Genomic DNA, 72,089 nt, shown 5'->3' on the forward strand with positions numbered 1-72,089 from the left:
CTATAGAAAGCCAGCGTTAACTTGCAACTAATTATTTTTGGGATAATCCAGTGATTCGTACAGGTGACCAAAAAGTAATACAGCCATAAGGCCACATAAAAAGCGCTTGAACCACCTTGAAACCGCATTGCAGGTGTTGCGGTGGACCTTCTCCTAGGCCTGACAAATAGTCTAAGGCGTCGTCGATCTACAGCAAAGGGTTAATAATACTTTCAAATTATCTTCTACGACCGGTGATAATTTACACGGAAGTGTATGGAACCTCCCTTCCTTTAGTGCGTTAGCATTCTTTGGGAACTTCACGCACTTTTGAGTGACTATCGATCTATGTATATGATGGTATTTCGGCCTACCCGGGTTGCTGGGTAGTTCGTGGCTGGATGGGTAGCACATCAGACTCTAGTAATGAGATAGCAGAATTTGAAACCAACCATGTGATTCACTTGGGTCTGTGAGTATCCGAAAATGTGTACATACCTGCAGATCTTCAACAAACCTCTAACAAGCCGACAAGGGCCATTGAAGACGCGGCACATGATAGGCACCGTTGTTCGAAGGAACTGTGTCGCTGACCTGGAGCACTGGGCATGCGCTGCTCGGCCTTTGCTGGCTTCCAGTGAACCTCTTTGATGTCAACTTGGGTCAATTGATATACGTCAGTTGTATAGCGTCGCCCTACTGTGACAAAAAGATGGGTTAAATTTATCTGATAGTGAGCTGAATTTAACCCACCTCACAAGGCGTCCTCACGGACAGCAACCCGATGCATTTGCAGGTTGCGCCACAAACCAACTGGATATGTGCAGCTTTTTAATGAACGCCTTTCCCGTCAATGCCTTAGCGTGCTGCAGCATGAATGCACTTGACATGTGCCACTCTTCAATAAATGTTTCGCCAACTTGCTCACGGACTTGTGTGATTAAATGCTGGGCAAGTCAGGGAAGTATTCGTAGTGTTAGCAGGCGTCAGCATGTCATGATTCTCCTATTGAAAGCCAAGCGCGGACTTCTCGGCAGCGCCACTATATGGCCCAGCGTGTCATTAAGGAAGAGCGAGAGAACAGCCCCGTTGTTTCATGACGTGTTGCTCTGCATTTGAGCTCATGGACGCGTCACGCATTTTCGAGGTCACGCGCAGGTTTCGCCGTGGCGGCGCTAGATTGTGTCGAGCTTTGTTAGGGAAGAGCGCAATAGGAGTCCCGGTGTAGCACAACCGTCATACAGTGGTAGTACATTCATTTGCGATATTGATTCAGTGTTAAAGCATTACCGTCGACAGGCACTATGAGCTGGGTTCTGGCCAAATTTCTTTAACTAAAACAAGTGCGCATGGCCATGGCCTTGGCGGTGAGGTTCGGAGTGTGCGCCTCCAAAGAAAGCATGGTTAATGCTCCTTTCATGCCGTCACATTACTTCTGATTCGCGCATTTCGTCCTGGCAACGTAACGGAATAACAAGTGACGCAATCTCCGTCCCTTCTACCGTTCACAAATTATGATTTGCTGCAGCTCTCCCTGGTTCAAGGTTTTGAGATAATAAGTGTCACGTTGGCAGTTACCGACACAATGTAAAGCAATAGTGTGCATTTTTATATTGTTTTCATCATACGTGTCTTTATCACATCTGGAATGGCTGTAGTCTTTATGAAGATTTACACGCGATCCATGAGAAAGGTCAGTTAGGAGGTGTTGATTTTTGGATAGTCTCTTTTTCGATCCCTTGATTCGGTATTTGAAGCTGGCAATAATTGCTTTAGAAACCTTGGTTGTTGGGAGATCTTTCGGGTCACTGTTTTGGAAAATTGCTCTTTGGGAAATGAAGCTTAAAAACGACGTCGCTACCTGTAAGACCAGAAACCACGGACAGTCAACAGACCATCCGTGCCTTGCTAGTCGAGAAAGCCCATTGATCTAAGTGTGGCCGAAAACAAACATAAAAACTAAGAAGTTCACCAGCTCTTTCACATGGTACTAACAAACGCCGACTCCTACAGTGAAACACCTGGGAATGCTGCAGTTAGAAATGTTAAATGGACTGTACTGCTAAATGCTAAATGACACGCCCGCAACACCACTAGAGGCACCCGTGGTGATGGCGGTGTTGTAAGGCATACCGTAGCTGCCACTCCGATATTTCTACAACGCTGCTGCTTTAGTTCGCTCAGTTGCAGTATCGCTTCATTATGACGTCCCCGCGTTCACTTAGACCACCACTGGAAAAGCTGTAGAAGCACAGCCATATTGGTCAATGTTTCTTGAAGGGACAGGCTGTGTCGAACACGTTCTGTAGCGTACTGCTGCGTAGCACGAGTTCAAAAGTCCAATGCCCCACCGCGGTATCCTTCTTTAGATAGGGGGAGGGGAAGGAGAGAAAAACGTTTGCATTTAGATGCATTTCAATGTAAAAACCCAAGATTGATAAAAATTTGTACGAAGCCTTCCAATACCAGGACCTACTTAGTTTGTCTTCCTTTGGAAATTTGAACACCACCTAAGCTACACAATAGGATCACTATTAAATCAGACGAAAACACTTTGTGCTGTCTGACAATGCGGAAGACGTAGCCAGACTCTTCGTGGACGAAAAGGTATTGCATCACAGTACAATGGAAGTCTTCCGCATACACCACAAGACCAAAGCTACTAAATTCAGCCAATTACCAATTTGAGCATTAGAAGAACAACCGCATTCTAACAACGCACGAGAGGCCTTGCTTCGCGAACTGTTCTTGCGCACGTCAGGTTACAATACAACATTCCATAGCAAGAGACAACCCGCACATCATTTATTTTTTTTTTTTCATGTCATAGGCCTCGATTAATACCATGATAAGCACAATAATATTGAAGTTTGCGAAGGACGGCAGCGTGAACGTTGAAATCAGCATTTTCCTTAAGTGGAGGTCAAAAAAGCATTCCAGTTGAGAGACGCCAAACACTACGACGTGACGAGCACGAGTACTGGCTAGATGATTGTGCTTGAACATCGACAGAGAAGCGGCATGGAAGACTTTGGAGGACGAAGCTATGGCACTACATCTACAAGGATTAAAGAACAAGTGTTTGTGATAGTCTGGATTTTAAGAAAATAAAGGACGATCTGACTAAATGCCAGCAATACTACTCATAATAAAGTTGCCCACGTAGTGTGCTTGAAAACTTTGTTGTTATTTACATTTCTGAATTCTAGCGTTACTTGTCCACACTTGTCCATATTTGCGCCACAAAAGAGGGAGTACGATTATCATCCTTGAGAATCGCAGTTGCTGAAATGCAAGCAGTGAAGCAACGAAAACGATTGAATTCGGAAGCTGCGGTTGTTGAGTGCTACAGGATCTATGAAAGCATAAGCGGCAGGCAATAGTACTTGCTCGAAGATGTCACCTGGCTTGGGTAATTACATGGCTAGACATGTTCGATTATCCCGAAAACCCTTTGAAATTATCCGCGAGAAGCTTCCTCTTTCAGTGCAACGTATCTCATTCCGTTTTCTTTTGATGTAGCCTTCTCTTCTTGCGCATTCATAAGAGGTTCTCGTCAAACACCCTTAACTAGATTGTCACTTTGTAACTGCAGAATTGAATCAATTCTAGGGTTCTTTGCACCAAAGTCACAATCTTCTTATCCGGAAGCGGTAATAGGCTACTGCGGATTTATTTTCACTACGAGGAAATCAACCTGATATGTTGGAATTACAGATGAAAACTAAATATGTAATGCTTCTCTATGCCCCACGCGATCAACAGTGATACCGAATGGTGTAGCTAATTATCGAGAATGATATTGAGCACTAAGTTACTTTTGTGAGCTTGTGAGGGTCAATTAATGCGTTATCGTTTTAAGGAGTGAGCACAGGAGAGTCGAAGAATGTATATTTATTCACGGGATAATGCCAACGCAGACCAGCTCAAGCTGACCCAGAGAGCTGAGAAGATGGCAACAGCTAGCGCAGCCCTGAACCAGGGGCGCCGATTATTAGCGATTATTCTGAGTATTCTTCTAATACATTTTATCATTGTATCAATCGGTATGAATGCTTTTGGTACGTTCATGTTCTTTTCTGCGTTTTGATCAGTTAACGTGCAAGTTGTCCTGAACTGACGTGTTGGCGTTCGCTGCCTATCACATGACTAAAGCAAGCCACATGCATTGTAATCGACATAACTCTTACCAAAGCAGCGAATAAGCATTGGGGGCAAGGAATTCAGCTTCAATATTGCGCACAAATATTTGAAGGCTGCTGAGACAGCGGCAGAAATTTGCTGCCGTGCTGAGACGGAGTGTTGTGAAAATCAAGAATACCATTCACTTGCTGTTAACATCGGAAATGGAAAGACATTTTCTTGTACATAGAGAGTCCGACATGGTAGGCCGTCGCGCCATCGAAGAAAAGTCCATCTCGCATGGCGCCGATGTAGCCAACTTATCGCTTTTTCCACTGGATTTAACAGTTTTGTCGCTGCCTCAGGGGAAAATTTATTATGTTGCGGGCGGCGGGATTTTAGGCGATTCTCAGCTGACGTTGGGTCTTTGGTGGTACAGAAACACAACCTTTTTTCGAAATAATTCAATATTCACATGTTCGAAACATGCAGCTAATCGACAGTCCTTTGGGAGCAAGTAATAAGATACTTAATTTTCGCTCGCTGAATGTAATTAAATCAATGATGAGAAAGAGAATATACACTCGGCTAAAAAATGCCATAATTACTGTGCGGGATAGTCTCTGATGAAAAGAAAAATGCTGATCAAGCCATATGCCTCAGGGAAAATGTTTTCGCAAGATCTGCATGGTAGAGGCCTATAGTGTCGGAGATTGCAGCTACCGTACACCTATCTACGCCAACCAACAAGCACACAGGACACGCGGCCATGCCACGATGAACCAAAGAACACATCGCTGTAATTTTTTTCACAACTGAGTAGTTAAACGTGTCTTTTGGCCAGTTATTGTAGTTTAGTTCGTGGAATCATCTTTTTTGTTAGTGCCATGAGTACCGACGGACACTGGTTCTAGCGAAACATCTCCGGTTAACCTCCGGAGAAGATCGGGTAGGAAATTCATTATAGATAGGAGAAAACTACAAAGGGTACTACAGTGCGAAATTCACGGGTTTCAATAAAGATACGATGTCAGAATATAAGGTTAACTGCAAGTTGAGTTACTGAAGTGTCTCGAACAACTATAAATAATTAGAAATGACAGAGATGATCGGGTATGCAATTCAAAATTAATAAGGAAAATAAGAAAATATAGTTCGGCCGAAATTGATAGGTTTCATCATACTTATTGTTACGAACAGGCAGCCCGATGCACAAATGAATTTAAAACTATCTACATGGTGAAAAGGTACTGGTAATCATGGAGGTTGGTACAAAGTTCACAGCTGCAGGAGACCGTCTAGGAATTCCGCTTCGTCTCCCTGTTGCCTGGGCGGTCCTGTCCAAATGCACCATAATATAACCGCCAGGGGCTAGAGAACCGTCCCGACGCTTCATATAATGATAACGAGCTGGATGAACAGTGCGGTTTTAAACGGGACGTATGGACGACATCAGTTCGTGGCCGAGACAAGGATGGCGTGTCTTCAACAAGGGTATATCGTATTTACGGTAGGGCCCGGTACAACGTGACAGCTGTTTTTCGGACTGGCCAGCATGGCATCTTCGAGTCCACATCAGAAATATATTTCCGGGAGAGAACTGAAGATTGCGGCGACGAATGTCGCGGTGTGCCTTTCTTGACGCCGGAGCAGCGGTAAGTCGATCACAGGCCACCTGACGACGCATACGAGCCCGACCAACGGCGTCATTCGCATATTCTGTGGCATAGCCCCTGGTGATTATTTTACGGCTCCTTTGGACAGGGCCGTGCGGGCAAGAGGGCAACAAGAGGAAGTGGCAGACTGTCTCCCGGAGCTGTGAACTTTGAACCGATGTAGCAAAGTGTCAAAAAGCAGAGCGGGATGTGACAAAACAATAGGAAGGAAGGCGAGAAACGTATTTATAGCACGATTGAATCTGTAGTCACGCCTCAACAGTAATCCCGTGATCTGTTACGTCACGTTGGCTTCACTATAATGTAACTAGCGCAACGACCCTTGCATTGCCTGGAAAACTTGGAAAAGAGTTGCTGCTGTTTTCCACTGCTACGCAATTGAACAAGCAGCCAAAAGACGTTCAAGCAGCCACGTGGCTAGTTACCGTAGGCGAAGAGGCTAGGAAGTCGTACAGTACCTTCAAGTTCGAGGAAGCGGACGACAGGAATGACGTTGAAGTTCTGATTAAGAAATTTGAGGATCATTAACAGCCTGCAACGAACTTAACATTCCAAGAATTTTGTTTTGTTTCAAGGAACCAAAAAGAAGGCGAGACGTTTAACGAGTGGCCAACATAACTGCTGGTGTTAGCGAAGAACTGTGAATTTGGGGACCTTGACGACCGCATGTTGCGTAGCAAAATCATTATGGGCACTCAGGATAAGACCCTACAGCAAAGACTGATCATACAAAACCCGACGTACCAAAATTAGTCGACTTTTGCCGCGCGCAAGAACAAGGCAAATAGCATTTTCGTGAGATAAATGAAGCTACGGGCGCCAGCGAAGGCACCATAGTAAACGCGGTAGCAACAACAAAAAACGTTTGCTACAAATGTGGGGGTCAAATGCACCGCAGTGACACGTGCCCAACAAAAGGAAAAAAAAAACATGCCGGAAGTGCGGAAGGCTGAACCATTTCGCTCGAGCATGCAAGTCGTCCAACCTTCTGCGCAGTGCCAACCAACAAATAAGAGGGTTACGAGCCGGAGACGACGATTTTTTTTTTGCAAACGTTGACTATCGGTGCGGTAGCCACCGATCACTGGAGCGCAACGGTCTACATTGTGGGTCATCCTATCGCCTGCAAGCTAGACACAGGCGCCAATTGTTGTGCCATTTCAAGAAGGGACGTTGCAAAGCTTCCAAAGAAGCCTCAACAAGGCTGGAATGTCAAACTCACAGCGTTTTTTGGCCACGCAACAGCCGCGCATGCGAAAGTCCAGTTGATACTTTCAGCAAATAACAGAACCAAGGAACAAACCTTTTTTATTGTCGAACAAGACGTCCCTGCCACTTTGAGTGGTGCCGCCGCTGAACGTCTCGGCTGCATATACCGGATGCAAAACATGCAGCATCATCTATACCCGCCAGCGCAGCCTTTTGCAGAGGTCTACGAGGGACTCGGGCAGCTAAAAGATTTCGAGTACGACATGAAGCTCAAGCTAGACTCGGTGGGCGTCGTCGTTCTAGAAAGAAGAGTTCCTGTTGCTCTTCAGGACAAAGTCACGGCTGAGCTACAGCGTATGGAAGCACAAGGCGTCACAACAAAGGTAACCGAGCCTACGGAGTGGTCTAGCCATGTGGTTACATTTGTTAAGAAGAATAAGGTTACAATTTGCCTAGACCCTACAGCGCTTAATAAAGTGCTGCTGCGCGAACATTACCTAATGCCAACCTTAGAAGACACAGCCTCGCAACTGTCCGGTGCTAAGTTCTTCTCAAAACTCGACGCAGCGTCAGGATTTTGGGAAATTAAACTTTCTGAATCAAGCTCTAAACAATGTACGTACATAGTTAGTACTAAACTATGTACGTACATATCGGTTTGTTCGAATGCACTTCGGCATTGCGTCAGCTCAAGAAATCTTCCAAGCAGCTATGCATCGCTTGCTGGATGGCTTACTGTGCGTATCCGTGGTAATGGATGACATACTACTTTGGGGCCGCACGAAGGAGAAGCAGGGCCACCACCTGTCGCTTTTGTTGGCACGATGTCTCGAAAACTACTTCAAGCTAAACCTGAAGGAGCGCACCTTTTTGCAAGCCGACGTCCGCTACCTAGGGCACATCCTTAGCACAGAAGGCCTCCGCCTGGACCCTGGTCGAGCGAACGAAATACTGGAAATGAAAGAGCCAAAGAACAGTAAGGAACTCCAAGTCTTTCTAGGCATGATGAATTATGTACAACGTTTCATTCCTAACATGTTCGTCATGAATGCATCACTGAGAACATTGCTGCGCATAGACATTGCCTGGGTTTGGACCGAGGCTCAGCAATGAAGTTATGAAATGTTGTGTGAGGGCTTAGTAAATGAACCAATTCTTTCCTTTTTCCATGCAACTGAGCCGGTCACCCTTTCGGTCGACGCGAGCCAAATGGGAGTTGGTGGAGTGCTTATTCAAGACGGCCGCCCCGTCGCTTTTCCGTCACGTTCACTAACAAAGGCGCAGCAACGCTACGCACAAATTGAGAAAGAAACATTGGCAATTGTGCATGGCTGCATCAAGTTTCATGATTACATCTTCGACCAGGAAAGCGTAACTGTCGAAACTGACCACCGCCCCTAGGAGCCGATATTCAGCAAACCATTGTATCAGTGTCCACTTCGCCTACAGCGCATGCGTTTCACTTTGCAGCGATATCCTATTAAGCTGATCTACAAGCCAGGGAAAGAGCTGTTTATGGCTGACGCCTTATCTAGATTACCTAGCAAGCAACTCTTGCAAGAAGAAACTGAGCAATTTCAAGTAAATGTGCTTGATTACATTTCAGCTTCGCAACAGCGCCTGAGGGATCTTCTGGCGGCCACCAATGGAGATCCTGCTCTTGTCAAGCTTCGAGGTTACGCCGAAAAAAGCTGGCCAGAAGGAAGCTAGGTGCCCGAAAATGTGCGTCCGTACTGGTCCTACAAAGAAGAGCTGCACGCGCGAGACGGCCTTGTTTTTCGCAGCAACAGGGTAGTCATACGATCTTCAAAAAAGCGCGAAATTATGCTGCTGCTTCACGCTGCGCACCCGGGAGCGGAAAAGATGAAGGCACGGGCAAGAGACGTCATGTACTGGCCAAATATGTCCCATGACATAGAGAAGTTTTGCAAAAATTGCGCTGTCTGCCAGAAATACCAGCCGCGAAACGCGAAAATGTCTATTTACTGCCACGACTTCGCAAAGCTGCCCTGGTAATTTGTTCGCATGGAACTGTTATTTCATGAGGGTCGTGAATTTGCCGTAATTGTGGACTTTTATTCTTTCTTTTTTTGAGATCTGCGAACTCCGTCAAAGCACTGCTAGCGCTCTGGCGTCATGGTGCGCAGAGCTGTTCTCCACACATGGCTTACCGCTTAAGCTCTGCAGTGATAACGCACTACCAAGGCAAGGTTCGTTGACAACAGACAGTGTAGAAAACCATCAATGACATTCTAGAAACTTCGGACACATTCAAACGCCTCCTGCGCTGCGGGATAACATTTCTTAATCGATGAAACCCGGTCACTCAATAAACAAGTACTCGTGTCAGTAATAATTGATTCATCTAACTTTATTGCTGCATTTTACACAGAGAAAACGCCAAGAAAACAGACAAAAGCTTCTCATACCACCCCTTGACATGGTTCACATATTCTGTCCGATGTGTTAGACAGTATTTAGCCGAATTTCAAATTATGTCGAAAATGTCAAACATTGTAACCATCACAAAGTAGGAGCTAACGTCGCATTTATCGGACAATAAGTTCGACACCAGCTCTCAAGATATTGAAAACCAAATTAGGGAGTGAGCGCGCATTATCAAAAACGAAAAAAAAAACATTGGTCAAGCAGAAAAAAGTACGATTAAATTTTTTTCCTCTAACACAAGATCTAAGAAATCTAATTTCGATTTGTTTTCTAATCATGAATTGTTCTACAGGATAATTAGAGGCGTGGTTATAAAGCATAGGCTGCTTAACCCTTCTGGTGCCGTCTCTCGATTTGAAAGCAAAGAAAAACGTTGATTCTGACTTTTTCACGCATTCCGGATCGAACATGGACTCTTCAGCAGTGCAACACATGAAATAATCAAATTTGATACATGTGGAACTGGCAATATGACTGGCTATTCCAGGAAACGAGGCAAATTGATAGAACTTTTTATTTCTGAAATAAGCAATAAGACAATCTTGTTTCGAAGTCCAGCGGAAGTCGAAATAGCTGTTGATAAACGTGATGAAGAGAGGTAGCTATATAAGTAAGGTTGGCAGTTAGTTCACATCGGTGGCTTCATTACAATTCGAATAGTTTTACGGCTAAGCCATGCATATATTTTAAACTCTTTTCGAAAATGTTCAAGATGTCCGAATATAACTCGCTAACTTCTGGATCTGCGAAGTCAGTGAAGTTCTAACTGACGCGCAGCTGCAATCGTGAAATTAGAACTCCTTTTCGGCATTTGTATTATATGGCAAGACCATTATATGCAGCAGTTGGTAGGCTTTTGTCCTGTAGAATGTGTGGCACTACTCGCTTTGTCAAATTTGTAAGATTATATGTAAGTCCGGACAGGCCGTCATTGGAATCTGAACCTGGCAACGTTTAACGTTAGAACGCTATCTAGTGAGGCGAGTCTAGCAGTGTTATTGGAGGAATTAGAGGGTAGTAAATGGGATATAATAGGGCTCAGTGAGGTTAGGAGGACAAAAGAAGCATATACAGTGCTAAAAATCGGGCATGTACTGTGTTACCGGGGCTTAGCGGAGAGACGAGAACTAGGAGTCGGATTCCTGATTAATAAGGAAATAACTGGTAACATACAGGAATTCTAAAGCATTAACGAGAGGGTGGCAGGTCTTGTTGTGAAACTTAATAAGAGGTACAAATTGAAGGTGGTACAAGTCTATGCCCCTACATGCAGTCATGATGACCAGGAAGTCGAAAGCTTTTATGAAGACGTGGAATCGGCGATGGGTAAAGTCAAAAGAAATACACTATACTGATGGGCGACTTCAATGCCAGGGTAGGCAAGAAGCAGGCTGGAGACAAGTCAGTGGGGGAATATGGCGTAGGCTCTAGGAATAGCAGAGGAGAACTATTAGTACAGTTTGCAGAACAGAATAATATGCGGATAATGAAACACCTTTTTCCGCAAGCGGGTTAGTCGAAAGTGGACGTGGAGGAGCCCGAATGGTGAGACTAGAAATGAAATAGACTTCATACTCTGCGCGAACCCGGGCATCATACAAGATGTAGACGTGCTCGGCAAGGTGCGCTGCAGTGACCATAGGATGGTAAGAACTCGAATTAGCCTAGACATGAGGAGGGAACGGAAGAAACTGGTACTCAAGAAGCCAATCAATGAGTTAGCGGTAAGAGGGAAACTAGAGGAATTCCGGATCAAGCTAGAGAACAGGTATTCGGCTTTAACTCAGGAATAGGGCCTTAGTGTTGAAGCAATGAACGACAATCTCATGGGCATCATTAAGGAGTGCGCAATAGAAGTCGGTGGTAACGCCGTTAGACAGGAAACCAGTAAGCTATCGCGGGAGACGAAAGATCTGATCAAGAAACGCCAATGTATGAAAGCCTCTAACCTTACAGCTAGAATAGAACTGGCAGAAATTTCGAAGTTAATCAACAAACGTAAGACAGCGGACATCAGGAAGTATAATATGGATAAAATTGAACAGGCTCTCAGGAACGGAGGAAGCCTAAAAACAGTGAATAAGAAACTAGGAATAGGCAAGAATCAGATGTGTGCGTTAAGAGACAAAGCCGGCAATATCGTTACTAATATGGATGAGATAGTTCAAGTGGCTGAGGAGTTCTATAGAGATTTACACAGAACCAGTGGCACCCACGACGATAGTAGAAGAGAGAATAGCCTAGAGGAATTCGAAATCCCACAGGTAACGCCAGAAGTAAAGAAAGCCTTAGGAGCTATGCAAAGGGGGGAGGCAGCTGGGGAGGATCAGGTAACAGCAGATTTGTTGAAGGATGGTGGTCAGATTGTTCTAGAGAAACTTGCCACCCTGTATACGCAATGCCTCATAACCTCGAGCCTACCGGAGTCTTGGAAGAACGCTAACATAATCCTAATCAATAAGAAAGGGGACGCCAAAGACTTGAAAAACTATAGACCGATCAGCTTACTGTCCGTTGCCTACAAAGTATTTACTAAGGTAATCGCAAATAGGATCAGGAACGCCTTACACTTCTGTCAACCAAAGGACCAGGCAGGATTCCGTAAAGGCTACTCAACAATAGACCATATTCACACTATCAATCAAGTGATAGAGAAATGTGGAGAATATAACCAACCCTTATATATAGCTTTCCTTGATTACGAGAAAGCGTTTGATTCAGTCGAAACCTCAGCAGTCATGGAGGCATTATGGAATCAGGGTGTAGATGAGCCATATGTAAAGATACTGGAAGATATCTATAGCGGCTCCACAGCCACCGTAGTCCTCCACAAAGAAAGCAACAAAATCCCTATAAAGAAAGGCGTCAGACAGGGAGATACGATATCTCCAATGCTATTCACAGCATGTTTACAGGAGGTATTCAGAGGCCTGGAGTGGGAAGAATTGGGGATAAAAGTTGATGGAGAATACCTTAGCAACTTGCGATTCGCTGATGATATTGCCTTGCTTAGTAACTCAGGAGACCAATTGCAATGCATGCTCACTGACCTGGAGAGGCAAAGCAGAGGGGTGGGTCTGAAAATTAATCTGCAGAAAACTAAAGTATTGTTTAACAGTCTCGGAAGAGAACAGCAGTTTACAATAGGTAGCGAAGCACTGGAAGTGGTAAGGGAATACATCTACTTAGGGCAGGTAGTGACCACGGATCCGGATCATGAGACTGAAACAACCAGAAGAATAAGAATGGGCTGGGGTGCGTTTGGCAGGCATTCTCAAATCATGAACAGCAGGTTGCCACTATCTCTCAAAAGAAAAGTGTATAACAGCTTTGTGTTACCAGTACTCACATACGGGGCAGAAACCTGGAGGCTTACGAAAAGGGTTCTGCTGAAATTGAGGACGACGCAACGAGCTATGGAAAGAAGAATGATGGGTGTAATGTTAAGGGATAAGAAAAGAGCAGATTGGGTGAGGCAACAAACGCGGGTAAACGACATCTTAGTTGAAATCAAGAAAAAGAAATGGGCATGGGCCGGACATTTAATGAGGAGGGAAGATAACCGATGGTCACTAAGGGTTACGGACTGGATTCCAAGGGAAGGGATGTGTAGCAGGGGGCGGCCGAAAGTTAGGTTGGCGGATGACATTAAGACGTTTGCAGGGACAACATGGCCACAATTAGTACATGACCGGGGTAGTTGGAGAAGTATGGGAGAGGCCTTTGCCCTGCAGTGGGCGTAACTAGGCTGATGATGATGATGAATGTTTTATCGTCCACATAATAGAGAAAAAGATCCCGTTAGTGTTCTTCAGAAGAGGTTTTCCCAAGAACGTTAAAGAGCAAGGGTCTTCGAATTCTGCATGACGAGCACTGCTTTTAAGATTTCTTATTTTCATAAACTTTCAACTCGTCAATGTGACTGCTCTTTATTATTCACATGTGACATTATTAGTCATTCGGTGGCGCCAGCCAAAGGGTATTGTTTTTGTGGCCGTTGTTTAACAAAACATTGCTGGACATGTTGGGTGATTGAAAGAGCCAAATGCTTATGAGAGCCTACAAATATACTAATAATAAACTTTCTTCCAAACAATTTTACATCAATATTTGTTCCAGGAATGCATAACGGCGGCCGATTTCCTGGAAGAAGTTCACTGAAAGGGTCAATACTGGTTTTCAATTACCTACTAATTCCGCCTAATACCCCCAAATGATGAGTTCGTAAAACTCTGAAGACTAACGTTCAAATGTAGGCAATTCGCGAGTTCTTAATAAATAGTAAATAGCAAGACACAAATGGTCTCTAAATGTGTTGCAGAGAATGTTATGACTGCCAAAAAGGTTTTTTCCGAATGGAGAACGAAAGGTGCTGTTTTTCTCAAGAACTTCTAAAGTGAGATGTTTACTTCTGCTCACAAAGGTTCTCTAGAGAAGTGGCAGATACGACATTCACAAAAGGAAGGAAACATTTCTGTAAACAACATGACTGTTATGGATGTCTCCTCAAGCAAGAAATATTTTGAGGTATGATATAGCGGAAATTTATAGGGTTATTATGTTGCTTCAAAGGAAGCACATCTAGAAACTGACAGTTATATTTGATGGCTGCTCTTCCTGCCTCTTGGTATGTGTTTCCCAGAGCGCGGGATTTCTAGATATCGCTGCAAAAGCTATCTCCGTAGATTGACGTCTGCCATCTTGCAATTGACATTTTTTTCTGAATATTTTCCAAGCTGCAAGTGCTGCGAGCGAGTACACACTTTGTTGTGTTTTCATTCCCGTGGGTTCAGTTGTGTGCTCAGGCGTGACATTCGCTCAAACCGTACAGAAGAAATCATTAGAAGTGGGGGTCGGTCACATTGAATGTAGGGAGGAAGTAGTGCATTTATTATTACTATTATTATTCCAAGATACTGTCAATTCCTGGTGTGATTGTAACAGGGGTGGGTACAATAACATGTTTTTACAGAGTTCTAATAAATATAGTGATTATCCTTCTGAAACATTCAAAAGAAGTTCGCAGAAAGTCAGTGCACTCACATTGCTATCACTTTCGTAGGCTAATTTTTGTAAACATGCTCCCAAAAATCCTCTCTGGCAGGAGAGGTTTTATCTGCGAAAATCACATAGCGAAAATCACAATGTTGCGAATAACAAAGGTACAATAAAACATTTTAGTGCCGACAGGCGTTATTGGTACCTGCGTAAGATATAGTAAACTCCACATAAGCAGAATTCGAAGGGACAGGAGGAAGTGTTCTTGATGGGAGATTCGTCAAGATTGATGGCAGTAAATCCAACAATAATGGTTTGGAAAGCGCCCATTGCTTTGAGTTTATAGTGATGAAAAAAGAAGTTTATTCTTTTTTGGGTTTGAATATCGCTTTGCATCTTTTGTGCAGTGCATGCACGAAAGCTTTATGAAAATTTTTGCGCAGGCCTCGCATGTCAACTTAGCACTGAATATTTTCAAATACAGGGCTTCTGTCTGGTCTGAAATACTAAAGGGCACTGTAGCATTAGAACAAAGGCCGTAATTATCTCTAGAATCACGGATTTTGTCACGAATATCTCAGTGCAGCTAACGAGAGTATCAGCTAAAGCCCTATATATTTGCAATGTTACTAAGCAGTCCTGGATCCCTCACTATAACCTTCTTCGGTCTCGACTCCTTTGTCATCCTCCTGAGGAATTATGTGCCTAGCCAAGCCCTCTTGGTGAAAATGCTTTTGGAACTACTGCACCTTAATACGTCCCAACCTGCCCGCAGCTACTGCATGGAATTTATTTCTTGTGGATTTAGCGTCACCATTTAACAGAGTGGTCTTCCTTTTCTGGTTTCATATGCCACAGAAAGGCCGATCTTGTAGGTTGTACTTTCGGATAATGTTTTGTTTAAGCAAAGGTATCTAAAATGTCTTCTGTTTTCCCGAAGTTTTCTGAATGTTGTAACTTTGAGAACGAAACAAAATAAATACTCTCGTTTCGTTTAACCTGCTTTTCCGTCTAGGCGAGTTTGGTTGGGCCGAAGCTCGCTGTAGTTTAAAAATTCTTGCCATCCTTGGAGTAAATGGGGAGACATTTTATCGTTCTTTTAACAGGCTCAAATTATTCTAAAGAGCGCACTTCGATGTACTCGCAGGACTTCAAGTTATCGCTGCCAGTGTAGGCCACCCTTGGCGTGTGACTACGAATAATTTGGATGAATTGTAATATAATTTGTTCAAGATAACTTCATGCCTTCTTTTACCATTCTTTGGAAAGGCTAAATCTCTAGCTCATATTCAAGAACGAGAAGAAAGGGTTTGCCCGGAGGGGCCTATATTTAGTATTCACATCTTGCGAAGCCAAAAAAATGAAACCAATGAACACATAGGAAAATTACTGGTAAATAATAATTGTAATGAATGAATGAACAAACAAATAATGGCAATGAATGTGGATGAAAAAACAGCTTGCTACAGGCGGGGAATGACCCCACGTTTTCACATTAAGCGCGCGATGCTCTAACCAATCGAGCTACCGCGGTGCACTCTGCCCATCCACTTTCTTGGTATTTGTGTGTTACTACTATAACTACCGTTGGGAGCTTTATCGAGCGCCACCACTCACAAACGTTTGAGGCGGATTTGCACCTTCTTCTCTGCCACAGGCGTCACGAGTACGTGATCTTTCTGGGTGAAGGCAACTGGCCAGCAAACCCGCCCATGCTACATGAAGGAATCAATGTCACCAGATTCGAGATTATCGTTATAGAGAAGAAGAGGGTCAACCGAGGGGTCCGATATTTATTATCCATATTGTAACGCCGCATTAGAGTAGCGTAGAAGAGAAGGAAGAAGAGGCGCGACGATTTTGGGGTGATCGCCGGTCTTGGAACGTCCCATGTCTTCCCTACCCTTTTCCCTGGAAATAAACCCATTGTACAAGGTTACAATTTGCCTAGACCCTACAGCGCTTAATAAAGTGCTGCAGCGCGAACATTACCCATAGCCAACCCTAGAAGACACAGCCTCGCAACTGTCCGGTGCTAAGTTCTTGTCAACACTCGACGCAGCGTCAGGAGTTTGGGGAATTAAACTTTCTGAATCAAGCTCTAAACTATGTACGTACATTGAGCACACCGTATGGGCGATATCGGTTTGTTCGAATGCACTTCGGCATTGCGTCAGCTCAAGAAATCTTCCAAGCAGCTATGCATCGCTTGCTGGATGGCTTACTGTGCCTATGCGTGGTAATGGATGACATACTACTTTGGGGCCGCACGAAGGAGAAGTAGGACCACCACCTGTCGCTTTTGTTGGCACGATGTCCCAAAAAAACTTCAAGCTAAACCTGAAGAAGCGCACCTTTTTGCAGCCCGACGTCCGCTACCTAGGGCACATCCTTAGCACAGAAGGCCTCCGCCTGGACCCTGGTCGAGCAAACGAAATACTGGAAATGAAAGAGCCAAAGAACAGTAAGGAACTCCAAGTCTTTCTAGGCATGATGAATTATGTACAACGTTTCATTCCTAACATGTACGTCATGAAAGCACCACTGAGAACATTGCTGCGCATAGACATTGCCTGGGTTTGGACCGAGGCTCAGCAACGAAGTTATGAAATGTTGCGTGGGGGCTTAGTTAACGAACCAATTCTTTCCTTTCTCGATGCAACTGAGCCGGTCACCGTTTCGGTCGACGCGAGCCAAATGGGAGTTGGTGGAGTGCTTATTCAAGACGGCCGCCCCGTCGCTTTCCCGTCATGTTCACTAACAAAGGCGCAGCAACGCTACGCACAAATTGAGAAAGAAACATTGGCAATTGTGCATGGCTGCATCAAGTTTCATGATTACATCTTCGACCAGGAAAGCGTAACTGTCGAAACTGATCACCGCCCCTAGGAGCCGATATTGAGCAAACCATTGTATCAGTGTCCACTTCGCCTACAGCGCATGCGTTTCACTTTGCAGCGATATCCTAATAAGCTGATCTACAAGCCAGGGAAAGAGCTGTTCTTGGCTGACGCCTTATCTAGATTACCTAGCAAGCAACTCTTGCAAGAAGAAACTGAGCAATTTCAAGTAAATGTGCTTGATTACATTTCAGCTTCGCAACAGCGCCTGAGGGATCTTCGTGCGGCCACCAATGGAGATCCTGCTCTTGTCAAGCTTCGAGGTTACGCCGAGAAAAGCTGGCCAGAAGGAAGCTAGGTGCCCGAAAATGTGCGTCCGTACTGGTCCTACAAAGAAGAGCTGCACGCGCAAGACGGCCTTGTTTTTCGCAGCAACAGGGTAGTCATACGATCTTCAAAAAAGCGAGAAATTATGCTGCTGCTTCACGCTGCGCACCCTGGAGCGGAAAAGATGAAGGCACGGGCAAAAGACGTCATGTACTGGCCAAATATGTCACATGACATAGAGCAGTTTTTTAAAAATTGCGCTGTCTGCCAGAAATACCAGCCGCGAAACGCGAAAATGCCTATTTACTGCCACGACTTCGCAAAGCTGCCCTCGTAATTTGTTGGCATGGAACTGCTATTTCATGAGGGTCGTGAATTTGCCGTAATTGTGGACTTTTATTCTTTCTTTTTTTGAGATCTGCGAACTCCGTCAAAGCACTGCTAGCGCTCTGGCGTCATGGTGCGCAGAGCTGTTCTCCACACTTGGCTTACCGCTTAAGCTCTGCAGTGATAACGCACTACCAAGGCAAGGTCCGTTGACAACAGACAGTGTAGAAAACCATCAATAACATTCTAGAAACTTCGGACACATTCAAACGCCTCCTGCGCTGCGGGATAACATTTCTTAATCGATGAAACGCGGTCACTCAATAAACAAGTATTCGTGTCAATATTAATTGATTCATCTAACTTTATTGCTGCATTTTACACAGAGAAAACGCAAAGAAAACAGACAGAAGCTTCTCATACCACCCCTTGACATGGTTCACATACCCTGTCCGATGTGTTAGACAGTATTTAGCCAAATTTGAAATTATGTCGAAAATATCAAACATTGTAACCATCACAAAGTAGGAGCTAACGTCGCATTTATCGGACAATAAGTTCGACACCAGCTCTCAAGATATTGAAAACCAAATTAGGGAGTGAGCGCGCATTATCAAAAACAAAAAAAAAACATTGGTCAAGCAGAAAAAAGTACGATTAAATTTTTTTCCTCTAACACAAGATCTAAGAAATCTGATTTCGATTTGTTTTCTAATCATGAATTGTTCTACAGGATAATAAGATCCGTGGTTATGAAGCATAGGCTGCTTAACCCTTCTGGTGCCGTCTCTCGATTAGAAAGCAACGAAAAACGTTGATTCTGACTTTTTTACGCATTCCGGATCGAACATGGACTCTTCAGCAGTGCAACACATGAAATAATCAAATTTGATACATGTGGAACTGCCAATATGACTGGCTATTTCATTAAACGAGGCAAATTGATAGAACTTTTTATTTCTGAAATAAGCAATAAGACAATTTTGTTTCGAAGTCCAGCGGAAGTAGAAATAGCTGTTAATAAACGTGATGAAGAGAGGTAGCTATATAAGTAAGGTTGGCAGTTAGTTCATATCGGTGGCTTCTTTACACTTCAAATAGTTTTACAGCTTAGTCATGCATATATTTTAAACTCTTTTCGAAAATGTTCAAGATGTCCGAAAATAACTCGCTAACTTCTGGTCCTGCGAAGTCAGTGAAGTTCTAACTGACGCGCAGCAGCAATCGTGATATTAGAACTCCTTTTCGGCAGTTGTATTATATGGCAACACCATTATATGCAGCAGTTCGTAGGCTTTTGTCCTGTAGAATGTGTGGCACTACTCGCTTTGCCAAATTTGTAAGAATATATGAATGTTTTATCGTCCACATAATAGAGAAAAAGCTCCCGTTAGTGTTCTTCAGAAGAGGTTTTTCCAAGAACGTTAAAGAGCAAGGGTCTTGGAATTCTGAATGACTAGCACTGCTTTTAAGATTTCTGATTTTCATAAACTTTCAACTCGTCAATGTGACTGCTCTTTATTATTCACGTGTGACATTATTAGGCATTCGGTGGCGCCAGCAAAAGTGTACTGTTTTTGTGCACGTTGTTTATCAAAACATTGCTGGACATGTTGGGTGATTGAAAGAGCCAAATGCTTATGAGAGCCTACAAATATACTAATAATAAACTTTTTTCCAAACAATTTTACATCTATATTTGTTCCAGGAATGCAATAAAGGCGGCCGATTTCCTGGCAAAAGTTCACTGAAAGGGTCAATACTGGTTTTCAATTACCTACTAATTCCGCCTAATACCCCCAAATGATGAGTTCGTAAAACTCTGAACACTAACGTTCAAATGTAGGCAATTCGCGAGTTCTTAATAAATGGTAAATAGCAAGACACAAATGGTCTCTAAATGTGTCGCAGAGAATGTTATGACTCCAAAAAGGTTTTTTTTTTCGAATGGAGAACGAAAGGTGCTGTTTTTCTCAAGAACTTCTAAAGTGAGATGTTTACTTGTGCTCACAAAGGTTCTCTAGAGAAGTGGCAGATACGACATTCACAAAAGGAAGGAAACATTTCTGTAAACAACATGACTGTTATGGATGTCTCCTCAAGGAAGAAATATTTTGAGGTATGATATAGCTGAAATTTATAGGGTTATTATGTTGCTTCAAAGGAAGCACATCTACAAACTGACAGGTATATTTGATGGCTGCTCTTCCTGCCTCTTGGTATGTGTTTCGCAGAGCACGGGATTTCTAGATATCGCTGCAAAAGTTATCTGCGTAGACTCACGTCTGCCATCTTGCAATTGACATTTTTTTTCTGAATATTTTCAAAGCTGCAAGTGCTGCGAGCGAGTGCACACTTTGTTGTGTTTTCATTCCCGTGGGTTCAGTTGTGTGCTCAGGCGTGACATTCGCGCAAACCGTACAGAAGAAATCACTAGAAGTGGCGGCGGTCACATTGAATGTAGGGAGGAAGTAGTGCATTTATTATTATTATTATTATTATTCCAAGATACTGTCAATTCCTGGTGTGATTGTAACAGGGGTGGGTACAATAACATGTTTTTACAGAGTTCAAACAAATATAGTGATTATCCTTCTGAAACATTCAGAAGAAGTTCGCAGAAAGTCAGTGCACTCACATTGCTATCACCTTCGTAGGCTTATTTTTGTAAACATGCTCCCAAAAATCCTCTCTGGCAGGAGAGGTTTTATCTGAGCGAAAATCACAATGTTGCGAATAACAAAGGTACAATAAAACATTTTAGTGCCGACAGGCGTTATAGGCACCTGCGTAAGATATAGTAAACTCCACTTAACCAGAATTTGAAGGGACAGGAGAAAGTGTTCTTGATGGGAGATTCGTCAAGATTGATGGCAGTAAATCCAACAATAATGGTTTGGAAAGCGCCCATTGCTTTGAGTTTATTGTGGTGAAAAAAGAAGTTTATTCTTTTTTGGGTTTGAATATCGCTTTGCATCTTTTTTGCAGTGCATGCACGAAAGCTTTATGAAAAATTCTGCGGTGGCCTCGCATGTCAACTTAGCACTGAATATTTTCAAATACTGGGCTTCTGTCTGGTCTGAAATACTAAAGGTACTGTAGCATTAGAACAAAGGCCGTAATTATCTCTAGAATCACGGACTTTGTCACGAACATCTCCTCAGTGCACCTAACGAGAGTATCAGCTCAAGCCCTATATATTTGCAATGTTTACTAAGCAGTCCTGAATCCCTCACTATAACCTTCTTCGGTCTCGACTCCTTTGTCATCCTCCTGAGGAATTACGTGCCTAGCCAAGCCCTCTTCGTTAAAATGCTTTTGGAACTACTGCACCTTAATACGTCCCAACCTGCCCGCAGCTACTGCATGGAATTTATTTCTTGTGGATTTAGCGTCACCATTTAACAGAGTGGTCTTCCTTTTCTGGTTTCGTATGCCATAGAAAGGCCGATCTTGTAGGTTGTGCTTTCGGATTATGTTTTGCTTAAGCAAAGGTATCTAAAATGTCTTCTGTTTTCCCGAAGTTTTCTGAATGTTGTGACTTTGAGAACGAAACAAAATAGATACTCTCGTTTCGTTTAACCTGCTTTTCCGTCTAGGCGAGTTTGGTTGGGCCGAAGCTCGCTGTAGTTTGAAAATTCTTGCCACCCTTGGAGTAAATGGGGAGACATTTTATCGTTCTTTTAACAGGCTCAAATTATTCTAAAGAGCGCACTTCGATGTAATCGCAGGACTTCAAGTTATCGCTGCCAGTGTAGGCCACCCTTGGCGTGTGCCTACGAATAATTTGGATGAATTGTAATATAATTTGTTCAAGATAACTTCATGCCTTCTTTTACCATTCTTTGGAAAGGCTAAATCTCTAACTCATATTCAAGAACGAGAAGAAAGGGTTTGCCCGGATTGGCCTATATTTAGTATTCACATCATGCGAAGCCAAAAAAATGAAACCAACCCAGTCAAGAAACCCAACAGGCTGTCAGCCTGTCAGCTTGTCGGCTATACGTTATTTTGGCTTGTAAGTCTGTCAGCCTGTAAGTCTGTCAGCCTGTAAGCCTGTCAGCCTGTAAGTCTGTCAGCCTGTAAGTCTGTCAGCCTGTAAGCCTCTCAGCCTGTAAGTCTGTCAGCGTGTAAGTCTGTCAGTTTGTAAGCCTGGCGGCCTGTAAGTCTGCTGATACCTACTATTGGCTGCCGCCGCCTGAGGCAACATTCTCCGACGATCACATTGAGCGATAGCTTCACTTTTGCGAGATTTCACGATTCAGCCGTCAAGATTCTTGCATTTGCCCGACGCTTGTGTGCAGCTGTCCATTGTTGATCCTCGCAAAAGTGAAACTACCTCTGAAAGTGATCTTCTGAGAATACATCCCTATAGTGGTCTGCGTAGCAAGCATGCTTGACTACGCTGATAGTTGCTGTATAGAAAATACACCTTTGATTGATCATTTCAAAGTTTTATTACACAGTAATACACCCGGCCTTCATAGAACTAGCATATTCATATATATCTAACACAGTTGAATCCCGCCACAATGAATACCGCTACAACGAATAATTCTTAATTCCCCGTCAGTATACCATAGAAATTATAGCCCCAAGTTTCTCTGCACGAGCCATTTTTGGTGAGCGTTTCCGCTTCAACGAAATTTTCGCAGTCAAAATCAAAACCAGAACAAGTGTTATTGGCAAAAGTTTAAGTTAAATCCAAAGCCGTAGTAAGCACGAAATCATGTGATTGCAGTTTCGCCATTTTGCGTTTTTTTTTCGTGGTCGCGTCATTCGCAGCGTGTCTCTTCGACAACGAGCTTTCATCCATGCGTGGGACGAGGTGTCAACGCAAAACCCTTTCCCTCAAGCAGAAAGCTGAAATCATCACCCAAGCTGTGAGTGGAAGGAAGGAAGTGGCAATCGCTGAAGACTTTGGGATTCCGGCCAGGTTGCTGTGTACGATTCTAGGAAATAAGGACAGCGTAAAAAAGGCCCTTGCTTCAGGCACATCTTCCAAGCACAAAAAGGTGACGCGGCCCCTCCATGAAGAGCTGGACAAGGTGGTGCATGCGTGGTGTGTTGAAGTACGAGGCAAGAACTTCCTCCTCAATGGAAGCATCGTCCAGCAAAAAGCCTTGAACCACGCCTGCCTACTCAGCATTGACGATTTTAAAGCCAGCGTTGGCTGGCTGAACTGTTTCAAGGTCCTCCATAACATCATCGGAAAAGTGTTGTGCAGCAAATCGATGTCCGCAGAAGTTGACGGAGCTTGGAAGGTGAGCGATGTGGCCGACATTTTAGGCAACTTCACGCCGGCAGACATCTACAATGCCAATGAGACTGGGCTATTCTACAAGATGTTGCCGGCCAGGATGCTCAACATTAAGGGGCAGCGCTGTCACGGCGGCAAACAGCAAAAAATGTGTGACGGTGCTGCTTTGCACAAACATGGATGGCTCTGACAAGCGTCCTCCATTAGTCATTGGAAAAGTGCCAAGCCGCACTGTTTCAAGAAATCCCGTAGCCTACCTGTGCAGTACAAGGCGAACAAGTCATGGACGACCCGCGCTATTTTCACAGAGTGGGTGGTGGCATTCGACTGCAACATGAACCGGCAGGACCATAAAGTTTGCTTGCGTCTGGACAATTGTTCAGACCATCACTCCGAAGAAGTCAAGCTCACTAACACGGAGCTGATGTTTTCCCCTACAAATTGCACATCTGTCCTACACCCTCTCGACCAGGGTGTGATTCTGAGCCTGAAGCGCGCTTACCGCGGGAGGTTAATTCAGCGGCTGCTCTTCAACAGTAAAACCGGCCAAGACACGAAGGTGGACATGTACGTGGCACTGCAAATTATGTCTGCTGCCTGGAACATACTGGGTCACTCAATAATTGCAAACTGTTTTAGGCACCCGGATTTGCCGAAGATCTATCCTTAGACTCTGACGTAGTAGTTCTGCGGAAACCCGCAAGGTGGAGAGAAGTAATGAATAAAGGGAAAATGAGACATCCACCTGTTCGTAGCAATTGCTACAAAGGAAACCCATACGGGTTCCTAAAAAGAAAAGCCTCATAGTTGAAGAAAAAGTCCCTGACCAGGACGAATTTTTCTTCAACTATGAGGCTTTTCTTTTGAGGAACCCGTATGGGTTTCCTTTGCAGCAATTGCTACGAACAGGTGGGTGTCTCATTTTCCCTTTATTCATTATCCTTAGAGTCTGCTAGCGCAACACCGACGAAGAGGCGTCAGCGGCACCGGGGATCACGGCCGCCTGGAAAACACTGGAAAAAATGGGAAACGTGTTGCCTAATCTCGAGCTTGATGAATACATCGGTGCTGACGATTGTGCTATAGTTCATGAAGAGGAGAATGATGAGCAGATTATCAAAGCCGCCTGCAATGATGAAGACTCTTCTGATGTCGAAGATGACGTACAGGATGTGCCTGCTGAGGCAACTGCCTCACAGGTGATGGACGCTTTCGATGTAATGAGGAATTTTGTTGATGTCCGTGATGACGATGTCGCGATGGGTCTGTAGACTGAATGTGAAAATCACGTGACAGCATTGCTCACCATGAAGCGCAAGCAAGCCATGCTTGCAGATTTTTGGCATTAGAAGTTTTTGCTGCTGCTTGGGCAATTATTTCTGCGTTTCGTATCAAATTTCCGTGATAACGAAGAACGAATTTTTTTCGGGCACCGTAAATTTTGTTGTAGCGGGATTCAACTGCATATATAACTCCCCCTTTTCTTTTTGAAGCGGTCGCAAGTACGGGCTCCCACGTACCAAGATGTGAAATCAGCTTTACTTCGCTGGATGCAGAAAGCAAACGCAGCCCACCTTCCCGTCAATGGGATGATACTGCGGGAGATGGCCAGCGACTTGGCTCTACAACTTCGGCACGCAGAGTTCAAGTATAGCAATGGATGGTTCAGCAGTTTTAAAGAGCGCAATAATTTGACCTTCGTAGCAGTCTGTGGCGAGAGCAGCAGCGCAAACAAGAAGGTCATCGACGCCTGGAAGGAACACACGTTGGCTCCATTGCTTAGCGAGTACAGTACAGACGATGTGTACAACGTTGACAAGGCAGTCCTTTTTTACAAGATGCTGCAAACATTTGCAGTGAAGGACACCACGGTCAAGGGTCAAAAGCAGGGCAAGGAAAGAATCGTTGTTCTGTTCGGTGCAAACATGTGTGGCAAACACAAGCTGCCGCTACTTGTAGTTGGAAAGAGTGGGAAGCCTCGCTGCTTTAAAAATGCACGGCTGCCGCCAAGAGATGAGCTTATCATACCGGCACAGCAAGAAAGCTTGGGTCACAGGCGCAATATTTGAAGATTATGTTCGGCAGGTTGGCCGCAAGTTCGCGGCCACAGCCAGGAATGTACTCTTCTTTGTTGATAATTGCCCAGCGCATGGCGTCATCCCACACCTGAAAGTTATCCAGATGGTATTTCTTCCTCCGAACACCACGTCGATCTCGCGGCCAATGGACCAAGGCGTCATTCAACACACAAGGAAGATTTACCGCCGCCACCTGCTCGAGCGCATGGTCCTTTGCTTCGACAACGGCAAAGAGTACTCCATCGACCTCCTCGGGGCCATACGTGTTATTGTGTATGCATGGAGGCAAGTGGAACCCACTTTGGTCATGCGGTGTTTTGAACACGATGGCTTCTCGAAGGAAAGCACCGTCGATGCTGACTATTCACGTGCACTTGATGAAGATGGAGCTGAGTATTGTGACCGCATCAATGCACTCTGCGCAGAGATAGCGAATCCAGTGCAGTTGGCTTCGCCGAGTATCTGAACTTTGAAAAAGATCAACAAACATGCTACTCAGATTTGGAGTGTGAAGCTACCGCTGATGCGGCCAATGTGCAATCACAGCGACAATGGCGGCGCTAACGAGCCCTTCCGAGCACCCGCTGTCGGGGAAGTTATCGGATTGCTGAATGTTATCCGCAGTTTTGTTGAGTGCTACTGTGGAAATTCGCAAATGCTGCATGTAGTTGGTCAACTAGAAATAACATGACCCTTGGAGCCTCGAACTACAGGACGTGGCAAACCGAATTTGAAGATTTTCTGCGGTCCCAATGACTTCGAATTAACGAGGCATACCATTATCATTGAAAAAGAAGGTATACAATCAGTGCATTTTATCAGCGATGACATATGGGGAAGAGACTTGGAAACTGACAAAGAAGCTTGAGAACAATTTAGGGACTGCGCTAAGAGCAATGGAACGAAGAATGCTAGGCATAACTTTAAGAGACAGAAAGAGAGTGGTTTGGATCAGAGAGCAAACGGGTACAGACGACATTCTAATTGAAATGAAGAGAAAAAAAAAGCGCTTGGCAGGTCATGTAATGCATAGAGTAGATCACCGTGAAGGTGACAGAATGGGTACCAAGAAAAGGGAAGTACAGTAGAGGACGACAAAAGACTAGGTGGTGCGACAAAATGAGGAAATTTGCGGGTGCTAGTTGGAATCAGTCGGTGCAGGACAGGGATAATTGGAGATCATGGAGAGAGGCCTTCGTCCTGCAGTTGACATAAAATAGGCTGATGATGACTGTACAAGGACTGCCCCAAAAGTTTGTGCAGTTCATGCCACCACACCCTCTACTGCATTTTCGCTGACTCACTTGTGCAGTGAGTCAGCAAAAATGCAGCAGAGGGTGTGGTGGCATGAACTGCACAAACTTTTGGGACAGGCTTTGTAGCTGTATCAGCGGCACTACTTCCTTTTTGCATCAGCAAGTTTTTGCGCCAGGTGCCTGCGTACACTCTTCATTCTTTTTTGCTCGTCTTCTGGCGTCACATTGCTGCCCATGAAGATCCGGAGGAGGCCTGCACAAGAAAAGCAATCACAGCTATAAAGTAATGAAAGCAGCTAAACAAATATTTCCAGCATGAGACTGCATGTTCCCAACAATATACCGAAGGTTAAACGAAATATTTTATCATAGCTACGTGTTTAATATGGCAACAAAATTACAGGCTACTTGTTGCCTAGTCATTTGCATGCCTCAAATTGTTTTTAGAGCTTCAACATGAAATATTTCAGTAGCAGGTTATCACAACATGGTGCTTTAGCACAACAGCTTCGCTGTTACTGTGGCCTTTCGCGTTTGCCATCTATAGATGAGCAGAAGAATTAGCTAATGCACACAGCTGGCACCCGTCAGTAAGGCTAAAGGTTAATGATAGGCTAAAGCATTCTGATCAGCATTGCAGCTCTCAATTGTGAACACGTAGCCTTGTTGGTTTATCGTCTTCCAGAAAGTAGCGAAATTACACAAAAGTAGCACTCCTATACATATGAACTCTTTTTTGCTGATGTAATTTCACTGATATTATCAAGCTGTCGATATCAAGCACACTGGATAGTGCTGCTATGTTTGAGCTCAGCACTACATCCAGACACCATAAAATTCTAATTTATTCAGAATTAAACAGACAACTACCACAACTGAATGTGGAATAATAGTAGACATGTTTTTTAATGTCTCCGTTATGTGAAATATTAATTGAAATGAGTTACTAGATAGTATGTTTTCTGTATCAATGTCATTTTCAATAGCAAGCTCACTACTATGAGGAGTTATTAAGGATTTCAGTTTGTTTATTACAGGATGGCACATCAATGCAGATTAAGCGCACTGTTTTGCGAAGCACAGCACCACCTTCAGTGGCTGTATCAAAAATACTGCTGCTACATTTTTTTCATTTGAACAGTATGTTCAATTGTGCATACTTTTCAAGGATGACAGCTTCTCTGGTGTTACAGCTTGTCTGGCCTCCGTCCTTCCCATGGACCGCGACTTGTTTGACAAGGTTCCGGTGACACTTCTGTTCCGGAGTTCATCAGGCGTCCAGTAAATAGTCGAAGCCATGCGACAAGACATGGAGTCGCCCGACGCCCGGAACAGTGCCCCCCATGCTGCCTTGTCAATCCACTTCCCGGATCCAGCATACATCTGCAATATATCATACATACAGAGCTAGTAGCTAACAGGTTTTATACTGGACGATATACACTGTATTTTCTCAATTCTGCAGTTTGCTGGCATTTTGGCACATTTATTTATGTCATTTGGGCCGATACCTGCATGAGCGGAACTAAATTATCCAGTAATATTTTTATACATCTTTTAGACCCTCCTACATAAAAATCTCCTAGGCATCAGTAGCAAGCTCTAAACTAGGAAAACTGACAATTATCTGCGAGAATATTCACTGCTACAGCTTGATGAAATCACTGAAATCTACCTAGACATTGGGTAGCCGAATTTAAAATATGTTCCATGTAATATCTGTACGACCATTCTCTTCCACAGGTTACTCTGTGGCGTCACTAGAGGCAATATAGAAATCTGCACCAGCACTGTGGTCCAAGGAGTGCATGATTACATAATTATGTTAATGTACACAAACCAAAAACTTCACATGCACTGTGATCATGTAAAAAGAGGAGTAGGCCACTAATTAGGTTGTCGAGCCCCATTTTCGAGAACAAAGTGCAGAGGCAAGCACATACCAAGGTCAGATATTCTACTTTGGCACTCGAGCCAACCAAAAGTGGTTACAGTAGTATGCTGTAAGCTCACCCCTTTTCATTTATTTTGATATGCCTGTGGTGTGGCAAGCTGATGAGGGGTTGACTGTGCTTGGCCAGTTGCGAATTGTGACCATGATGCTGTGCAGCATAGCTGATCGACATAAGCTGCCTATCTACATAATTTATAAGAGGAACACACTGCCTGCTAAGGAAGCCTTCCCCAGAGATGCTGATACCCAGTTGAAAAGTGCCATGTTTGGCTAGTGGATAAGAATCACGTGGCAACACCGTTGAAGAACTGTCTCCTTGTCCTTGATCCATACTTGAACGTACATCGCTATCATTCCAAATGGCATGATGGGCCAGCCTGAGTCACTTGACGTCTGCATCAACAAGTGTTTCGAGGACTGCCTGCGGAAATACTTTGCGATGTGGCTGACTGATGAAGCGTGTAAGCTAACAGCAAAGGTTGTATCAAATGCAGATCACTAGAGCAAGTGGCGAGCTGGGTCACTGCAGCATGGGACGACATGCCACGAAGCTTGATTGCATGTCTTCAAGGAGCGCAGCAACTAAAGTGCCCTAGATGACACCAAATATGGTGTGCTCTATGTGCTGACAGTGATACGGTAAGCGACAAAGCTAGCAGCAATGATGACATCACATGATCTGGGGCAGGTTCGCAGTTAAGAAATGCTGTTTGCATTTTGTGTCTGTCATCCTTTCTTTTGTCCAGCTTACATTCAAGAAAAGCGCTTTTTTTGCTTTGACTTTAGACCTTCAGGTGTTAATTTAGGAGCAGGACTGGTCTAGATGCATAAATATGGTACTCAGCCATAAATCTAGTTAATGGATCATACACAGTTACTTACATTCGGAAAGAAAAAACAAAAGGTGCATAACTCAGTAAATTTCTTCAACATTCTGAAATGTATGAGCACTTTTAGCACCTAAGTGTAACACGGAGCCTTAAAGAACAATTCTGTGACTTAAAAATTACCTTTCCATCATCTCTTGAGGATCCGATTACCACATCGACGGCCTCTTCTTCAGCGAACAGGTCAATGTCAGCTGCAAAGGAAAATGTACAACTTTTCCCTTGAACTGCCAGGTTTGATACTTCAAAAGCAATATAGAGGAGTTCCATACTAAGGAAAGAGTACGATGTAACCATTACACATTACCAAGGAATAGAAACCAAAAATATCAGTTGTTAAGAACGCTGTGTGGGACATGCCACACACTGGTATTGTAGGCTCTATAGCCTCCAAAATAGCGAGACACATACTTTCGACAGAAAGCGTGTCAAATTCTCTGGTCTCACAGGTGCCCCCTATTTCTTGGCCGACAAAACGCTCCCAGGGACAGTGTTATTCTTTCTTTTTTCAGTCAGCACTATCATTATAATCACTCAATGCAGGATAGATAGTTCTAAAGTTTCAGTTGATTTGTGCATGTGGTGTGCACATATAGGCTTTCTGTGGGGTGTCTACAGAGCAGGTGTGTCTCGGAGACGTCATCGCATCTAATAAAGCTGTTGTACGCGGCGCTCTTTTGATTGCAATCAAGCCGAATCCAAATCTAATTTCCCAGTCGCGATTGGCTTCTTTGCTCAATCTGTGGAAGAAAACCAGTCGCGGTCGAGAATTTCAATCCAAATCGCGGTCAGTCTCAATTGAAAGTGGCCACTTGACACCGGTATAAGTTTCGGTTGCTTTCTGCAAGCAGTCTCTACAGAGCAGGTGTGTCACAGAGACAATGTCGCATCTTTGTGTGTATTTGTTTGGCCTCGCATTTGTGTGCACCACCTCATGTGCCTTCGCGAGAGCCAAGTGGTGCGAAGAAACATGGCTCATTTCTTCAATCTCCGTGGCGACCCTGGCAACAGAAATCACCAATACAGTGATGCTCTAATCAGATCGTGTATGGAGATGATGTCACTCTTGCACAAATCCATGCAAATCTGATTGCCTCCAAGCGTTGTATGAGGCAGGGCATTATTAGAGATTTCTTAAGCTGCCCGAAGCCTAATACATTTTTTAAGAATTTAATCAAAAATCTAAAATGTAATAAATTTTATTTTGGGGGGTGAACGAATTTTTCGGACTATTTTTCGGTCCCCGCGAGGCCCGGAACATCGGTCAGCAACTGTACAATGTTTAAACTGCCATACCGGCAGCAAAGCAGAATAACATGTAAAACAATCAAGGAATACTGTGGCTCTGCTTTGCCCAACCCTATTTATGTAATTATCTATAATATCACAGAAGTGTCGACACAGTGTCTGAGCTGTTCTGGTTATCAACTATGAATATGGCATGTGGGCCCTCAGTAAGGCAATCCATTATTTTAGGAGCAGAGAAGGTCATGCGCATTCTATATGTATTGCTACTGGCCACACATACTTCGATGTATTGTACACTTAAGGAAAGATTTCTGGCTTCAGCATGTGACGGAAGTATTGTTTGTTCTCAAAAGAGCATTCAATAATTCAAACATAGGTCCTGATCCCGCTAAGCAGAAAAGATTATGCGGCTCCTAAACCATTATGTGCAAGGCAGTGTTTGTATGGATGACTGACTTATTTCCACGGAATCGCGCATGCTTTGAGCAATCAAAGCTGCAATGTTAGTATGTCCAAAAGCAAATGTACTTAAAGCTGAAGTTGACGGCTCAAAGATCTCAAAGGGCGGCTTCTGTCAGAGGGACTCTTCACCACTTTGAACCCTCACCACCCTGTAATATTCTTGCTAGGCTCACATCGTACTTGCAGATTCAACAGTTTCAACTAGCTAAGTACCCGCAACATTAATAGCCTGACTGTAAGCGCAACAGGAAAGCACAGCGGCATTGTACTGTCAGTTCCCTGTATATCATCGCATGCAGTGTAGTGAGAAATATTACATCGACACACACCAAAATTAGGGACGTGCAAATACTGATTTTTGACACCCGAGTCAAATACAAACCAATTACTGCCATAGCGAACTGAATCGAACCGAACAGTATTCAAATAGTTTGCGAATAATGAACAGTTATCACAATTGATGTAGAACAAGGTTTCCGTCATTACATGGTACATTATGAAGTGTTTATTAAATGCAGAAGTGGACCATTAGAAGCAAGAAAGTACTGTCTTCGCATGCACAGGGCTCTTCAGAGTGAGCAAATGATCACTGTATAGCCTGTAAAGTTTGGCAACCTGAGCAACGTAGCCTGCTCCACTACGAAGTATGGGGGCGAAAATTTACAATACCTTGGCTCCAATTCTATGTTCAGTTGGACATAGTTGGCGTTTTAATTTATTCAAAAAGTATTAGAAAGAAATTCGCATCTTAAATAGTGACTATTTGGTTCGAAGACCGAATCGAAGGGACACTATTCATTATTTGAAAGGTGTGAATATTCGCACACCCCTAACTACAATTAATGTGAAACAAAATATTTTCCTACCGAAGTCATTTGGCACCATGCCTGGCATCTCGCTGATGAAGCCATCTTCTGGCGCTGAAAAATTAATGTTGAAATCTCTTTTACAATATCATAAAACCTAGCATTTCTCGAACTTTATATGCCATCTTTCTCTTAAAATGCCAAACCATGCAACCCATTTTGTTTACATTATATACAGTACATAATAATAATAATAATAATAATAATAATAATAATAATAATAATAATAATGATAATAATAATAATAATAATAATAATAATAATAATAATAATAATAATAATAATAATAATAATAATAATAATAATAATAATAACAGTTGCTTGTCATGTTCTGTTTCTGCTGCTTCACAGATACCTCCAAATTTGGAAAAAAAACACTCCGCATGAAAATAACTTTTACCAGGTGGTCTCTGGTAGTGTTTTTCAGGTAAACTGCTAGGTTCTGTCAAAAGCAGAATTCAGTTTTGTGTGCCCACCATAACTAATTTAGTCAAGAAAAAAAAAGCAAAATATATAAACCACTTCTATTCCGTGAAATTTTGGACATGACTGGGAATAATGTTAGCACGAGTAGGCATCAGTGACATCATAAAAGCAAATGTGAAAAAGTGCAAATGCATGATGAGCGCGTGTAGGCACGAATGAATTTGTAAGGTAGTGGTAGTGAGTAAGCACTGCTGAGCAAGAGTGAATATCAGTGATGTTGAATTCCAATGGCAGATCGCGAGCGCTTGGCCAGATCACGAGCGGAGCAAGTCGTTCTGACTGAGATCTCGTCAAATTTGCAAATGGAATGTGTACGTTCCCATGGGGTACTTAGTACAAGGAAATCAAGTGAGAGGGCGCTAACCTAGAGGTGGATTGGGTAGGCCTCATCACCATGACCACCTGAATCATCCCGGCATTCCGTGCGTTTGTTTTTCTTCCGCATCAAAAGAATCATCACTGCACTTAGGAATTTATAGTGTCCGAGTCTGAGCTGTCACTATCAGGAACAAAAACGCACGGCGCGACGTAGCATCCATATTTTTAACGTCCATAGCCATCCGCGACCGAAAACAAGCGACCATGACAGGAAGCAGAGGTGGGTGAAGGAAATATGTCACGTGGACTTCCGGTCAAATCTGCCAATTCTGGTGGAGAAAATATTTCTGCTCCACAGACTGATCCGGAATCGGTGGCTGATCCCAATCTGCCATTGGAACACACAACTCACGCTCTCATTCTGCCATTGGAATAGGATTGCTCCATGCAGAGCAGAAAAACTTGATTTGGATCTACCATTGAATTGAACATGTATGAAGTACTGCACAACTAAAAAAATTTGTGCTTGGAACTGATCAGTGCTGTATAAAGAAATACAGTCTTACCATGCTATTGTGCAAAGCTGCAGTTATAATTTCTTTAAAAATTGCACAATAAAATGAATGCAGACATGAAAGTGCAACTTGAAGATGGAACCACAGAAGAATGTCTCATTACCTGGCTCTCGTGTCGAAGCCCCTGCAGTGCTCTGCACTTGTGTGCAGCTTGTACCTGCAGCAGGAAATTTGTTTGGTGACAGAACTGCCAAGACTGCAGAAAATATGTCCTGAAAGATGTAATGAACTGCCACAGAGAAAAATGATCCTTACTAGGCTCTGACATGCAGTCCACTGCATTTGGCTGGCTTGGAGCTGGGGCAACAGTGGTTCCTGATGACAAAAGTGCAATTACCACACACATTATCTTCTGAAAGATTCACTGAACTGCCACAGAGAAAAATTATTCTTACTGGGCTCCGACAAGTAGCCAGCTGATAGTGGCTGTACAATCGTAGCCGGGGCAGCAGTGGTTCCTGAAGGTAAAACTTAATGACCACTCACATATGTGATATTCTCAAAGGTTCAACAACATGACCACAAAGAAAATGTATCCTTACTGGGCTTTGCAGAAAAAATTGTATGGCGCGGCTGAACCAGATGTACGGGATCTGTGGTTCCAAGAGATAAAACAAAAATATCCAAATTTGGGTGACAGATATGAGTGAACAAGTCATCCACCAGATTGTAAAAATATATAAAAGTGCCAATGGCTAACAACAGTGGCCCTTTGTACTAGTTGCATCAAATAAACATGTGAAGTCAAACTTGTGGCCAAACAAGCAGTTCATGCCCTCTGCCAGTTGCCATCAAAGACAGGAGCGCATATCATGGTGATAAAGCATGACTCAGGATAATCATTTTCTGTTATGCTTTTTTTTTCCTCGCCCCCAGTACATCCCATGCCTTCTACGTGCCATTTGCATGAATAGCACACAGAACAGGGAAGGCATGGAGGGTGTTTTTATGAGGACTTCTAGCATTATTTAAAAATTACCATTATGAATAAACGGAGAGCTCTTATGAGGTTGTGATTTTTGGAGAAAGCCCAATTGACAGACGCCCGTAAAGATATGTCGTCATCCTTCAAATGGCTGTGGTCATTAAAAATAGCCTCTTAATGTATTCCACTTCTCAGCAGTCACAGTGCATTTTACAGACCCTAGAAAGTCACATTATGGAGTGTTTCCCAAGAGTGAGCAGCCGTAATAAGGAACATTTTTTGCCAGCTGACGGGCTGAAAATTTGTATTTTTTAAATGTTCTTGCATATTGAAACAGAACACGCTCATAATTTCAATTATAATTTTTCCAAAACTTTATAAACAAAAGCCAAGTCAAGACTTTTGTACAATGATAGAAATATTAAGCTAACAAAAATGACACAATTCCACACTTTACAACTTACCGTTGGCTCCTTGTGCTCCTGTTGGTCCTGGAGGACCTGCCGCCACCGAAACTCCCAATGACGTGGCGTAGATAATCCTGCTCTCTGAAATTTTTGCAATACATCATGCTACAGATGACTGGATTGCTTCCACAGAATAGAATGTAATTTGGTACAGTTGGCTGTGACCTATGGTAGACACGCACATGTAGCTACGAATTTGCTAATACAGCTTCACAAGCACTCTAATGAGTATGCAAGAACAAAATTTTATTTAGGAATGGAACGTACACCTGCAGACACACTAAAAAGCAAATAAAATTGCTCGTTGACTGGGGTTTCTCCACTATCTACATTAGCTTTCAATAGTCTCAAATATTTCGAGTATTCCAATATAAGAAAAGACAAAGGGGTTCAAAAAGTCCACCTCACCTTCACAAATGTTTTTGTTATTCTTCTCTTATGTTTTTTGCAGAAGCACTCAATCATACTTCATGTGATACAAACTTCGCTGTTACTTTTGGCTAATACTGCACAATACAGCTCCGTCTCCTTTCATTAATCAATCAGAATAAACTTCAATCATCTGCTGAAACAAGCCCACAAATTTTACTCTATTTACTATGATGCCCTAGCAGTTATTTCAATACTGAAAAATTACGAACTAATGGCATGAGAAACAGGTAAATGTGAATGTTGCCAAGGCCTTTTAAAGATATGACTAATTCCCATCAGTAGACGAGTGAAAATTTCAGGCCTAGATTAACTAACAACCCGACATATTTAAGATGGTTAGGATACTAAAACGAAAGGGCCAATGATGCGAGCAGTACGAGCCAACTTACGGGCTCACTTGGGCCGAACTTCTGCTAGGTGGAAACGAAACCAGCACAATCGTCAAAATATGCATTACTGCAATGGCACCACGTTACACATTTAATGAATATTCTTGGACCCAGAAGATGGGTTACAGCAAACACATGTCCATGTGAGGGCCATGTCACACATTGTCATGCTGCAACGTGGCAACCCGAGTCAAGTTAGCACTTGCCTTGCCAAGCGTATAAATGCATGGGCTGTCTTCCAGAGCATTGCTTCAGTTCAGTTACAGCTTTCCATGTACATTTTAGACGAGCTACCCTATCTAAGCTAATGGCAGCTGCTGTCAGGGAGTATCCATGGCAGAGACTGGTTGACGACCGTTACTTGGCAACAAATTGTGTGATAGAGTTTAGTTTAGTTGCAGTGCTTTAGCGAGAGTGCTTCATTATGTTGCATTAAGGTATACCTGCAGTGCACGATTTCCATGCAGAAGTGTGCGATCGCGCCTACAGATCACTAATTGAGTATTGCTGCTGAATGCATTAATTCTCTGCCAATTCTACTTGCACTCGAGTATATTTAATTCCACCTTCAGCAAACGAACGCTTACTCACCACTTGCTAAGACTTTTGAAGCCAAAGCATCTTGCAGATGTACATTTCTGTTCTCCAAGATGAGCATCTTTGCCTTCAGACTCCTTAGCTCCTCAGAGACGTCTTCAAACTGCTTGCTTTGTTCCTCAAGCTGCTTGATTTGCTCTGCAGTTTCTTTTTTGTACTTCGCAAGTTCTTCGAGAACAACACATCCTTGGTCACAGCATGTGCACTGCACATGCTGTTGCGGGCATGCAGCTTGGATGTCTGCGAGCAATTCCCTTTCTACGCTTCGCTGAACTTCCACTCTCATACTTTTTGTTGCCTGTGTGCCCTGCTGTTGTAAACAAAATCAGTTTTAAGGACATGGCAAGAACACAACAGAACTCATCTTAAAATCCCTTCAGTGCAATCTCGCAAATGTAAAACACACAGTACATGCACGAAACATGCTTATATGATAATTTTAGGCAAAATTTTGCAGTTGAACAAAAATTTTTCCCACTCCCAGATTCGAATCCCAAACCACGACAAATCTTTAGGGCACAGGTCTTAGGCGCCTGTTCCTGCAGCAAGCGTCAGCACTGTCACTTGTAACCAGGCGAACAAGCGCAGCAAAGAATGAAAGAGGGAATGCAGAACGCCGCAGGGCATGAAAGAAGCGAGGAGCAAAGCAGAGAGGAGCAAAGCAGAGAGGAGAGTGCAGCAGAACCATGAGGCAGAAAGCGGAGGGGGGTATGGTGAAAGCATGAGAAGCGCAGTTTGGCGACGATAGCTACAAAATGGTGCCAGAGTAGCATGCGTCATCTGGGAGGTCTGGCGGTGGCGGCTGTGAATCGCGCCCACGCGCTGGCTCTGATGATCTGAAGATTGGCGAAGTCGTGCCACACTTTGCCCCATTTGCAACATGTCACACGAGACAGATTGTCTGTGTCAGCCAATATATTCCAAAATGAAAACACGTACAGAGTTGCGCTCAAATTTCGCCTTAGGGAGCATCGCAATTGTTGAATTTTCTTCAGCTGCAAATTATCGTTTTAAATTATAATTTAAGAACAATGAAGCCTTCTGTCTGTGTTCCTGTCGGCGGTTTCTGCACTGAGGGGTGTTTTAAGATCATTCACACATGAGCAAAGCATGGCTTCCTTCAAGCTGTCATTGAATTTGCTCTTGAGCTTCCGCATGCTAGCCACCTGGTTAGCTCGGTTGAGCAATCACCCCGGAAAAGCGGTGGTTGTTTGTTTAACCCTGGGCAAGGACTAATTTTATTCGCCTGTGAAGCCTTATTTGAATCTATAGAATGCATGACAGCACAGAAATTCACTTTCATACATCCCAAATAAAAAGATCTACTGAAACTCAAGCATGCTTAAATCTTATTAGAAGAAATTTACCACATGCCAAGCTTCCCTGAAAACGCAATGCAGTGAAGTACAGTGGTACCTCAGTTTATAAGTCTAATTCCATAACTCAGGTAGCATCTGAACTGATCACGGATTGAACCACAGTTTCCCATAGGAAACAATATAACTGTGGTTTATCTATTCACACTCAAGGCATCTTTAAAAAATTGCACACTTATAACACCATTCAGCACAGTCAAGAAAAAAATTATTGGGTTTTACATGCCAAAACCACTTTCTGATTATGAGGCACGCCGTAGTGGAGGACTCCAGAAATTGCACATAAATCCGTGCACCTAAATCTAAGTACACGGGTGTTATTCGCATTTCGCCTCCACCGAAATGCGGCTGCCGTGGCCAAGATTCGATCCCTCGACCTCGTGTTCAGCAGCCCAACACCATAGCCACTGAGCAACCACGGCGGGTGAGCATAGTCAAGCGGGTGAGCATACTCAACAAGAATTGTACTATTCAATTTCCTAAGCATTTTATCATTCTCTGTAAGTTTATTGCCATGTGGCAACAATATTAAGCACACAGAGGTATACGCACCATATGCAGTACTGAACAGAAAGATATATTTTGCATTTGGGCTCTATGAGGTAAACTGCTCAGAATGTTGGTGCTGTGTTATGCCGGACCGCTAGCATAGAGGAACGGTCTCTTGAACACGTACTGCCATTGTACTTTGCTCACACAGCACAGCCAGCCCACCATGTCAATAATTTGTGTATTCCAATAATGTACTGCAAGAAAATATCAAACAGTAGTCAAGGTATGTGTGCACTGGTGAGAGAAACATTAATGATAGGTGAGAGGTTAGCCACACAAAAGGCTTAGTATGCTACTACACGTTTAATATGTAATGAGATGAAAGAATGCCAGAAAAGAAAAATGCACACGCATTCACTCACACAAACTCTGAAGGGAGCAGCAGTGAGCCCCTTGATGTCAACTAAGTGGAAAGTGGAGCTTATAGCATCACCAATAACCAAAATGTTATCCATTCTTGTGGTGCAGCCAAATGGACCGATATCAATAACATTTCGTTTATTTTCGGTGCCATAAAGCTCCCCTATCTCCATGTTCATTTAATGATGCTCATTGCTACCCGTTTCAGAGTTCCTACAAGAGTAGATGCATGTGCATATTTTTCTTTATTCACACAAGATAGGCTGGATCCTGAACCTGCCGGCCAAAAAGAAATATGGAGTTTTACGTGCCAAAACCACTTTTTGATTATGAGGCATGCCGTTGTGGAGGACTCCAGAAATTTTGACCACCTGGGGTTCTTTAACGTGCACCTAAATCTAAGTACACGGGTGTTTTCGCATTTCGCCCCCATCGAAATATGGCTGCCTTGGCCAGGATTTGATCCCGCAACCTCGTGCTCAGCAGCCCAACACCATAGCCACTGAGCAACCATGGCGGGTGCACCTGCTGGCCACTTTGAACAAGAACAACAAATTGCGTAGCGGTATGCGCGCTCTCAGAGTATAAACCATTATTAAAAGAATGTTTTGCCAAGGCCTCGCTTGTTAACTTTGTAGCAATGTATTGAACCTGTAGTATCATTCCACACCTTTTGTTCGCCTAATCTTTCCATCCATCATTGAAATTTATCGCACCAGCACACACACATTTTCACTACCGGTTGATATTACGGTTTCCTTGAGATAAATTCTTGGACTACACAAATTACGTACACAGCCATGCGGTGTGAATAAAGTATGACAGAAGTATGTGTTCAAGAGACCTATTGCCCTAAGCTAGCAGTCTGGCATAATGCAGCACCAACATTCCGAGCAGTTTGGCTCAAAGGACACAACCGCAAAATATATCTTTTTGTTTACTGCTGTACCCTGAGCAGAGTAGACCCTGTGCTCATGAAGATGGCAGGCATCTAGTAGCTGTGACCTCATGTGAATGACGTCAGTTTCAGTTATGATTCATCGTCAGATTATTGTTTGTATATCTTAGCATAAGGTCTAATCATGATTTCAATTTGGATGATAGAAACCTGCAAAGCGCAGACCATCTGCGCTTTGCTGACAGCTGAGCTGAACAGCTGACGATGGTCAGCTGTTCAATGGCCGATGACATGAGTCAATACAAAATAAAACATATCAACCGTATATCACTGAAGTGTAGTCAGTGAGCCTGATCAACAACCATAGCAGCAATGTGGGCTTGTTGGTATGGTATCTTGGCGGGAGTGTTTTAGCGTGGATAAGACTGGACAGTGGACACAAGAACACGCACAGTACACACACAGTACACACACAGCGCTACACGAATGGCCGCATGTGCCTTTTGTGTGTCATCTTGTTCCCAGTCTTATTCGAATAAGCGCCAGAACACTCGCACGATGATGATGATTTATTGCCATCCCACCTGAAACGAGGCGGTGACAGCCTAGCTGGCTTGAGTTAATCAGGTGTGCTATATTTTTTCTCCTTTCTCAAAACTTCTGAATCTGCCTTGCACCATTATCTATGCCTGTAATGGATCCGTTCATATCAATCTCTTCCCTGCCTTTTTTCCACCAATACTCCGTCTTTTGCTTATCTCAACTGCTAACCAGTTGATGCTCCCGTCCATTCTAAGTACCAGCGCTTCTGGAAGGTGGACCTTACCTACGACTCTCATTGGGTGAATCCCTTCGGATAACCATGCCAAGAGCCTGATCAACACTCCCTTGTGCTGAGGCTAGCAAACTAAGTCGTATTAATGCTGCATGCATAAATAGAAATACGTGTACTGTAAAAAGAACAAAGAGGTGGTAAACAGCAGACTAGCTTAATTTAGAGACCATACTCTTACACAATCCTGTTTGTCACTTGAGGCAAGTTTCATCAACAGAGGTAAGCTTTTGGAAATGGTGCTGTTAGTGAACAAGAGCATTCATGAAATGAGATAACACTGTTGTTATATAAGGTGTCGCTGCCTACCGCAGCGCCATGAGAAGGCGCGTGGTAGGAGTCGCCCAAGGGGGAGGAAAAAGAGGATGGAATAAAGGCAGAGAATGAGTAATGCCTCCATTACTGTCGTACTGAGTAATATGCACGACATAACTGTACAATGTTTAAATGACAGCATATTGAGGAATTTTTATAAAAATGAACAAAGCACAAGGAAACAGGTGTTGGGTGTTTAGTTATCTATGCTGAAAATCACAAGAAACAGTGCGTGGGAGGACGTAATATATGCTCTACATGATGTCTTCTGCAATGTTCTTGTAAGGCGCAATGCTCTTGTAAGGCCTTCAACAAGCCCAACTTGTTTAGAAAATGCTAGCAAGTATACCAACATTCTTTCGCTCATAAAACATAGCCACATGACCCAAATCAGTAGTAACATATAAAACTAAAATCCTGTTAACTATAAGTTGCCACACCTTTCCTTTGGCCCTCTTCTTGCCTTTCTCCAAGGAGACTACAGGCTTTCTGAGCCTTTTGGACATATGCGTTCGCATGTCTTCTTCGGTTTCTGCATTGCATTTAACAAAGTATTACAAAGCTGACACTGCTGACAGACAGCAATGTTAGGCGAGAAACATGAAAGGGTCGTAATGAGAAATCTGGCCAGTATACTAGTTCCTCTGGCATTACTCTCGTTTCATCTTTTCATAATTGCAAAGCATTTGCAAGTGTGGCTCCCACGTCCACTGCATGACAGTTATCTGTTCAAGCAGTGGACAGGTGTCATCACATCCCACTAAATATGGAGTCAATACCCCAAAATTTAGTGTCGAAACAAAAAGTATACTGGTAACTGACAAAAGCACACATTTGCGCTGATGGCTCCTGCGAAGCGGTGTCCGCATTGAGCGCCCGAGGCAGGACGTGCTGCACCCACTCCCCATTTCTTAACGCCAACCCTTTCAGGCATGTTGCAGACAGCCCAAGACTCTAATCAAAGCCATACCCAGAGATACGTCTCGGGCGGACCTGTGTGCAGCCGCATCGAAACCCCTAAGCCTCGTTACGAGATTCCGTCGGCCGTTTGCTTAACTACTGCACAATGAGTGGGACAAAGCACACGCTGGTTAAGAATATATCGTTCGAAAGGCGCGTCGTATAAGCTTAAGGTATGCTTAAAGAGGATTGAGTGGTACTTACCAGCCATGTGCAGCACTCTGGCCTTATAGTATCCTCCCGACGTGGTATCGTCCCCATTCCACCACACGTCGTAGCGGACGGTGGGATCGAAATCCGCAATATTTTCAGGATGAAAGTTTTGCACTTCGGTGTGCTCCAGAACCGCAGTGGTCATGTCCACCTCATACTCTACTAATACGCGCATCTTGACCACGGAGGATATGCACAATTTGCTTGATATCGACGAACAACAAGCGACACAGTCGTATCCTCCAAGATGACAGCTGTGTAGTCTGTGGATATGGATTTGCATGCGACTTCGCCAGGACCATAGCAGAACCAAAATAAGAAAATAAGAATAATGATGTAAAACAGCATCGGGGTCAAAGTTGTACAGAAGCTTAATGATAACAATTTTCATAACTTCATTAGGCGTAAGCATTCATAAAATGACCACGCAACTCATATGAGAGTAACTGTAACTGCGTTACAAAAACATGGGTTATACTTAAGCAAGAAATCAAGAACGCGTCACATGAATTAGATATTCTAAAGTTATATCTAGAGCATTTGGAGCGATATTCTGCGAAAAATAATAAGGACCACAGCAGAACCAAAATAAGAATAATGCTGTAAAACAGCAGCGGGCTCAAAGTTGTACAGAAGCTTAATGGTAATTTTCATAACTTCATTAGGCGTAAGCATTACCAAAATGACGTCGTAACTCATATGAGAGTAAGTGTAACTGCGTTACAAAAACATGGGTTATATTTCAGCAAGAAATCAACAACGTCATATGAATTAGATACTCCAAAAGGGTATGTTATATCTAGAGTATTGGGAGCGATATTCTGCGAAAAAGACATACATAGGGTCAACAGCGCACGGTCAGTGCTCATTTCAGGAAAGAAAAAAGAACATTTCCTTTTAATGTTGCAGTAATGCAGCACAGGTATAGCGAACACAAGAGCTGATCAAATACATAGATAAGCATGCATGTGCGTCCACAGAAAGGCTGTATTCGAGAAGATATGTAGCAATTTCTGCCGCAAACTATTAAAGGAATGCTGATCGCCATGACGCTACATATTTGATGGTCCAAGCTTGTGCATATATTTATCAGATCTTGCAAAACGACACCGCCGAAACAAGAAAATTTGAAACAGCTTGATTCTGTTCAGAAACGGGTAATCGTGCATGCAATTTAATTAACAACGCATTGGCATTTCTGCTCGAGGAAAACTGAAGACAGCTTGTATGCACCAAAGCTTAGAAAAAAACGGGCACAGAAATAAAGATCATAAATGCTCAAGAACCACAATCATACAAAAATAACTTGTTCTGATTGGGGTTGCAGAAGTCGCTGGGTGTGTGAGCGCAGAACCAGCGCCGCAGGACTCAGCATCTCAGCGTCACACAAGTTGGTGGCTAATATATATATATATATATATATATATATATATATATATATATATATATATATATATATATATATATATATATATATATATATATATATATATATGCGTATACATGTGTGTGTGTGTGTGTGTGTGTGTGTGTAATGTTTCATTATTGCGTATGGCAGCGCCTCTAGGACACCAAAGTGGCTAATGGGGCACCGACAAGGCCCACGGGCCGCCCTGCTTCTAGCATCGATCCTCCCGCATTACATAATCTCAGGTGCTCTATAAGGCCTCCGTTTGCCGGTTACATGTGCCCTCCTGTTACTTGTAAAAAATGAAATATATCGTCGAGAGGAGATATAGCCGCCTGCAGCTTCTGCAACACGGATCAGAGTTTTGACGGCTAATTGGCTGTGGTTTACTGAAGGGGTAGGCTGTGCCCGCCGCTTTTACAAATGTGCTGCAACACCAAGATGTGGTAGCACTGCGCGCAAAATATGCAGAGACGTCGATTATGCTTGGATCAGTTGACAAAGCACAAAATAAAGTTAATCTAGCCACTTGCTTGTCTGACATACGTGCATGTGCTTGATAATTCACGAGCAAGCACGAGTAAAATTAAGATATAGTATCTTCTCGGCTGCGATATTCAGAATCTCTCTTCCGGATCCTTTGTCGTTTTGCACTAGCTTGGTCAGAGCGAATCTTGTGCTAGCATAACCAACCTTATAAGAAGAAACAGAAGGACAAAGGGCGTTTACCCTTTCGCTATCCCATCAGTAAAACATTTATTCAATCAGTCAATCATTCGTATACGCATGCGTGCGTTCTATGTTTTTTTACGTGTATGTGTATGCCGCAACCCTTCAAGGCGGTTTTCCGAACCCTTCATTTATAAAGTGATTCACAATAAACAAGCAACTAATCAGTTCGTCATGTTTCTTGAACAATGCTTTCACTAGGTCACTCTAGCCATGTCTAGTGTTTCTAGCTTTAACCAACGTTTCAGGTATGGATAAGCCATAGAGTTTCCTACAAAAATTGTAGGAAACTCTATGGGATAAGCAGTTACAAATTTTCACAGCGGCCGATGTGCAGGCTCCGAGTCGCATTTCAAGCAGTAACATTTTTGCTTACGAGTTGTTAGGCTGTAATTACGGCCAGCAAATAAATTGAAACTTTTTTTTGCATTTTTAGTGACATAATGTACTTTACAATATATAATTTGACATTGGCTTGGCATCACGTGATTTCGCCAGCAGAACGTGATTCTGACTACTCACACGAAGCCAAGCTATAGCCAAGCTAACAGTTGACATCGTGCATCGTGTGATCGTGTGTGAATTCAGTGTTGCGCCATTGCTTACGCTTACATTGTCACATTAGACTGCCTCGCAGTGTTCGCCACAGCGGAAAGTTTGGGCTTTCGAACTTTTAGCAATGTCCCAAAATCAGCGGAAACGCTACAGGCAGTACCTGCAGCCGGACTCGAACGTTGAAGTGCCACGGCAAACTCGAGAGTACGTGCTGAAAAGAGCCAAGTCATCCACCGCTGCAAGTCAGGTACGTGTCGTTGTAACTTTCAATATTCCAATCTACGATTAACAAAAAGGAGTAATGAGTTTTACTGCAAGAGGGGCAAACTATAACGCGTCAGAGGCGTCGGTCTCCTTCCCGAGCCATTTGTCCAAAAAACGCTTGACTTGAGTGCTGCCCCGCATATCGATCGGTCTCGACGCGAGGAAAGCGAGAATTGTTTCGTGCTGGTACTCGATCGGGATGCGCACGTTTCTTCTGAGTGCGGTCACAGCCAAGGAGGTTTCGTTACAACGTGCCCCGATCGAGTCACGGTTGCCGCCGCACATAACTTTAGCGATCAGTTTTCTCTCAGAACGAAGTTCACGAGGTATCCTAATCGTGTAGCTACTGTATTGTTTCCAAATTTCAGTATCAAATATTACTGACATTGAATTATGCAATTTTACTGACTTGTTAATTCAGTGGCTTAGAGGGAGACATACTTTAATGCGCTGTGGTGCATGTGGTGAATGTTTTCTGTAACTGCTGGCAGGATAACTTCTATCCTATTTTTTTCTATGCAGTATTAGGCATCTATACTAATTGAAATGGATTTTTGTGAGATTGAGCATGTAGACGCATTGCAACACTTCTCTTTCAACAACCCAGTGAAATATTGGTTCTTTAAGGAGCATTGTTGTGGTAGGCATTACTGTGAGTACGACAAACTATGTGCAGAGTTGAACACTTGGACACATGGATATTGCATCTGGATGGTTTAACTTTTAAACATGGAACAATAGCTCGCTACATATAGCCAGCCATGTTTAGCGGATTTCCTCTTGACGTCCACATTTGTTGCTATAAAGTGCAGGAAGGGTGTGATGATGCCCATGAAACAAAGTGACTTAGCAACGGGAGATGCTACAAAAACACAATACTTGGTTACATTGGCATTACTTCTCGGCACATAATTGGCTGTCATAATTACTTCTGACCTTTGTGCTTAGACCTAAGCTGACGTGCTATGCCGTGCCAACACTATTTGTAAATACAAGGCAGGGTGCTTGCAAAAAGGACTTGGCCAGAGGTGGCTGATGACAGAATAGGCGAACTCCTAGGGAGCACATTTTCACAGGGTTTCGTTAACTGAGGTAGGGTTGGTAAACTGAGGTAAAATTCTGGAAACATTGCTATTTGTAAAGAGAAACATTCTCGAATGGAAAGACCTGTACACCTTGCTGCTCCTTGGGACGTACACTGTCGCACCCATAATTCAATTAAATATGTATGTAGAACAACACGGTTCTTGTTTGTGCTGAATTTTAATCAATGAACTGGCTTTGCACAGGAGAGGTAATCGCACTGTTACCACTATGCCCTATGTATGTGTCTTGTGAATGCGACACTTGTTTTGTCAGTGTTATCCCCAGAAGATAAAATTTATTTGTTTGCTCTTTCAGACGAATCTGGCAAACCTGAGCAGCCCTTCCGCGGATGTCACTAACATTGATTCCAACGAGAATGAAGCAGATCATCTTGGGCAGGCTGATCTTGCTTCTGAAAGTTATGCTCGTGAAAGCACAAGTGCCTATGTCAGCAACGTAGAAGGCACTAACGAATCTGCAAGCGAAATAGGCAGTATTGATGAATGCAGTTCTGCCTTCGAGTTGAACAATGATGATGATGCAGATAGTCAACCAGAGAATGCTGCTGAAGGAAGCGAGCATGAAGCCCTTGAAGATGATGAGTTTGACATGTACTTCACAAAGCTTTCAGAGGAGTACCTTCCAAACCAGACAACAACAAAAGCACAGGCTCTTCTCCTTGTGCTGGCATAAGTTGTTACTTCTGGCTTTACATGGACACAACTACAAGGGCTTCTTACTTTAATAAATGCTCTGTTTGGGGTTCAAGTTGTGCCATGCTCTACATATTCTGTGAGGAGGCTGTGGAAGAACAGAAAAGAAGCATTAAGGATCCACCTATACTGCCAGAACTGCCATCAATATCTGGGAAAGTACAGCGATGTCAAAGATGAAGACACCATCACTTGTGCTTCTTGCAGCAGTGAGAAGAAGCTGCAACATTTAATGAATTCTGCAAGTTTTTTCCTAATGTTTAACATTAAGCAGCAGCTTCTGGTGCTATTGAAACAGGTTGGCAGTACCTTGCTTTCCAATTTGCAGAAGATTGCATCTGTTGCTCATGTGTCGGGTGTCTACTGTGACATCACGGATGGCATTCTTTACCGCAGTGTTAGAAAGCAGAAGAACATGACATGGAACGACATCACTTTGACCATGAACACTGATGGGGCGCCTGTGTTCGATGCTAGTAAAAACTCTATATGGCCAATCCAAGTGATGGTTAATGAACTGCCAGTTTTAACTCGGTGGCAAAATTTGCTAATTTCAGGCGTCTGGTATTCGCATGTTCACCCACCTATGCACCTCTTCATGAAGCAGTTTGTTGAAGAAGTCAACAGCATCGGAAATCTGGTGTGGTCACACGCTGGAAGAACTATTGAGTCAGCAGTGCACGTTATTGTGTGTTGTGTGGACTCCCCAGCAAGAGCCGCTATCCTGAACAGGAAGCAGTACAATGGGTATTTTGGGTGCAGCTGGTGCTTGGAGCAAGGCATCACTATAGATGGTAAGTGAACTCACTTAAACAGCAAACAGCTATTGTCAAGTCTATGAGAAAAACAGTGTGTGCTCTTTGCTTATGCATACTAGTATGCTTCGAATGTATTGTGCACAACTGAAAACAGGCTGTCAAGAAAGCTTTGTGGGTTGCATGTTTATCTGATCTTTGTTTTAGTGCATGTGCTGCACATTTGAAGAATACAAAATAGCTCTTGTCAAATCTCCTTACTGCATTTAACATTCACAGCAAGGTTTGTAGTAATTAACAAAGCTATCCCCGTACCATACTGCTTTTTGTTTTGTTTGGTGCATTAGCAGCCTTGGCTGACTATGCCTGATGTACCTTATATTGACTGCATACTTTTTATACTATTCTATAATGCAATTATGCGGTCATTAACCTTCAGTCATTTTCCCACTAATTATTTTTAACCTTTGTTGCAAATCCGACAATTTTAATACCTTAATGATGTCGCGTTTGTCGTTGGCAAACAGCAGCTAAGGGGTGTACCTGCATGTGATGACAAGTTTGTGCAGAAGGTGTCCTTAGCAGGATACTGCAAAAGAAGTACAGAAAGCTTTTCCAACTAGGCTGACTGCTGTACTTATAAATCTAGAAAACAACGAAACTATTTGAAGCTTGGACTAAATTATGGCAATTCAGCTCACATGCATCACTTTTCAGTGCAATTCTTTTTCTATCTTCGAAAAAAAACTGGCAAAAAATTCTGCTGTATGGTGGAAAGAAAAAAAAAGTAAGGAGACACTGACTTTAGTGTTGCCATAGGGCGAGTGTTGTTTCTCATTCAAGGTCCGTAGCATAAAAGGCAAGCACAAATTCATTATGCATTACACACAGCAGCGGTGTGTAGTGCCGTTTTTCTTGGCCTTTGACAGCTTTTGCATTTTTTTACCACTCAGATATGCGTTTTTCTAAATAGTATTTGACACTCCTTGCACTGTGGCATGGGTAGTAACATGATTTGCTGCCATCTGCTTCTGTGAAATCTGTGCGCAGGCTTCCTTTTTGTGCCTGCACAGCTATGCTTCTGTTCACAGCTGTGGTCCAAGCCACAGAAGCTTACCTGCAAATTTCTCTTCAAACAGCAACTGCAGGGCAATGGCGTTATAGACCTTACACAAAATTGGCACACCATATTGTAGGAATGTACCCATCACAAAGCTGAAAGAACCCGCCTAGGACCATCCAAGACTTGCAGTAATTGTGAGCCATGCCAAATAGCCCTAACAAGACCACTTGCACAGGAGTGATTGTGTATTGTCAAAATTTAAATTTTAATCGGCAATGCTCATGGGCCACTCCAAATATTACTGTGCACTGTCGTTGACAGTGTTAATTCATGCCTTAATTATGTGTAGTTCAGGACGTTGTGCAACTGTAAGTTGTTTCAAAGAAACTTGTCACGATCATAAACGGCAAAAAATGGTAAGCGTTCCTTTCTGTGCATAAAAATGCATAGTGTAGTTGGATCAATCATATCTGACTTTAACAGTAACTGCATACTGATGGAAAATCTCACAAAATAGGTTGTGGATAAAGTGCTGCTCATGCTGGTTGCTTTTGTTTCACGATATATATGTGCAAGAAAGAATACTTACATCCTTTGTTTCTAGCTGGCACCCAAAAATTCTATTTCATTACCTCTTTAGTCAAAGTCAAAAATGAACCCGGGAAATGTTAGAGCTATCTTGCATGACTCATGCAAACCACAAGTCTTGTACTGTCCTAGGCAGGTTCCTCCACTTAGTGGTGGGTGCAGTATTGCAACATTGCAACTTTTCACCACTTCTTCTGCGCTGCTGAGAGATGCCATCAATTTTGCATAAGGGCTATCTGTGAAATGTTTTACTCGGAAGTGTTTTAAAATCTTTCATATGTTCACTGCAGTGTCCAACTGAACATTCTAAATGCAGATATCATTCTGATGCTTAGTACAAATGATGCTTTGCCTGCAGGCACAATGAAGTACCCTTTCAACAGCCAGAACGCCCCTGACAGGACTCACAGTGCTGTGCTCAAAGGAATGGTTGAAGCAGCACAGCGTAAGGAACCTGTCTGTGGTATCAAGGGACCATCAACTCTGGTCAAGTTGCAAGGCCTTGATCTTGTTTGGGGGCTTCCACCTGACTATATGCATTGTGTTTTGGAAGGCGTTACCAAGCAGATCACTGAATTGTGCCTATCGTGTACTGGTTCCTCGTGGTATATAGGCAGGCACTTGAAGCTTGTAGATGCAAGACTACGTTCACTAAGGCCACCTATAATTTTCTCAAGGTCAGGACGGCCCTTATCAGACCGGGCATATTGGAAGGCGGCTGAATGGCGCTCTTGGCTTTTGTTTTATTGTCTGCCATGTGTGTCCAGCATACTTCCACGAGCCTATGTGACGCATTTTGCACTTCTTACACAAGCAGTCTTTCTTTTGTTGAAAGACATTGTCATAGAAGCTGAAATCTGTACTGCTTAAAAGTTACTGTTAGCATTTGTTGAGCAGACTGCAAAGCTATACGGAGAAAGTGCAATGACATTTAACATGCATCAGTTGTTGCATCTTTCAAAGTCAGCACGGATGTTTGGGCCTCTTTGGGGTACCTCGACATTTCCATTTGAAGATGGCATTGGTAAGGCACTCCAGCTTGTAACAGCTGCTAAGCATGTGCCTGTTCAAATTGCTGAACGGTGCATCATGCACCAGGCCTACCGGACTGCTTCAGCACAAGTAGAACTTTCGTCTTATCTTTTGTCTGCAAAGAAGGAGCTGGAGCACACATATAAGAGATGCTTTCAGACATGTGCTCTTGGGTAGGCACGACCAATTTATGATGTTCCAGAAAATCTGAAAAGGCTTTTCATTTCACGATTTGGTACCCTCCCACAACTGTGCAAGTTTTTGAGGTGCCAGGTTGGCCCGATTGTCATTCACAGCTCCGAGTACTCTGTGCCAAGAAAAACCTGCTCTTCTTATGTCAAAATGTCCGATGGCATGTACTGTTATATCTTGGCCATTTATGTTGTTTCAGGCACTATGTACTTTCACTGCCAGCAGCTGCTCACTACACCCAGTGCATTCGATGTGCCACACATTTTGCAGTGCCGTCATCCACCTCCAATTGAGAACCACTTCTTGTATTGCGTTGAAGACATAACATTGCAGTGTGTCTTCTTAAGTGTTGGTAACATCTCATATTTATCTGAGTTACCTAATAAGGTAGAAAAGAACTAAATCGAAATTTGAAGGTTCATTCCATGATTCAAGATTGCAGGTACAGGTGACTTTGATTAATTTAAACTCTGGAAAGATAGTTGTAGAGTCATTATTAAGGTCGAGTAGTTGTATTTATCAATTCCAAATTGTGTCGTCCGTCGAACTGTAGCAGGCTACTACAATTTAACCGTGTGTACTTTCTCCAATATATAGGCTTGTGGGAGCAGCATGCTGATTGCGGATAGTGTACAGCTGTTATCCTGTATTGACGAACCTTCTGTGCTGTGTTTCAAAACACTGGCCTTTATGTGATCCCATTGTCGTTGTACTAAACCATTAAGGCCTTTAACGTGCCCTGAATGGTGCCTTAGCTTTTCCAAAACCGCTCCCTCCGTCCAGATCGGGTTCCCTCCGAAGTTTCGAAAGAAAAATGCTTGTCCTGCAACAAGTGCTCTCGAAACTGTGTTGCATATGCAGTTGGTATGGGTTTTGTTCGCTTTTGCTTGGGTTTGAATGCATGGGTGCTGTATACAGCTCGTGCCCGAGCATAAGTGCAGCGGTTGTTTGCCCATTGATGTGGAGACAGTGGTGTGTTGCTTTAGCAAGAACTGGGCCAGCCTACACAGGAATGTTCTGTCCTTGTTTTTGGCTAATGCTCGTTTCGTTTCAAAAGTCATACTTTCTGCTTGACCATTCATTAGAGGGTGACACGGTGCGCTTGTTGCATATGTCACCCCATTCTTCTTTAGGAAACTCTCAACTTCTACTGAAATGAAGGAAGGTCTATTATCCTCGCAAGCTTTTTGGGAGCCCAAATATTGCGAGACAGTTCAGGATTTCTTCAATCAATGTGGCAGACTATATGTTGGCCTTAGAGCACATTTCGAACGATTTGTTGTATGCTTCGACAATAAACAGCATTCAGCCTTTTACGGGGCCAACAAAGTTTGCGTGAACCGTGTCCCAAGACGTTAATGCATATTCCCATTCGGAGACCGGTGCCCTAGTTGGTTACCTTAAGTGTTGACAAGTTGCACAGCTTTTAGCAAGCCTTTAGATGTCTGTGTCAAAGTCTTGCCACCGAAATTGACTGCATGTGCATGGCTACAGGGCCACAATTCCACAGTGGTTTTCATGCGCGAGTTCAAGAAGGTCATTTCTCGCCTTTGTTGAAATTACCACCCTGGAGCCTCTAACAAGGCATCCCCTTTTGCACTGAAAGCTCTGTCTCAAGTTTCCTGTATGATGAACACCTTTCCTTTGCCAGTTTATCCCATATATGCCTGAACTTGGGGAAATTAAGAAAAGTGATTTATTTTCCCGTAATAATTGCTTCTGGTACCTCAGAAAGTAGAATCAACCTTTTATTCAAAAAAAAAATTTTTCGAACTGCGTTTTTGTAGCCGTCCTACATATAGGACACTAGGCACATATACTACTCCTTTGAGTGGTACAATTTGAAACATTTCACATTGACTCCGATGTCGCATTTTTCACAACGTGTTGTGGTCTTCTCATGGCAATGAGCACACCTTGTTTGCTTCTCTTGAGGAATCACTGTGTGGTCGATGCGGTCAAATCGGCTTTGGGCTTCCAGTAAAGATTGCCGGCTTTTTCGACGCAATGGCTTGGTGCCATAACTCTTCATATACGACATTGCTATCGTCCTTCGAAATGTGAGGAGCTCTGTTTTGGTCGTTCCAATTCTGTACAACTGGAATGCATTATTCACACATGCATCAACCAGATATGTCATGAGTGAAGAATACCACTTTTTTCCTCGAATGGCTGTGCAGTGCTTTGAAATATTTTGGTCTAGTCTGTCAACTCCTCCCATGTTGCCATTATAGCTCGAAATCAAGAACGGCTGCTCCACCGTGACTTTGGACTTGTTTTCTCTCGAATATCTTTTCACCATTTGTGTTGGCTCGACCCCGTGAGCATTTGAGACGACGGTCACTGTGCTGTTGTCCTTCCAGCGACATACAATAATTTCAGATTCAGCGTCGACTTTGTAATCGTAGAAGCCTCGATTCTTGCTTTTCATTTCTTTCTGTGTCAGGATGGGACAGTTTTCTATTCGGTTATCCCGCACGGTGCCTGTGCACTTGACACCCATTGACGAAAGCATTCTAACAAGTTTGAGACTTGAAAAGAAGTTGTCAAAGAACACATGAAAACAGTAATCAAGCCTTTCTTTCAACCTGGACACCATTTCTGTAACAACAGATCCTCCTAGACCAAGCTTGTTTTTATCATCCACATTGACGCCATACCTCCCTTGGTAGGGCTCAACAGAAAGCAAATAGCCCAATGGGGTGCAAATGCACCACAATTTATAGCCAAATCGGATTGGTTTCCCTTTCATAAACTGCTTGCATCCATGCTTTCCGAAGTACTCGCCCATGCTTTCATCAATGCTGAAGCAGTCTAGTAATGGAGCATACAACAGAAACTGTTCATTCAAGAGCCTAAACAGTGGTCGCAGTTTTGTGAATTTGTCTTCTTGTACTAGGTTGTTGTTGTCAGCCACATGTAGGTTGGTGAAAATGGCTTCAAATCGGTCCCGCCTCAAAGAGTTCGCGACGAGTTCATTATGAGAATCACGTGAGTTTTCCCACAACGTGCGACGCCTTGGAACCGGCACATATCCACTGAGAAGCAGAATGCCGAGAAAACATCTCATCTCACTTGCGTTCACGTTCAACAACCGATTCTTCTGTTGTGCATAGGTGTTGGTGTTTGCAACAAGCAGGTTGATGACTTCATCATCGAAAAATTTTTCAAATGCCTCTACTGGAGTTAGCGGTGCTCCTTCAGCGGAGTCTGAATCACACGAGTGGCGAGTTGGGAAACTCGCGTTCAAATCGCGTTTATCCCACTTGACACGTCGTTTCTGTTGCTTAGTTTGTGGCTCCTGGTCGTTCTCGTCCTCACTTGACTCTGAACAAGTGTCCAGAACTTCAGCACGAAGAGTGCTCCCCGGCAGATGGTCCATGCTGGTGCATTCTTCATCACCGCTTTCTTCATCTGTCACTGCCGCCGCGTGATTTTCGGGCGGAAGAATGGCCACCGTAGACGGTACATCTTCCCCAGCGTCAATCTGGTTTAGAATGTCGTTGAGTGTTTGCGGATCTCTTCTGCGGTAAAATGAACTGCAGGGAATCTTCTGACTGCAATTGGAAAAAAAAAAGTTTCTGCCATACGTCCATATGTATTTTACTATGCTACTTCAACGCTACGCGCGCGACGCATCGCGCGTTCCAGAGTGACACAACAGCGACCCCCGATCTGCCTAGCGTCCTACATATAGGACACCGCTGTTTCACAGATCGTAAACAAAAAAATGTTGCCTATACCACATTGACATTGTTTTCACAGCATATTCAATTACTTAGGAATAACTGACAAAAATCTCGAAAACATCAAAAATCATTTCAATTTATATTACTTACATTTTCTTTCTCGGCATGGCGTTCGTCGAAGCTCACGCAGAACGCCGATTTTGAAACTGCAAGCACGTGGCGAGCTGTGCTCCCACGCTAACCAAGACTTGCACGCGAGAAGGCCATAGCCTCAGAAACACCCCCTAGGGGGCGCTAGCTTTTTGACAAAAAAAAATTTCGAGTTATTTGAAAAATTTCAGTGTCCTACATATAGGACACTAGGCATATATGGGTTATTCACTCGGCCATTTGAGTGGCCTCCAGCACCGAGGACAAAACCAAGTCCTCTTGGGTCACTTGCAAGAGTTTGTGGTGAAAGCTCCAAGCTGGGCATGGTATTTAACATGAGCACTCCTCCCGGGCAACAAAGCTCGTCAGCTTGTGCCAGTATTGGAAGTCTGCTGAGAGCGTCGGTGTTTTGGTGCTGTCATCCAGGCCTGTACACCAACTTGTAATGTTATGTTGCTAGTTTCAGGCACCATCGCATAATCCTTGCAGAAAGGACCCAGGGTACTTGCTTTGTTTCACCTATGATTTCAGTCAGTGCCTGGTGACCTGTTATTATGGTCATGTGCTGGCTAGCGATGTACTTATGAAAATGACATGCCATAGGTTGCTGCCAAACCGTTGTCGAGCTGGGAGTACTTTTCAATGCGTCACCGTGTTCGCAGTGGAATACAATGGATGCCTCTCAGCCAACAGAATCTTCCTGAGCGAGGACAGTGCCGACACCATATGGCGATGCATCCACGAAAAAAAAGGGGGGGCTTCATCTTGTAGTGAACGAGTACTGTAAATGTGTGGATCACCTCTTTAAACGCCTCGAAAGCGGCTTGATGCTTGCTGTCTCACTTCCAGGGTGTGTTATTTTCTAGAAGCCTATACAATTCAGCAGCTGTTGCTCTGTCCTCTAAAGTGTGGTCATTCGTAAAATGAAATAAGATCCAGAAAAGTTCCTAGCAATGTCTTGTCAGATGGTTTGGGTGCTTGAAGCATATCCTCAAGCTTTTTCTCAGTGGTGTGAACACCAGTGGCATCAATTTGATGTCGCAGATACTCAACTGACGCGATTCCAAAGTGGCACTTTTTTTTCTTGAGGCGAAGGCCTCTCTCACTTCGCCTCCACAGAACCTGATTCAGACGCTGTGCATGCACATTTGCACCCTTCCCCTTAAGAATGATGTCATCAAGCTAAACACTCGCCCCTGGAATTCCAGCCAACATTGTTTCCATCAGGTGCTGAAAGGTAGCTGGTGCGGTGGAAATTCCGAATGGGAAGCATTTCACTTTGAACAGTCCTTTTATTGTGTTGACTGTGAGCAGTGCTGCTGTTCGACTTTCAGTTGTTGATATGCTTGATATATATCCAGTGTTGAGAAGGGGGCTTCACCATGTGGGTTTGTGGACACTTCATCTGTAGTTGCTAGCGGGTATGATGCCTTCTTCACTGCTGCGTTAACAATACTCCTGTAGTCACCGCAGACACATAGTGTCCTGTCGTCGTTCTGAGTGAACCAGTGTGGTTGCCAATTTGGTACGCTGCGTTAGTTTTAGGACGCCGTGTTGCTGTAGATGATCAAGCTCCTTTTCCATTGGCCCTCGCAGTGCCGGCAGAACTGGACACTTGCAAAGGTTCACAGTCACGCCATTTTTGGTTCCGAGGTGAACCAAGGGAGCTGTGTAGCTCCAGATGTTTTTCTGGAATACATCTGGGGGCCGTCAGAGAACCTCTGTAATCTCCGACATGGCTCTCCTATGTAGCTGATCCCTTTCACCTGCTTATGAAGTGCCGAAAAGCAGGCTTTTCCTGGAAGGTCGCACTTGGTACCCTTCATAACCAGCAACAGCAGCACATAGTTCTTTTATTTGAACTTGATCTGAATTTGCGCAGAGCCCAGGATGCATATCTTTTCACCTGACCATGTGTGAAAGTCCAGCAGCTTGCTTGAAAGCCGGAGAGCATTTTTATTCTGCATTTCGTGGTATTTGTCGTCAGTTATCAGGGAGCAAGCTGCACCTGCATCTACCTCAAACTGGAGCAGCTTCGCCTCCATCCTCAAGTCCGTGAGGAACTTTGAGGAGCGTATTCATCCACTCGCTGATTGTAGCTCATAGCAGGACTCACTGCCAGGTAGTGGGTTGGTACTTGTTTTGTTTTTCTTTTTTGAAATGCAGGCATTCTCGATGTGACCTTTCTTGTAGCAGAAGCGGCACTCGGCTGTCTTGAATTTGCATGTTTCAGGGCAGTGTGAATCATCGCATCGATGGCAATTTAGGTCTGATGAATTCTCGCTTCCTTGCTTGGTTTGCGACATGCTGATAATTTCCCCTGAGTTCGCCACGACACACTTTCCGCTGATGAGGCTAAGTCTAGAGTGCATTGAAGTGTCAACACTTTTTCCACGAACAGTCTCTGCTGAAGATGTTTGTCCCGGATGCCGCAAACAAATCTGTCACAGAGCATCACATGTTGTGGTAGCATGGTTGGGTTTGCTGCTGAAGTGCTCGTTTGGCTGTCCGGTGACGTCAATGTTGCAGCCATTGGCAGCACTCCAATGTTGCAGTTGGCTGTCAAGTTTATGAGAGCTGCAATGTAGCTGCTGATCGACTCATCCGGCCTTTGGTCACATCTTTGAAACACATACGGGCTGTAAAGCTCGGAGGGCCTGAGGTCCATGTGCAGCCGGCGAAGTGTGGCTAAATCATTGGTTCACTTCTTCCGCGGTCTTCGCTGTGACCGGTGTGTACACAATCTCGAAATTGTCGGCCCCACAAAGCCAGAGGAGAAGTGTCCATTTCTTTGCTTTGCTTCGTTGCTGATGTCATTTGCCATGAAGGAAAAGTCGAGATGCTGGATCCATGATGCCCATGATTTTGCCAGAGAAAAGCTCGATGGCATAGTGAATTCCTCCTATAGCCATGGCCTTAACTTCAAAAACTTATCCGCTTCGCAACTCCTGCCTTGTCAGCAGGTTTTCATGTGGGGTCGAGCCCCGTCTGTGAAAGGAATGCTCATCGGTCGGTGGCAGAAGACAGGGTTTATTTTCTACAAAAGATGCAGGCAAGCACCATATGCGTTTGAGGGGGCCAACCCTCGACCCTTGTTCGGTCCCTGTCCGGTGGCCGAGATGCTGGCGCGACGGAAGATTCTTGGAACTTGACTCATGGTGGGACTGCTTCCGGTTTCTGCTGCACTGGTGCTTCCTCCAGCTGAAGAGCGGTGGTGTGTCACTTGTACACAACCCTTTTCTTGTGGCATCTGCATTACTGTAACCTAGTTTGGGGAACTTCTCCGTACACTACGGCTTTAAGAATTGCCGTCAACCAACCTTATGATCACCCCTCCGCAGACCTCTTCAAAGACAGCAATATACTGTGAATATTCAGTCTTTTTGATATATGTCTGTGCTTATACTACAAACAGGAAATTCTGGGCAATGTTTCAACTCTGTCAGAATTGGCTAATCTAGAACTGTTATCGGCGGCATACCCGTTACGCCATGAATCCAAGGCACTACACTCTTAACACACCACGGACTAACTATGGACAACAGATGCTTAAATATTATCTTCCAGCATTATTGAACTGCCTCTATGATGCGTCCCTTGATATTAACAGGTGCAGCAATGTCGACCTCCGAGCGTTCTTTCAATAAGTGTTTTTCTCATTTTTTGTATGGTTTGGCTCATGCTTGCGGAATTCACGGTTAAAAGTGAAATATGTAGCTTGCGGAAATAGGTGGTGAAACTGTGTTGTAAGTAAGCATCCTATCTTGATCATGTGTGCTTACAACTCAGGCTGAGTTGGGAGCATCTTGTTATGCTTTTGTATATTGTCTCCATTGTTTACACTTGTGTATATAAAACCTTGTCATCGCTTTTCTTTTTACCTAACCTTACAGCCAGTATTTGCTACAATGAAATTAGTTTTGTTATCCCTGTATATATTCTTCTAAAGTTGCATTCTTCAAACCCTTAATTTTGTATATTATTTGTTGTTTTGTGTGTATATCTTATACTGCTGTCTTTCTTGGTGTTTTTTGTTTAGTAATACAAAAGTGCTCCGTTTTTTACTGGAGTCAATTTTCATGTTCCTGCATCCCGTCTTTGTGCCACATGCTCGATGGTGTCATTGTCAACGAACCTTGTGGGCCTCGGGAGCTAGTCAAGCTACGGCTTTTTTCCTGAGGTCCACTGCTCTTTGAATGCAGCAGGAAATAAAATGAAATGTGAAGTTACTATAGTGCACCATGGTGATAGCCAGCAAATTCAAAGTGTCACAGCAAACATATGGTGCTGATGTGCATTTGTATGTTCATATAATGAGAAATGCAGGTTTGACTTGAGCAAGCCACATATGTTATCTAATTTCAATAATTCGAAATGTTCTGATAATTCGACTTCGATACACAGTTGTTGGAGTTGCATTGGTGCATGTTCATTGTACTTGGCACATTATTATACTGGCTGAAGACTGGCAGGTTGCTGGATGGAATTGAAAACTATCTAGATGCCTGGAAGCTTGGAGACAAATCTGTAGCTGACACAGTAACATGAATAACTGTATAGTGGCAGTGGACTGTGCAATAGCCCCAGCATCAGATGTTCCCAAAACATTTACAGTGTATTGAAATGCATATGCTTTTGTTTGGGACTGTATGGCTAGAAATAAGACAAATGTACTTTGCTAAGAAATCGCGTGACTTCCCCCTAAAAATTGCATGTTTTTATGAATTATTAATACATTCAAACTTGCCTTAATATTGACTGTATAAAAAAGATATATAAATGGCTGCTGCAATGTTAAAATCACTTTTAAATTTCTTTTTTGTTTGTCAGTTTTTGTACTAGGAGGCTTATAAGATTACTGCAACCATGTGTACTGTGTGTTCATGCTTATTCAGTCCTTATTTTTTTTTCATGCAGTAAACATTTTCTACGAAGGAATTTCTGAAGTAGATTTATTTCATCACGATTAATGTACGCAACATATCTTGACTGCGCTTAATAAGCATCTGTTCACAAAATGCACGATAGCTTTGGGGCTCAAACTGGCAGGTTGATTGAAGGTGACTTCCCTCATCCAGTGACCATGGCCATTATGAATTGATGCTGCGAAAGGGTGTGAAAGGAGCGAAAGACAACACTTGATTGCAGGTGTGAGTGGCCTTGGCTATTGCTTTATGTCCACTGGGTGTTCTACTCTTTGGAGAAGGTTTCTAACCAATGTCACTCGTGCTCTCAGCCTCGGCAAAGCCAGCATATCTTTGCTGCATCAGTAGACAAAAGCAGCTGCTCGAAACTAAATTCAAAATGCCCTTTGTCAGCTTTGCTGCTGTTGCGGTATACAATGCCACTTGCATGAAAGTTTTAATAGGCAATGGCTGGATGCTGTCTTAATACCTTTGTCACACTGGTCATTTTAATGTCATTAGATTTGAATGTCATTCAGTGCAACAAATGCCATTCAACTCATGGTGGTGCTACACAAGAAAGATTAAGTGTCATTCAGTCATGATATCGGCAGCACTAATTCCAAAAATACTTTGCAAGAATAGAAGAATGTGTATGTGAGCGTCTGAAGGGTATATATTTTAAAATAAATATGGAGCATCGCTTCACTGAAATGACACGAGCATAAAACTTCTATTTCAGAATCTCGCCACAGCCAAGACAAGGCTTAGCTAGCTTAGCAGTGAGCCGATAAATTGAACAAAAATGATATGAGTGACATGGCACCGCTGAACGATGACTTGCATTTGTGTACCAGTTGGTCCTTTCAAGTATCGCCTAATCAACCCACATGGCATCATCAAAAACCAAAGAGAAACAAAAAATATGCAGATCCCATGCACTGTGGGAATCGACATAAGTGAAGCTTTCTCTGCTGGTTGCTTTCATTGACGGTAACTACTGGTGATGTTGGCAGCGAAACCTTAATTTCTTCAACGTTTAGTCTAACACGAGAGTTGTGAGTTGATGTTAAACATTACCTTTCATTCATCACTGCTGTTTGTCTGCATATGTATGTAGTACACAGAACACACAGGGAGAGGTGTTTGCTTGAGGCATTGTTGTGCACCATATTTCATAACCTCTGAGAGGGTTCTGAGCATTGTCATTGCCTCACATGGCATATTGCATCATGGCAGAAGTATTAAACTTGAATTGGATTATGGGCCTATACGTGCCGAAACCACAATGGGATTATGAGGCACACCGTAGTGGCGGACACCGGATTAATTTTGACACCATGATGTTCTTTAATGTGTCCCAAAATCTAAGTGCCTGTGCGTTTTCTATTTCACCCCCATCAAAATGCGGCTGCCGCGGTCGAAATCAAATCCACGACCTCTAGCAATGCCATAACCGCAAAGCTACCGCGGTGGGCACAGAAGTGCTGATTTCACGGTCAACTACTTCCATAGTGTTGCTTGGGCCCTGTGGTGCAGTTTAATTAGAGCAGCTCTGCTTCTGGCACGCCCTGTGTAATTTGTCCACTTGAGATATTTGCACGGTGTTTATTTTTCAGAAATAGCAGATACGTGTACCATAGCTTGAACTTCAGCTTATTCAGTTTCCCTGCAACCACTGTCGTATAGTAGTAGGGTTTCCTTGCCTTCTCACGTCGCCTTCCCCCCCATTCCCTTGTATGGGAACTGCCTCTTCTCCTTGCTCTCTACAGTTCTATGTCCCCTCTGGACTTGCACGTTAGTTGCACTGCTTTTGAGGGGGACCACGGATAATTACAGCTGTCAAGGGACTGGTGTGGCAATGCCCAGAGAGCTCCAGAGGGCATTGTGCACATCCAACATGGTGGGGTCCAAACGAGTTTCCTCTTTCCCTCTTCTCTCTGACTCGCCACTGTCATGTATACACACGCTCTGAACCACGCCCTAACGCCATGGTGTAGCAGACAGCAGTAGCCACAGCAACAGCAGTGGGAAAGTCAGAGAAAGCTTCGCTTCAATACAGACGCGCACACCCCGACCTTGTAGGGGAACAGGCAAGAGACTGGCATCACATACAGACAAGCACATATCAACACCTCCAAATACGTCCATGTAACTTGGATATGTAAACTAAGGCCCCCAAATTCCAAATTTGCCCCTTATGGCGGAGATGCCGAGTAAAAGGCACTGAGTTTCTCAAACTCATTCGATTGCGAAAGTAATTTGATTCTAATCGCGTTAAGTGTCGCTGTGTAGCAGCCAAATAATGTCATTCGATGCTAATGCTGTTCACTTTGAGTGACATTAAAACATCTAGTGTAACAGGGGTATAAATGACAATGACGGAGCATATTAAAATAAATATTAAAAAAGAAAAGATAAGTATTGCTGCATTTTTGTAGCATGCATTTGTGAGCCTCGACTTGCTAGGATACAGATGCTTGGCAGTAAACCAAGAGGGATGACTCCTATTGGAGCCATTTTTACTGTAAAGAAGTGGATTGTTCGTAGCAGCGATCCAAATTCACTTTTATTTGTCTACTTTTAAAGGGACACTAAAGAGAAAAATGATTTCTTCTGCATCAGTAAACTACCTTTCAAACGACACTGAAAACACCACTCTTACCATGATAACACGCCTGGTAAGGCAGAAAAGCGCGAAAATGAAAGATGGGTGGCAACGCCTCCTTGAAGTTCCCGCAACTGGTCACTGTGACATGAATTTTGATGGCATCTTCTAGAGCCTACTTAATTATATAGCAGTACAGATTGACTACATTGTGTTCTAAATGAACCAAATATTAAACATGGCAAGTTTCGGGAACCTTTACTCAGCCAAGGTAGCCCAGATGTGAAAACATATGCTTTGGAATCCCTGATGTCACACTGACGTATTGGCGTCGAGGTTTCGGCATGAAATTCAAATGCTGATACTTCGACCTTCATTTTCTCATCTAATAAAATATTATTTTGAAATGACTGCCTTCAGGGTTCTCAAACAATGCTTTATTAGTCTAAACTGATTTATTGTTTCACTTTAGTGGTCCTTTTTAATGTGCACTAGCTTGTAATGACTTATGATAGCTATGTTTTGCACATGCTGTTTGCTACCTGTGTACCACATATTTTTCCTTTTGTTTGCTTTTTCATGGTACCTTCAATTATGTCTTGACAACTAGCCCAAGGGGAAGTTTTACTGCAACTGTGTATGGTTGCAATACTAAGTCATGTGATTCTTAGCAATGTGCTTCACTTGGTGGCTATTGTGCACAGTACTAGACAGGGACATTGTCATTTTTACAAGCACTTTTTTCGTATGCATTGACTTGTGCACAATGTGGTAAAACTTTTTCACGTCTGTAATGAATGAGGAACATGTATGGCATAAACATATGCTGTTCTAGCTGCAGTGCTTGTATGTGCCAGCTATGAACACTTCCCCACTGTTGTTGATGCCTTCTACAGCTGCTTCTCCAGTCTACAGCTGCTATCTATGTGTACCATTGTTCTAGCCAATGTGTACGTTAGTGTGTCTGACGAAGCTGAACTTGTTAGTGCATCTAGCCTCAACTGCAGATTTGAGTCTGGACGCTGTAGTAAATGTTGCATATTATTAGAACCGTTAGGGAAAGAGTTTATGATGTCCTTTACTGAATAAAACTGTGTGTGAAAAGTGGTTACAGAGCTTGTGTGCATATTATATGTCTATATACCGTATTTACTTGAAGATATGTTGAACACAAGTATAGTTCGACCCCTGTATATTGAACTCACCGAGAAATGAAAAATTATAATTCAAATTTAGGTTGACTCGTATCTTCTTGAAAAACAAGTTTTTGAACATCACACACCTTTATTAAACCTAAGCTCGGCTACGAAATCTCTCTGGTCTACCCACAGCAACATTCCCGGTGGAGCTTCCAGAGATGTTGCCTTAGTCAGCTTAGTCAGATGCTTCGCAAGCATCGTTGGCACCCCAAACGATGTCCTTGATGCTGTCGAGTGCATTGGTTTTGCAGCAGTTTATAAATCCAGTCACGGTGATCTCCACACTGGCTTTACAACGGGCACAACAGAGAAATTTGGTACCTTTGCTAGCTTTGTTAATGAACACAGGTCAACAGCTAGTGTTTAACATTTTCAAGAAACAAAGGTAGACCAGGTGCTAAGGGTGCAATGTTTCAGTGTAGTGGTTGGCTTAAGAAAATACTTGTCCAGAGTGGCTAATGTATATACGCGTGCTTGCTGCATAGGCAAGATCACTGCAGTGCTTTGGCTCCAGTACCTGCCAAGTGTACAGATTGGCAGTGAACCATAATTTGCATAGTGACATGAATGTTGCACTCTGCTACTGTTCTACAACTTATCATGGAAATGTGCATGACCATAGTAGAGAGAAAGAGAAGGGAAAAAGAGCAGGGAGGTTGACCAGACTGAGTTCAGTTTGCTACTACACATGGGGTGGGGAATGAGGAGTGAGAGAGAACATGAGTCTACACTGCGCTTTCACACCCCTAAGTTAGGTGCAGCATGTCTATGATCGGGCATTCAAGTCTGTTGGCTTCAGGTAGTGAAGAAGCGCTCGAACTGCTTTCTGGGCTAATGAACTGTGAGGCCAGGCTCCCAAGATCTTTGCTTCTGTAAATGGCCTGTTGTCCAATCTATTCAAGGCACACTGGAGAGTCTTACACTGTTTATCAAAGCAAGAACAGTGGCACAGAAGATGACTGATGGTCTCTTCACACTTGCACTTAGTGCACATAGGTGAGTTCGCCATTCCAATATGATAGCTGTAGGAGTTAGTGAATGCTACTCCTACCCACAGCCGACACAGCAGTGTTGCGTCACATCATGAAAGGTTTCCTGGTAATTTAAGTTTCAGTGATGGGCCGAGGCTGTATAAATGATACTCAAAGTTCTGTGGTGTATACCAGTAACTTAACATGATGGTACGAGCGAGACAGACAAGCTCTCTTGCAGCGTCTACTCTCGATAAAGGTATAAGGAGTGATGGTGCGCCAGCCTGCGCACGTCCGGCAGCGTCATCGGTGAGGTGATTATTAACGATGCCACAATATCCTGGCAGCCACTGAAAGATGATATCATGTCCTCGTTCAGAACCACAATGGCAAGTTTCGTTGATTTTAGACACCAGGTGTTCATAATTGCCACGTCGTAAACCTCGCAAGCTCTGGAGAGCTCCTTTCGAATAACAAAATATTGCCCGTTTGTTAGGTGGTTCTTTTTCAATGTTTTTAACAGCAGCGCGAAGGGCGGCCAGTTTGGAACCTGCAGATATCATTACGTGTGAAGCCTTAAACTTGGTGACAACTGACTGAGACGGTATAACAATGGCGCCTGTCGAATTTTCCGAGACGGAATCATCCATGTAAACATGGATTCGGTTAGCGTACGAACAATGCAAAAGTTCCAATGTGATTTGCTTGAGAGCCGTGGTGGTCATGCTAGCTTTCGTCACTATTTCTGGAACAGCAAGGTATACGGGAGGCTTTTTCAAGCAGCACAGAGGGGATGCCGTTCTTGTTGCGGGCGAGTGCCTCAATGATAAAGAGTGCTGGTTAGCTGCAACTGATCTGGAAAACACTGTCTTGGGTTTTTTCTCAGGCAAGCGAGCGAGATGGTGGTCAGGGACTCTAGCTATATGGTGAACATGCACCTGGAGTGTGTCGATGGCTACATGGGTCATTGTTGGGTAGTCTCTCGCGGTGGCAATTGTTGCTATGGTTGAAGCATTTCGAGGTAGCCCCAGACATGTCCGAAGGGCTTGGCCTTGAATGCTCTGTAGGACCTGTTAGTTTTGCTAGCATTGGACAGCACTGGTGTACAAGTGTCCTAGGAAGACATGACCATAACAGCAAGCTGAATGAGAAGGAAGTTGATTCTCTGCTCAGTTGCAAATGTGCGGTTGTTCGACCATCATAAAGCATATGGGACGCAGACTTTTCTGAGGTCTCCATTCACTCATGCTAAGTCTGCACCCACAAATTCCCTGTCTTTGTGCAATGTAAACTTTTCTGTATGGTTGCATTTGTGTTACTCCCATTCTGTAATGCTGGACTTATTTTGTCTGTCCTGTTACTTAGGACGGGTGAGCTGCACCTATGTTGTATCATGTGAACTGTCGTGCTCCTCTGGCTGTAAGTATAAATTATTATATGGTCGCTATAAGATATTGATCTGCTCTTTATTTGTGTACTTCCATTTCTTCTTAGTTCTTTTTGCTCAATCTGTTCTATATTGTTCTCTGTGTAGCCTTCAAAGCTTTATGTAATTTTTTGTACAAAGTGTTGTACATGGGATCTCCTTACCCATCATTTTTAACATCCTGATGTGGTTCATTAGTGCAGCCTATATATTAAATGGCCATTTGAAAAATTTACTAGTTTCTGTGTTTGTTACATGTGTTGCCCTGTGCCTAAAGTTACACTGAGTGTATTACATATAACGCTGGTTGTAATTTAAATATACTAGTTTTTCTACTCTGGCAGCTCGTTTAGGCATTAGTAGTATGTGAGCATTTTCCAAGTGACAGGTTGTGTGTACGCTGTTGTTGTTCACAGCATTTTTGCATTTGTAGCATTCACAACTACACAGTTCAGTGGGGTCTCTTGAATTTGAACCGCATATGTATTGTTTGGTTTTTCCTCAGAAAAATAAAACATGCTTCTTCACAAATTGAAGTGAAATTTGTATTGATTTCTTAAAGAAGGGAAAGGGCCGCAGGCAAAACGCTATCTGCAAGGTAGCTTCGATGTGCTGCCGCCGCACACGCAGACCTGGCGCGACAGCTCCGTACGCAGTCAAAGACAAACATAATACAATCTCACTACGGTGATTAATTTCCACGGAACGAAACATTGACACGCTTCCGATAACATCGACTGTACGTGCATACGATGTAGTCTCGACCGGTGCTCGGTCGCATTAGTTGCCGCACAGCTTCAATCTTCTGAAGTGCACCCGCATGCAAGCCAACTGACGAAGCAACTTTTCTGATACGTGCATACACGCGTAGACTCGTTATTGCCATAAAGCAAGACACGCGTGTACGACTGTTTTAAGCGTTTACAATCAAGGCCGGAACGAGCTTGAAAGAGCACGACGCCTCGGCAACCAATCGCGACATCTTTCCTTCGTCATTGCTGACTTGCAACACAAATCCGCTAGCATCGATCCCTCATGAGGATACAATTATTCGAATACTTGGGGTTTGGTGTCACATCATGCCTTTATAAACGCGCGCATAACCTAACATGCGTTGCTTCGGCGACGCGTATGTTACAGTGCCCATCTAGTCGCGGCCGCCATATTGACGCTCCGTCAGTGGCATCAGCTATAGACGGCCGTGCAAACAGCAGTACTGACGGTGTCGGAAGGCTGCAAACAGGAATTCTATCGTTGCAAATAGCCTTGCTGTCGGCGACGGAAGGCAGCAAACACGAATGCTGTCGTTGCAAACAGCATTGCTATCGGTGTCGGAAGGGTGCGAACAGGAATTCTATCGTTGCAAACAGCATTGCTATCGGTGTCGGAAGGCTGCATACAGGAATTCTATCGTTGCAAACAGCATTTCTGTCGGTGACGGAAAGCAGCAAACAGGAATTTTATCGTTGCAAACAGCATTTCTGTCGGTGACGGAAAGCAGCAAACAGGAATTCTATCGTTGCAAACAAGCATCGTGTCGTTGCACACAGAAATGCTGTCGTTCCGTCAAAAACGTCTTGACGTTTTTTTTTTTTGACTGGGAATGAACACATAGGAAAATCACTGGTAAATAGTAATTGTAATAAATAAATGAACAAATAATGGCAATGAATGTGGATGAAAAAACAACTTGCTACAGGCGGGGAATGACCCCACGTTTTCACATTAAGCGCGCGATGCTCTTACCAATCGAGCTACCGCGGTGCACTCTGCCCATCCACTTTCTGGGTATTTGTGTGTTACTACTATAACTACCGTTGGGAGCTTTATCGATCGCCACCACTCACAAACGTTTGAGGCGGATTTGCACCTTCTTCTCTGTCACAGGCGTCACGAGTACGTGATCTTTCTGGGTGAAGGCAACTGGCCAGCAAACCCGCCCATGCTACATGAAGGAATCAATGTCACCAGATTCGAGATTATCGTTATAGAGAAGAACAGGGTTAACCGAGGGGTCCGATATTTATTATTCATATTGTAACGCCGCATCAGAGTAGCGTAGAAGAGAAGGAAGAAGAGGCGCGATGGTTTTGGGGTGCTCGCCGGTCATGGAACGTCCTATGTCTTCCCTACCCTTTTCCCTGGAAATAAATCCATTGTACATTCGTAACAGGTGGTGGATGGGCTGGGCCCTAGATGCCCTGGACAACCAAGTCCTACAAGATATTCGAAGAAGCAGACACCTGTCAGAACTATCACCAGAGCCAACAAACGACGGACACCCAACCAGGTCGGTCAACAAACATAATCGAAGAATGAATCATTCAAGCGAGCCAGACACCAAGTCATCTTAGCTACTCGACGCCGGAAGCACGTATGCACTCAAGTAAACGAAATGAAGACATGGATGACCGGCTGAGACATTACAAGAATGTAGGTCGGCATAACGAATGAAGTAGGTCAGCGTAGCTTGTCAACGTTGCCTTCTTTCTCGCCTATACCGCTCTGCTTTGGCTTAACAATCATGAACGTGTGCTGACCGCTTCGGAAACTTTTGTCCAGGAACTGAATGCCTGCTTTGGCGACTCCGATTCCAAAAAAAATAAACGGAATACACGCTTTCCCGGAGAGCCCAATTTCGTCGTTATACGTATACAAAGTATATTGAACAAATAATAATGCCATACGGAATTGTCAACGCGAATATGTCGGATTAAGACAAAGTGCGTTCCTTCCGAATTGAGGCAGCAATTTCTTGCGTTTGAACCTCTGAAGACCTGAAGGATCTTACCGTAATTAGGGCTCTTGGACGACGTCACCACGGTTGCAAGTATGGACGTCTCTGCCTGCGATGACATCACCTCGATCGTGTGTCGATTGGTTAAAGAAGATCTAGCACGATTTGAGGGAGTAGACGCTGGTTATCAGTGCGCGTGTGGTGAATGCATTCCTGAACCACCATCTTGGTCGCGAGTACATCGCATCGAGCACCTACCACCTTCTGAAGAACCATACTTAAATAACACCAGCTTTCGCTCTCTCCCGACGAATCTGTCACCGACAATTCCTACCAGTCCGTCGTGAAACTACGTAGTGATACCCAACACCACGAAGTGTTCCTGAGGAATACCCGATGCCACGACATTCTCCCGCGGAATTATAACCAGTATCACGCGTACCTGCTCCATTTAGTTTCAGCTGCGACCCGTCTCCTTCGCCTGTGGCATCCGAGGAGGTATATTGTTGCCACCGCCTGCAGCAAGCGCTACGCCACGTGTTTCCGCGTATACAGCTCGTGTGCGCGAAGACACGCCCGCACAACTTAGACTCCATCATCTGCGGCAGCAGTGGTTGTACCAATCGCGCGATAAGTCCCCCGTCTTCGAGCGCAGCCTAACACCGCCGCCTACCCGACTGCAGGGTTCGCTACCCCGCGCCGTCGTCGGTCACCTTCCCCGCTCCAGCTGGGAAACTAGCTGGCGCGGCCGACGGAGGGGCGATCGCGGCACGGTCAGACTCACCAATTTCTTTGTCTGTCTTTTTCTTGTCTTTTCTTTTTCTTTGTCTTTGATTGTGTGTGTGTGTGTGTAGACGGCGAAAATACTACTGCTCTTGTCGATACGGGTGCCGCTATTTCTGTTATGGGCCTTCACTTGAAAGATCGCTTAGGAGAGAAACGTAGGTTCGCGTGCGATCGCAAAGAAATTTTTCGTGAAGTTGGAGGGGAAGCGTTGCGTCCTGTTGGTGTTTCTTCGGTTTTTGTTTTGTTGCGATTGGAGGACAGACCTTTAGAGCCGAGTTGACTGTGTTAGTCCATGAAACTCATGATGCTATTTTAGGCATACATTTCCTACGGTAATGCAGCGCTACACTTGACTGTGGGACAGGATGAATTTAACTAAGGAGCACGTCGCCAATCGCCTTACTTGGTGATTTGCAGACCGATCAAGCCGATGTGTTTTCGTTGCCGGAAAACGTGTTACTGCCTGTTCGGGCAGCCATGTTTGTTCCCGTGAGTTCGTCACGGGTCCGGATGAGCTCTTGCATAGCTCTAGCTGGATTATAACAACCTGATTAAGAAAATTCGTTGGTCCCACGATCTATCGTACAAGCCATCGTCGGGCGCGCTTTCTTTTCTACGGAGTCTGTTACCTTGCCAGTCAGACTTAAGTTGGTAACATTTGTGGAGCAAGCCACAATTGATGTACGAACAGTTGCAGTTTCTTCAGACATCGGTCTACCATTTCCCAACTATTCGGATCACTTGCGACGTATGATCAGTAAGTCATTGTCGTATTCCCAGCAGGCGGTGCTCCAACAAGGGCGCGCGTGCTACACGTCAGTATTCGATTTTTTTAACCGCGAGCGTTCTCGGATGTTACGTGGAACGCTTTAGATATACTGGATAGGGGCAAGTTGGTATACCATAATGCAGGTCATATATGATGCCAATTCCGATGGTAGGATATACAAGAACTATGCGCAAAAGAATGCTGTTTCCGACCAATTTTAGTTTGACGTTTTCATGCTTATGTAACACAAAATAGGAAGATAAAAATTTGGCACAAACACTTAAGACTGCTTACTTGTGCGACTGCTTACGCGTGGACACTTTGCTGTTCATTCTAGAGAATTGTGCCTCTTAGCCTCACTTTGGCAGTTCTGAAGAGATTTGAGCAGGCTTATTCCAATCAATGGACGAGAGAAATTTTAGTTTTCCAAAATTTCAGCTCCTGGTAAGGAGAGTCAGTATAGAGTGAGGAGGACTGTCAGAAAAATACTTGCTTCTTTAAAGAAATGAACGTCAAAGTATGATTATGTGCTGACCAGCACGGCTGATTACACTGCAAATTTTACAGCCTTGGTTGCTCAGTTTTTTGTGTTACACTTTGTGCTTTATCTGAATGTGTTGTTATGGTCAGTGAAAATTCAGTACTTGTTATTGTTTCTCACTCTAGCTTCGCTCACTAGCTGTTAGGTCTGGTGCTAAATATTCGGCAATATCATTTGAATGTAGCTTGAGTGTCTCAAATTTACGTGGCCGGAAAGCTCAAGGCACATTAGGCAGCATTCAGATTACGTCATCAGGATGCTGTATTGATGTTGTACCAATTTTACGAATATGCTGTTTAACGCTACCATAAGGATACGTCCCAAAGTTGTCCGTTGATCAAAAAAGAGAATATTAGCAGCTTGTAGTTAAGCTTATGCGCAGACAATAGCACACCTTCAGACAACGCTTCAGTAACATCGGCTTACGCAAGGGGCGACGTGGCAGAGTGCTGTGTGCAGTGATTCTATCGAAGTTTCACCCTGAACACGTTCAATAAGGTATTGTTTTTGATTCACGTAAACTACAACTTCATGTGGTGACAAACTTTTTATTGTCTTCTTCAAGGAAAATATATTACGGCATGACGTTCACTAATGCGTAGGACTTCTGCGTACTTATGATCTAATGACGCCCTAATATGAAACAAAAGCACATAACAAGAATGACAATGATTTTCACAATTAACCTAATAACATGTGCGGTTACACGTGATCTCACCAGGTTGTTATTACGAGACACGCAGCAATGGGAGGCCCTGGGTTAAGTTTGAGTACCTTGGTTTCATGAACATGCCCACAATGCACTCTATCCGGGATTTGCGGCATTTCGCAAGCTTCTTGCGTACAATCACGTATAAGAATACATCGCACAAGAGGAACACACTATAGAAAGCCAGCGTTAGGTTGCAACTAATTATTTTTGGGATAATCCGGTGATTCGTACAGGTGACCAAAAAGAAATACAGCCATAAGGCCACATAAAAAGCGCTTGAACAGCACCACCTTGAAACCGCATTGCAGGTGTTGCGGTGGACCTTCTCCTAGGCCTGACAAATAGTCTAAGGCGTCGTCGATCAACAGCACAGGGTTAATAATACTTTCACATTATCTTCTACGACTGGTGAAAATTTAAACGGAAGTGTATGGAACCTCCCTTCCTTTAGTGCGTTAGCATTCTTTGGGAACTTCACGCACTTTTGGGTGACTATCGATCTATGTATATGAAGGTTTTTCGGCCTATCTGGGTTGCTGGGTAGTTCGTGGCTGGATGGGTAGCACATCAGACTGTAGTAATGAGATAGCAGAATTTGAAACCAACCATGTGATTCACTTGGGTCTGTGAGTATCCGAAAATGTGTACATACCTGCAGATCTTCAACAAACCTCTAACAAGCCGACATGGGCCATTGAAGACGCGGCACATGATAGGCACCGTTGTTCGAAGGAACTTTGTCGCTGACCTGGAGCACTGGGCATGCGCATCTCGGCCTTTGCTGGCTTCCAGTGAACCTCTTTGATGTCAACTTGGGTCAATTGATATACGTCAGTTGTATAGCGTCGCCCTACTGTGACAAAAAGATGGGTTAAATTTATCTGATAGTGAGCTGAATTTAACCCACCTCACAAGGCGTCCTCACGGACAGCAACCCGATGCATTTGCAGGTTGCGCCACAAACCAACTGGATATGTGCAGCTTTTTAATGAACGCCTTTCCCGCCAATGCCTTAGCGTGCTGCAGCATGAATGCACTTGACATGTGCCGCTCTTCAATAAATGTTTCGCCAACTTGCTCACGGACTTGTGTCAGTAAATCCTGGGCAAGTTAGGGAAGTATTCTTAGTGTTAGCAGGCGTCAGCATGTCATGATTCTCGTATTGAAAGCCAAGCGCGGACTTCTCGGCAGCGCCACTATATGGCCCAGCGTGTCATTAAGGAAGAGCGAGAGAACAGCCCCGTTGCTTCATGACGGGTTGCTCTGCATTTGAGCTCATGGACGCGTCAAGCATTTTCGAGGTCACGCGCAGGTTTCGCCGTGGCGGCGCTAGATTGTGTCGAGCTTTGTTAGGGAAGACCGCAATAGCAGCCCCGGTGTAGTAGAAGCGTCATGCAGTGGCAGTACATTCAGTTGCGATATTGATTCAGTGTTAAAGCATTACCGTCGACAGGCACTATGAGCTGGGTTCTGGCCCAATTTCTTTAACTAAAACAAGTGCGCATGGCCATGGCCTTGGCGGTGAGGTTCGGAGTGTGCGCCTCCAAAGAAAGCATGGTTAATGCTCCTTTCATGCCGTC

General features: G+C 43.7%; 2 protein-coding genes and 1 long non-coding RNA gene across 3 annotated transcripts; 1 reads left to right on the plus strand and 2 right to left on the minus strand.

Moving 5' to 3' along the window:
- The first annotated feature begins 7,739 nt into the window (after positions 1–7,739).
- On the plus strand, positions 7,740–8,099 carry LOC142588582 (uncharacterized). Its single transcript, XM_075700419.1, has one exon. The coding sequence runs from the start codon at positions 7,740–7,742 to the stop codon at positions 8,097–8,099; it is 360 nt and encodes a 119-aa protein (XP_075556534.1).
- Positions 8,100–27,835: 19,736 nt separating this feature from the next.
- Positions 27,836–31,994, minus strand: LOC142588994 (uncharacterized). The gene is made up of 3 exons (XR_012829767.1): positions 31,938–31,994; positions 29,485–29,555; positions 27,836–27,903 (listed from the first exon to the last, which is right to left on the minus strand). It is a non-coding gene; the product is annotated as an uncharacterized LOC142588994 (long non-coding RNA).
- A 4,118-nt stretch (positions 31,995–36,112) lies between these two features.
- Positions 36,113–41,807, minus strand: LOC142588583 (uncharacterized). Its single transcript, XM_075700420.1, has 3 exons — positions 41,624–41,807; positions 40,900–40,991; positions 36,113–36,436 (listed from the first exon to the last, which is right to left on the minus strand). The coding sequence occupies exons 1-3, from the start codon at positions 41,805–41,807 to the stop codon at positions 36,113–36,115; spliced, it is 600 nt and encodes a 199-aa protein (XP_075556535.1).
- Between the last annotated feature and the right edge of the window lie 30,282 nt (positions 41,808–72,089).

The sequence above is a fragment of the Dermacentor variabilis genome, chromosome 7, assembly GCF_050947875.1.
Source record: "Dermacentor variabilis isolate Ectoservices chromosome 7, ASM5094787v1, whole genome shotgun sequence".
Taxonomy (NCBI): Eukaryota; Metazoa; Arthropoda; class Arachnida; order Ixodida; family Ixodidae; genus Dermacentor; species Dermacentor variabilis.

Coding starts and splice junctions, on each gene's coding strand:
- LOC142588582 (XM_075700419.1), top strand. CDS start 7,740: ATGGATGACATACTACTTTGGGGCCGCACGAAGGAGAAGCAGGGCCAC.
- LOC142588583 (XM_075700420.1), bottom strand. CDS start 41,807: ATGCGCGTATTAGTAGAGTATGAGGTGGACATGACCACTGCGGTTCTG. Junction 40,992..41,623: donor CAGAGTGCTGCACATGGCTG/GTAAGTACCACT, acceptor AATGCAATGCAG/AAACCGAAGAAGACATGCGA. Junction 36,437..40,899: donor AGAAGAGGGCCAAAGGAAAG/GTGTGGCAACTT, acceptor TGTTTACAACAG/CAGGGCACACAGGCAACAAA.